Genomic DNA, 72,089 nt, shown 5'->3' on the forward strand with positions numbered 1-72,089 from the left:
CAATTTAGAGACCATTTCTTTTGTTGTGCAGAAGCTTTTTAATTGTATGAAGTCCCATTTGTCCATTGCTGGGCTGCTGAGGTTGTATTGAAGAAGTCCTTGTCTATACCTATTAGTTCCAGAGTGTTTCTTGTTCCTTCCTTTAGTAACTTCAGAATTTCAGGTCTGATATTTAAGTCCTTGATCCATTTTGAGTTGATACTAGTACAGGGTGATAGACATGGATCTAGTTTCAGTTTCTTGCAGATGGATAACCACTTTTTCTAGCAACATTTGTTGAAGAGGCTGTCTTTTCTCCGTTGTATGTTTTTGGCACCTTTGTCAAAAATGAGGTGGGTATAGTTGTGTGGATTCATGTCTGGATCTTCTATTCTGTTCCACTGGTCTTCATGTCTGTTTTTATGCCAGTACCATGCTGTTTTTATTGCTATCGCTTTGGAATATAGTTTGAAGTCGGGTGTTTTGATACCTCCACCATTCCTTTTTCGCTGAGTATTGCCTTGGCTATTCGTGTTCTCTTGTGTTTCCAAATGAACTTTAGGGTAGATTTTTCTATCTCTGTGGTGAAAGTCATTCGGATTTTGATGGGAATTGCATTAAACCTGTAGAATGCTTTTGGTAGTATAGCCATTTTTACTGTTGATTCTACCAATCCATGAGCATGGGAGATCTTCCCATCTTCTGTAATCTTCGTGGATCTCTCTCTTCAAGAGTTTGTAATTCTCCTTTAGAGTTCATTCACATATTTTGTTAAACTTACTCCTAGGTATTTGAATTTTGGGGGGAGGGTGCTAATGTGAATGGAATTGTTTCCATATATTCCTTCTCAGTTTGTTTGCTGTTGATGTATAGAAAAGCTAATGATTTTTGTAGGTTGATTTTGTATCCTGCCACCTTACTGTAGCTGTTTATGGTGTCTAAGAGGTTTTGGGTGGAGTTTTTTGGGTCTCTAAGGTATAGGATATCATCTGCAAATAAGGATATTTTGACAGTTTCTTTACCTATTTGTGTTCCTTTTATGTCTTCTTCTTGCCTAATTGCTTTGGATAGAAATTCAAGTACTATGTTGAGTAGGAGTGGGGATAGTGAGCACCTTGTCTCGTTCCTGATTTTAGGGGAAATGGTTTCAGTTTTCACCATTAAGTATGATGTTGGCTGTAGGTTTGTCATAAATAGCCTTTACAATATTGAGGTACTTTCCTTCTATTCCTAATTTTCTTAGAGCTTTTATCATGAAGTGGTGTTGGATCTTGTCAAAGGCTTTTTCTGTATCTATGGAGATGATCAAGTGGTTTTTGTCTTTGCTTCTATTGATGTGCTGTATTACATTTATAGATTTGTGTATGTTGAACCATCCCTGTATCCCTGGGATGAAGCCAACTTGATCATGGTGCATGATCTTTCTGATGTGTTGTTGGATTCGATTTGCCATTATTTTATTAAGGATTTTTGCATCAATATTCATTAAGGAAATTGGCCTATAATTCTCCTTTTTGGAGCTGTCTTTGTCTGGTTTTGGGATGAGAGTAATATTGGCTTCATAGAATGAGTTAAGCAGTGTTCCTTCCCTTTCTATTTTGTGGAACAGTTTAAGGAGAGTTGGTATTAGTTCTTCTTTAAAACGTCTGATAGAATTCAGTACTGAATCCATTGGGTCCTGGACTTTTCTTTTTTGGGAGACTCTTGATTGCTGCTTCAATTTCTTTTTGTTTTACAGATCTATTCAGGTGATTAATATCTTCTTGGTTCAGTTTTAGGTGGTTATAATTTTCTAGAAATCTGTCCATTTCTTCAAGATTTTCTAATTTATTAGAGTATAGGTTCTCAAAGTAGTCTCTGATTATTTCCTAGATTTCCATGCTGTTTGTTGTTATCTCCCCTTTTGTGTTTCTGATTTTGCTGATTTGGGTTTTTTATCTCCTCATTTTAGTCAGGTTTGCCAGGGGTCTGTCTATCTTATTTATTTTTTCAAAGAACCAGCTTTTTGTTTCATTGATTCTTTGTTTTTTGTTTTGTTTTGTTTTGGTTTTTTTGGTTTCTATTTCATTGATTTCAGGCCTTATTTTAATTATTTCTTTCCTTCTGCTTGTTTTGGGATTTGCTTGTTCTTGTGTTTCTAGGAGTTTGAGAAGTATCATTAGGTCATTAGGTCATTGATTTCAGATCTTTCTGTCCTTTTAATATATGCACTCATGGCTATAATTGTTCCTCTTAGGACTGCCTTTGCTGTGTCCCATAGGTTCTGGTAGGTCATGTTTTCATTTTCATTAACTTCCAGGAACCTTTGAATTTCCTCTTTTGTTTCATTGATGACCCATTTGTCATTGAGCAATGTGTTCTTCAGCTTCCAATTGTTTACATGTTTTTTACTGCTGTTTTGCTGTTGATATGTAGTTTAAATGTGTTGTGTTCAGATAGAATGCCTGAGATTATTTCTATTTTCTTATATTTGCTGAGACTTGCTTTGTGCCCTAAAATATGATCAATTATTGAGAAGGTTCCATGGTTGCTGAGAAGAATGTGTATTGTGCAAAAGTTGGATGAAATATTCTGTAGATATCAGCTAGGTCCATTTGATCAATGGTGTGGTTTAGGTCCAGAATTTCTTTACTGAGTTTTTGTTTGGATGACCTATTTACTGGTGATAGGGGAGTATTAAGGTCTCCCGCTATCACTGTGTTGGAGTTTATATATGTTTTTAGGTCCTTCAGAATATGTTTGATGAAATTGGGTGCATTGACATTGGGTGCATATAGGTTGGTAATTGTTATTTCCTTTTGGTGTATTTCCCCTTTTATTAGTATGGAGTGTCCTTCTTTATCTTCTTTATCTTATTTCTGAGATAAGTATTTCTACTCCTGCCGGTTTTGGGGGACCATTGACTTGGTAAATCTTCTTTCAGCCTTTCACTTTCAGCCAGTACTTTTTTCTGTCAATGAGGTGGGTCTCCTGTATGCAGCAGAGTGTTGGATCTTCCTTTTTAATCCAGTTGGCCATTCGGTTTCTTTTAATGGGGGCATTTAGTCCATTAACATTCAGCGTTATTATTGATACATACGTGGTGATCACTGTCATGTAGTTGTCTTTGTTGATTAAGAGTTTGATTATGTGTAGCTGAAATAGTTTTACTCTTTACTTTCTTGTATTTTCTTCTCCTGTGTTTTGGTACTGCCTGCCCTTTCATGGTTTTGCTTGCTTTCATTATCTGTGTGCAGAATTCCTTGGAGAATCTTTTGTAGTGGTGGCTTGGTGGTCATATATTGTTTAATTTCTGCTTATCATGGAAGACTTTTATTGTTCCATATATTTTGAATGATAGTTTTGCTGGGTAAAGTATCTTAGGATTGAAGTTATTTTCATTCAGGGCTTGGAAGATCTCACCCCATGCTCTTCTTGCTTTTAATGTTTCTGTTGAGAAGTCTGCTGTGATTTTGACGGGTTTACTTTTATATATTATTTGGTTTTTTTCTCTCTTACAGCCTTCAATATTCTTTCTCTAGTCTCTGTATTTGTTGTTTTAATGATGATATGTCATGGGGTAGCTCTATTTTGCTCAGGTCTGTTCAGTGTCCTGGAGGCTTCTTGTACCTGAATGGGCATAGTTTTCTCTAGATTTGGGAAATTTTCTGTTATTATTTTGTTGAATATATTACACATTCCTTTTAATTACACCTATTCTCCTTCTTCAATGCCCATGATTCTCAGATTTGGTCTTTTGATGGAGTCAGTGAGTTCGTCCAGTTTCTTTTCACAGGTCTTGAGTTTGTTTAACTAATAGTTCTTCAGTTTTTCCTTTAATTGCCATTTCATCTTCAAGTTCTGAGATTCTGTCTTCTGTTTGTTCTATTCTGCTGGAATGGCCTTCCATTCTGTTTTGTACTGCTGTTTTATTCTTTTTTCTTAGTTTTTCATATCATGGGTTACTTCCTCTTTAATGTTGTCAGTTTTTGCCCTTAATTCGTTTATCTCTCTGTTTATGGTGGTCTCAGTTTCAGTTTGGTGTTTATTCAGGGCTGCTATGATTTCATTTTTTTTTTGTTTTTCTCATATTCTTTGTTTTTGTTTTCTTGGAACTTCCTGAGTGCCTCCTGTACATTTTGGTTGACCACGTCTAGTAGGATCTCTATGAAATTCTCATTAATTTCTTGCAAAATTTCTTCTTTCAGGGTGGTCTCATGTTCTTCATTGGGTTCCTTGGTATAGTTTATCTTTGTTTTGTTGGAGTCTGGGTCTGAGTATCCATTTTCTTCATTTTGCTCTAAATCTTGTACTACTTTATTTTGAGGGGAAGAATAGTTTCCATCCCTTTTTCTTCTTCCCATATTTCTACTAGGTACCATTTCTGTCCCTGGACTATGTGTAATTTGGTATTAACTGGGTTACAATATTAGTAATAACAAAATTGTTAGAGAAGGTTAAAAAAGAGGAAGAGAATGGAAGATAAAAAGAAGAGAGAGGAGAGAAAAAAAGGAAAGAAATAAAGGAAAATGAAATGGGAGAGATGGTCGGTGATCAAACAGCAAACCAGGCTGGCAAGCTCTTAAAGAAGGAAGAAAAAAAATCATCAGTTGTGGAACAGTAGGTTTGCAGGCTTAGTTGGTTTTGGTTCTTTAGTGTCCAGTCCAGTCTATGAGTGTCTCTTAGGCATGCTTGGAGCCCTCTAGTGGCAGACGAGCAGGAGCCTGCTGGAGCAGTTATCTGGGAAGCCTGTAGAGCTGGGGCCAGCTCCACACAGGGAGCGGAGTTACTGGCAGGCTGGTGAGTGCGGCTGTCCCACACCAGGATGGTGCCTGTCCCAACAGGGTGGGGCTCCAGTCATTCCACATGGAGCTGGAGCCAGACAGGGCCTGATGGGTGGGGTGGGCTCTTGTCATCCAACGTGTGGCTGGGTCTCAGCAGGGCCTGAAGGGCAGTGGGCTCGGGGGGAGGGGTGGGTATCCCAGCAAGCTGTAGGACCGGTTCCAGGCTGGGGTCCGGTGCAGACTGGTGGTGTGGAACCCAGTGGTTGTGGGTTTGGTGGCATGGCCAAGGGCAGGTATCCAGGCATGGTGTGGCTGGCATGGATGGGGGATGGGTATCCTGCTGTGTGTGGGTCTGGAACAGATCTCTGACCTGGTGCAGACCAAGGTGTGGAGAGCCTGGCAGAACTGAGCAGCAGCTCTAAAGACCTATGGAGCAGGAATTTGGCAGGCCAGCTGTTCTTATATTAGATCATGGTGTAGTGAAGGCTGCCACAATCTAAGTCTTTACAGTGCCATGATTTTGGCTGTCCCTGGAGCTTTACCTCAGTCAGGCATGTCCCCAGCTTCTCTGCATGATCTCTGGGTCAGCTCATGAGGTCTGTGGCTCTGTCTCCATTGCCATCTTGATTGGAAGTCTGTATGGCAGATTTTTGAGGATGAATGGTGAATCGTTCAACTGCAAGACCTAAACATTGAAAAGGAGTAGTAGTTTGTATTTTTTCAGGAGCTATTACCAATCTTCCTACTTGTAAAGCTTTTTGTGTGGTTTCAAAATTTTTATGTAATTGTTTAGAACATGCATGAGAACTTAAAATGTCATCCATATAGTGGATGATGTATGCATCAGGAACTGTTACTCTAATATGTTGTAATATTTTTCCTACAAAATACTGACACATAGTGAGGTAATTAGTCATACCCTGTGGCAGCACTGTCCATTGATATCTCTGTAAAGTTTCCTGTTGATTTAAGCTAGGAATGGAAAATGCAAACCTTTCCCTATCTTTGGGTTGTATAGATATAGTATAAAAGCAATTTTGTAAATCTAAAACAACCAAAGGCCATTCTTTAGGAATACATGCGGGAGTAGGAGTAGGCAATTCAAGTTGTAAAGCTCCCATAGTTACCATTGATGCATTTACATTTCTTAAATCTATAAGAAGTCTCCATTTTCCTGATTTTTCTTAATAACAAACACTGGGGAATTCCAAGTAGAAAAAGAAGGTTATACATGTTTGTGCTCTAATTGTTCTTGAATTAATTGTTTTAAAGCCTGTAATTTTTCATTATTCAGGGGTCACAATATGAAAATCAATCACAGGGAATCTACCCAGCATCATTGCTCCATCCAGCCAAACATTCTTTACAAAAAGGAGAAGCAGGACCATAAGTTGCACAAGCCTTTTAAAAGTCTTTTATAATATTCATATCCAATCTATTATAAATAGATTGCCATTCATATTAAACATAACAGGAAACAGCAGTTGCAATTCATGCAGCCATGGGGGGATGGCAATGTGAGCTGCTAATGGAGGGTCATTCTTTCTTTCCAAGCCCTTGTCAGGGTGAATAAGTAAATAATGCATTTCCTCTTCAATGTTTCCCATTTCAGGATATTTATCCCAATCCTCATTCTCTGGAGGAGGAGGATAAAGATCAGCAGTTTCTCTCAGAGGAACCGTTGCAATTGTCAGCACTGCAAGCAGTGGCAGTTTACTGTCAGTTTCTTCCAGCATAGTAAAGCCATAACTAAAGCACTTTTTACTTTCCTTAGTGATCTTTTCCATATTTCCGTCATTTAATTCATATTCATGAAGGGATGCAACAGTATCTTTTTCTAAATTTTCTTCCATTCTCTATCCCCCAAGTATAAGAATTACAGATTTAACCAGAGCCCGTGTTATTAAAAAATGAACAGGTATCTTTTCTCCCTGTCTGTATGCCTTTTCAACATTTTTACATGCTTGCTCCCAAACTTCTTAATCTAAAGTATGTTCCTCAGGGAACCAAAGATTGTACTCACAAATTACTTCTAAACAGTCCTTTAACTGTTGTTTGGAACTCAAGCTCCTTTTCATAATAAAAAATGATGCATGAGTGAAAGAAAAGGCTAGACTCTGCACTGATTTTGCTCCATCTTGTCTCACTTACATCCTTCTGTGAGGGTCTTCACATGACTTTCAAAATTATCCTTCAGGTCCCTGTTTTAGGGCACCAACTGTTGCCATTTATCAGCTGGACCTGGGTGACTGGAGCTGTAAAAGTTGAGGGGACTACTGAGTCTTGCTCAATAGCCACTTTATTGATGATCACTTCTGCGTTTTATAAACTCCTCTTTCACAGAGAGCATTTGGTCAGAAAAAGTGTGCCAAGTATTACAGGTCAAGGTTACATTAGCGCAGGGAAGCACAGTTAAAATTAACTCTTTGTTATGTGCAGGAGAAGCACATGGTCAGCATAACTTTCTTATTTACATCTGAAGGACACAAATCCATCTGCGGAACCTTGAGCACTGTTATTTTTCAAGATTTCTGGTTCTGAGGCCTTTGCCTCAGTTCCTTGGAGCTTTCTCACAAGGCCAGATACCAACTCACACAGGCACAGACCCACTGCTAGTTCCAACAAATAAGCCAATGAACAAACTATTACAAAGCCTCTCCTACAGAATGTATCAAGTTGAACAGACTACTAGGTTTTGCAAACAAGGTAGATATAGTATAACATTCCAATAAAGACACAAATAAAGAAATATGAATTACCATATATTTCAGAGCCTTAGTCACAAAACAACATGGTTGTCTCACACACACACACACACACACACACACACACACACACACACACATACAGAACAGGTACATGCATCAGTTGAATAGAAGGTAAGTTCCAGAAATCAGTCCACACAGCTATACTAATTTTGCTTTTTACAAAGGTCACAAAAATAAACTTTGAAAAAATATATCTCTTCAACAAATGGGGTTGGGGAAACTGGATATTCACATATAGAAGTCTAAAACTGGAAACTATCTCTTATCTTTACATAATCAATTAAAATGGGTCATCAACTTGATAAGACATGAAACTTTGCATCTACTACAGAAAAATAAATAAAACACTTGGAGGTATTGGCACAGGGAAATCTTTCTGAATTGGAATCCATGTAAAAGCAAGAACTGACAAATTTACTGATTATAAAGCTTGTGCACATGAAAGGAAACAATTACCAAAGTGAAAAGACTGACTGCATAATGGGAGAAAACATTTGCCAGTTGTTCAGCTGACAACAGCTTAATATCCAGAATGTGTAAAGATCTGGAAAATGTAAACACCAAAGGCTCAGCATCTAAGAGATATAATGAACAAATGGGACTCCATCAAACTAAAGAGCTTCTGCACAGCAAAGGAAACAGTCACTAGACTCAAGAGTATACAAAATGGGAGACAATCTTTACCTGCTATTCATTAGATACTCCTTAGAAAAGGGACCAATATTCAGAATCTACAGTGAACTCAAAATCTCAGCCCCCAAAGAATCAACATCTCAATGAAGAAATGGGTACATGAATTAAACAGGGATTTCTCAAAAGAAGAGGTACAAATGTCCAGTAAAAACATGAAGAACTGTTCAACTTCCCTGGTTATCACACAGATCCAAATCAACACAACACTCAAATTTCATCTCACCCCAGTTACAATGGCCATAATCAAGGGAAATAACAAGAAATGTTGGTGAGACTGTGGTGAAACAGGAACCCTATACATAGTTGATAGGAATGCAAACTAGTACAAACATTATGGAAAGCCATTTGGAGATTCCTGGAAAAGCTAAAGATAAAGATGTCAAATGATCCAGTGATACCTCTTCTGGGCATCAACCCAAAGGAATGTAAGTCAGGATGCAATAAAGACACCTGTACAGTGATGTTCATTGCAACAATATTCATAATAGCCAAGCTATGGGAATGACCCAGGTGCCCTACAACTGAAGAATGGATCAAGAAATTATAGTATATATGTACAATGGACTTTTTACTGAGTCATAAAGAATAATGACATGTGGATTGAATGTAAATGGATGCAATTGGAGGGCATCATGTTAAGTGAAATAAGCCAGGCTCAGAAAGACAAAGGCCACATGTTTTCTTCATACACAGACCATCGATCCAAAGATAAATGTACACGCAAAACCAAGCATGATCACTTAAAACTCAGATGTAGAACATGTTAGTAGAACTACACTATGGAACTCAGGGAAAGAGGGAAAGGAAAAGTGAATGTTAAAGCATCAGTAATGTCATAAAGCATAAAATCTGCAATGGTAGAGGGTATAAGGATGTGTATTGAAAGCTGATGAATATTGGGGGGTCGGAGGTGAAAGGGTAGGGTAGAGTAATGGAAGAGGTTGAATGGACCAAAGTAAAATATACCCACAGTGGGGATAAATTGAAAAACTCCTTTGAACATCAGATAAAATATTAATAACTAAAGACAGGACTGAAATATTGGTACAGTGGGGGTTACTAATGTGGGGTGGAAGTGAATGAAGGAGACTAAGGTGAGGTATGGTTGATGGACTTCATATACCTATATGCAATAGAACAAAGAAACCACTTGCAACTGCTTTAAATGTGGTGGAGAGGGAGTTGAAGCAGAGAGGCAATGGGGGCAATGTAACTAATGTACAATATAAGCCTAACTATAATTGTCACTATAAATCCCCCCTGCATAACGAATATATCATAAAAAAAAATTTAAAAACACCCAAAGAACAAACAATCAAATTAGCAAATGAGCAAATGAATTCAACAGACAATTCTCAAAAGAAAAAGTACATATGGCCAATAAATACATGAAGAAATGTTCAATCTGCCAATCAAAACCTCAAATGATTCCATGTCACCTCATCAGAATGGGTGTCATCAGGAAAACAAGGAACAAATGCTGGTGAGGTTGTGGGAGAAAAATGAACCCTTTTACACTGTTGTTAGGAATGTAAACTTGTGCAGCCAGTATGAAAGTTTCCTCAAAAACTAAAACTGAGCTATCATATGACCCAGTTATTCCAATCTTGGGCATATTCCAGATGGAATGCAAGTCAGCACACAGTAGAGATTCTCGTACACCCATGTCTGTAGCAGCACTATTAACACGAGCCATTTTGTGTAATGAGCCTAGATGACCATCAATGGATGAACAAATAACAAAATTGTGGCATATATACACTGTGGCACATTATTCAACCATAAAGGAGAATAAAATTAAGCATTTGCAGGAAAATGAATGGAATCAGGGACCATGATGTGTAATGAAATAAGCCAGTCTCATGAAGACAAATACCACGTATTTTCTCTCATATGCAGAAGCTAGATCTAAAGAAAAATTTGAGAATGCATATAAATAAGCAGATATTTGGCGGGGGAGGAACCAGTGAGAGATGGGAGCAGGAAAAGAGAAGGCAAGGGGTAACTTATGATCAATGTTCATTGTATTCGTATGTGGAAAGACTATAATGTAATCCATTTAAGATTACAAGAAAGATTTTTTTAAAGGGAATAAGAAAGAAAAACAGATGAGATAAATAAGTTCCAAATATATGAAAATATACAGATGAGTTAAAGTATACAGGAGGATGTGCCCAGGTTCTATGCAAACACTATATCATTTTATATAAGGGACTGGAGCATCCAATGATTTTGGTATCTGAGGGGGTGCTGAGATCAATCCCTTGAGGAGAATAACTACAAAATTGCAAGTTCATAATATTTCCAGTGTAACATTACAGGGTTTTGTTGTTAGTATGTTGTATTTTATATTGTTTGTTTGTTTGTTTTTTAACATTAAAAACTTGTTTACAAAGCCAAAAAAAAAAAATATATATATATATACAGTGTATTATTAATGCAGCTAATAAAAGCATGGAAAACACAAATTGTCCTTTATATTATGATTTCCTCCATCATTTCCTCTCTCTCCTTCAGCACTGTTACTCTTTGGTAGTAATTAGAACAAGGCTCTCCATACATTTTTCCACCTGCCTCCCCTGAGCATAAATCTCCTTGATGAATACAATTTAACTTTCACTTTTCCTTGATTTTCCAAACTCATTACATGTTTGACCATTGGCCAACATTTCCTTCAAATGTACCCAACTACTAGTGTACAAATATTCAGTTATTTTATTGTTATCATGAGTTTTTTCATCATACACACCTGGGTACTGGAATCCATATCAGAACACAAAGCCTTCATATCCCACATAGTCACTATCCCTGGGGTGGCTACCTGCTGGGCTAAAATCACCACCCGCAGACATTGACTTCAGCTTAAATTCCTGGCCATAAGTTCCACAGACTCTCTATTGAACTGTATCTAAGACTTCTTCTAGGTTGCAAAAGACTCAGCATCCCTAAGGCAAAAATCACAAGTCTGAAATGCTCCAATATTTGAAGTATTTTCATCACTGACAAGATACCATATTTTTGATTCCTCAAAAAAGCTGGACTTCAAATGCCATCTCCTGAATCATCCATTTCTATTCTCAGGGCTTTATCCCTTCCAAGAGAGCAATGGAAGAGGGTCAGTTGGGTCCAAACCAGAAATATCAAATAAAATTAATGACTTACCATTATACTGGGAATTCAATAAGCCAGTGCCATCAACACAGGGAATCTGTCCCCTGCCATTATGCAAAGTTAGCTTTTCCTTCTAATGCTGGTAATAAAAGGACAATGCAAGTTAGCAAACCAATGATGCCAAAGTTTGTGCTATGTAACCTATAAAATCTCCATCCATGTGGCAAGTAGTGCAGAAAAGGAGCACCACGGCAAGGCATAGTGCTCTGAGTCCAGCTGCCCAGCATTGGGTCTTCTAGGACAGCATTGTGGAGAGAGTTCGTATTATCAGTGAGCAACCATGAAGGAGGGATGTGCCACCTGTCCATCCTATAACAGTGGACTTTCTGGTGAAGTGTTCTGAGAAACAGAGGCTCTACATGTCTAGTCTGGCTGCCAAAGGACATTTAACCTTGTTTGTAAGTTTATTTCCCTTATGTCCTTCTCTGTTTGTAAATTCATATCCCCTCTAGCTTCATTTTTAGTCAGTTTCAATAAACCTTATGTCACATACACAATGTCTCAGTGCTTTCTTGAGTCTTTCAACAACTCAGTGCATTGCCAGAGGACAGCTGTGTTGAGGACGCTGCACCAAAAGGGGAAAATTGTGTGTCTGACCTCGTGTGATGGGTGTCATTAAAAACACAGGCTTTCTGAAATATTGTATGCAATCAACTTTAGGCTATGCATATAAGAGGTACTGAAAAGAAATGAATTTTAGTTTATGTGGGTCCTAGAAGCAATATAAGTCATTATATATATATATATATATATATATATATATATTTATATTTATATGTATGTATGTATATATACACATATACATTCTAAAGTCTGAAAAAACTTGAAATCCAAACCAATTCATGGGTCATTCCAAAGTATTTTGACATAAGGGATACTTAGCCTCTACTGCTGAATTGTTCAATGCTGTGCCTGTGGTAGACACTGAGGTCATGCTGAGGCCTGTCCTGCTCTGGCTGCCAGGCCTCTCACAGGTGCCACCACTCTCTTGAATCTGTTTTCTGGTGCTCATTTGCAGAGGTGGTCCTGAGGCAGCAGTCCTGTGCATGAAGAGAAGAACGTCATACTTGGAGGGAGAGACACAGTCGAATTATCCATCCTCTGCTGAGACAACTGGAGGGTACCTCTTTGTCCATACCCATGATGACAGCCTAGACCTTCTCGGCTACATAGTAAAAAGCACACAAAAACAAAAGCACAGAAAAACTAAAACTTTTAGAGGTATTTACAATTAACATTAATATTGAATTAATAAGAAATCTAGTGTTGGCATTTTGTGCAATAATGAATTCCTATGTGAGTTCGTCAAGCATGGGAGAAACCCCACTGGGTCACTCCCATAATTTGGAGTAATGTAGCCAAGTGCCATCTTGACAGAGGGCCTATTGTTTGTGATTGAGTTCCTCCTGGGACCTGAAAACAATGTACAATCACAAGTCTGGGAACCTGGGGACAGCCTGCCACAGAGTCGTTTGGAGGTGGCCATGTGAAAAGCAGGTGAGAAGAGTAGAGTTAGTTGTAGAACCACTGAGAAGTTAAGTAGCAGGGGCCTGGATTGTTGAGTGAATGGAGGTCAGTGGTCCTGCCTCTTTAATTGAGCCCCATTGTCTGAGGAATATGCAGTGACTGCGAACAGGACCATGAGCCATGGCCACCAGGATGCTTGGCTTGTGGTGCTGCCTCCTGCCTCCAGAGTTTTCCTGGTGGGCAGGACTGAGAATTTGACTCCATTGACATCAAATTTCTCAATCTCTCCAGCCTCCTCCCTCCCACAGGTGGTTTTCTTCTGGTTGAGGATTAAAAGCATTGAATCTGCCTGGTAGGCAGAGTGCCTGGATCCCTTGGTTCCCTCTCCCATGCAGATTTCAATGCTCTATTTGCTTCCCTTACTCTCTGGTGCAGGTGATGGACTCCCCTGGGCTTGAGCATTTGCAGATCCTGGGTACACAAGCAGAGGGGATTGTGGGATGAGGGGGAACCTGCCTGGTATGTCTCCATGTCATGTCAAGCTCACTGGGTCCCGTAGCAGATTTTCATATGTAGAGAAGGGAAGGTTCTAAAGTGAATGCAGCCCAGAGCTGACACCTGAGCATGACTGGCATGACCCTCCACCCTCAGCCCTCACAGCACCCGCCTGAACACGGTAGGAACTACAGTGGACTCCACCCAAGACTCACCACCACCCCTCCACCTGGCACAGCACAATCTCAGAGGAACATGAAGTGTCTCTAATTCTTTGTCATTTAATTTTTTTCCTTCTCACTGTATTGCAGTATTGTTTTTACTTAATTTAAAAATATTTTATTTCTCTGTTACATTTACAACTTTTTCTGTATTTTGTCATCAGATTTTTTATCTCTTCTCTTTTCCTTTCCTAACATTTTTATTCTGTTATTATTCTTTTTCTTTACTGTTATTCCAACTTGCTCCTTTCTTCCCCCACCATCCAATCTTTTCACTCTATTATTATTACTTTTACCTGAGTTGATGTTTATCATGTCTACGAAGTGCACAAGTAGTTTCATTGTGATATTTGTACACATACATATGATGTGCTTTTATCAAATTCATGCCCTCTGTTACTCTTTTGAACCCTTAGAAAATAATTATAAATGGGTTTCATTATTCTATTTCCATAATGCACATAGAGCACATTAGTTATTCACCCTCCATCACCCTCTCATTTTACTTTCATATCCTATTTTCTTTTTAGGTCTAGATTTGATATTTGAAAGAAAACATGTGGTATTTGTCTTTCTGAATCTGCTTATATTAAAGATAAATAAAAATGCAGAATTTTCTGCTCCTCACTTCAACGCAAAACTTCAACTGTAAGACTTCCTATGATCATTTCCTATGAAGACACAGTCAGCAAACTAAGAAGTGGAGAGGTCCGTGTCCAGAGCCTGCTCACTGTGGGATCACAGATCTCCTGAATCAAATTTATGTTTCCTGAGTGGTAGATGGTGCCCCTTTGGTACTTACCAAGGATTTCCTTTTTTTAAATTAAATCACAACTGAGGGGTTTATTCTCCTTCCATACACATAGCCAGAGCATGGTAAAGTGTTCTTTGTGTATTTTACACAGCTAAAGTTCAATATTTCTGGATTTCACTTGACCTACAAGTGTGTGCTGTTTTCTGCTGCACTCCTCCCCATGCAGCCATGTGCTGATGCTCTGCTTCAGATCCTGAATATTCTAGAAAGTGCCAGTAATCCACCGTCTTGAGAAAACTCATACTGTTAGTTTTTATGTAAATATGCTATTGTAAAATTATTTGAAATGATACATCTACCTTAATGTCATTAAATAGTCACTTTTGTGTGCATCCCACAAACAAGTCTAAGACGTTTCTTTACAATACCCACAAAGAGCAATTCCTTGTGAAAGTTTTAGCCAGAGAAACTAAGGAGATAAAGTTAAACATTTGCTAACTTAAGAATGAGTGAGGGGGATGAGGAGGAGTACTTCAGGTGGTTAATTTGATCAAGGTATATAATATGTATACCTAGAAATATCACACTGAAAACCTTTTGCACAATTAATATACAATGATAAAATTAAGTGGAATTTAACAGTGTATTTATAAAATGACATGATATGAATTAGCAGTAGCTGCATAACAATCCCTTATTAGTATAAAATCCATATTTCAAGGTAAAAATTCACTTTTGTAAAGCATTAACAGAAGCATGAAGCATGATATCATCATTAGAATGTGAATATTTATCAAAAACCAAAATATTGTGCATTGGCTTGTAGCAGAATAAAGTCTGTATTAAACAACTAAAGAGCATATAGGATCTGTGGGAATATGTTTTCAGAACAGAAAGAGAAGACTATGTTAATTTAGAAGGACACATTTTTACTTGGTTAGAGTATAGGCAGTCTTCTATTTATTACCCTGGATTGTATGTGCATACTATTTGGGTTCATTTCTCTTGGTTTCCATTCTATATTGCTTAAGAAATACCTAGCAGTACAAAATTTAGGAATTTCAATCTCTGGCAAGAAAGTTTAGATGAGAAATAGGTTGCATATCAAACCATGCCTGTTTATAACTGCGCCTTACCCTTGTCTATAGTCACAAGAACCTCACTGCCCTGCCCCCTGCTGGCACTCCATGGAACAGGCAGGAAGTGAAAACACTGGGAGTGCTGATAGCACCACAGTCTGCAGTGGACAAGGGAGTTGTTCTCTGGGGTCCTGGCCAGGGGGCAAGTATTATCCAGTGTGTGGTAATTTCCACCGCCTGTGTGAAGAGTAACTTTTAATGACTTTCTAGATCCTGAAGTTTACTTTCTAATGTAGTTCCACTTGGGGAAACCTGCATCCTCTCATGGTAGTATTTCTCAGTTTATCAACAGAGCTGATATTTTCACCAGGAGATTCATCTTACATGGGGGAGAGGCATTTGTGGCTCCTGTGGGTTCATCAAAGTGATGCACAGTAAACAAGGTCATTGAGGCAGCAGGTGACAGGCAATGAATGTCCAGTGGGAGAACTCCTGTCATTCCATCCCTGATATTCATCCATGAGTGAGCAGATGCAGCCTTTCCCTTCTCAGAGAAGCTGACCACCTTGAGGAGGATTCTGCAGCATCAGCTTTGGAATGAGAGGGAGATAGGACAACCTTTTCAACAGTCCTGTTCCCCAGTCTGTGTTTCCTAGACAACAATTTCATATTTGTTTTTTCAAAATTTTCTGAAACTGTATACCTATATTTTCTCTTTTCTCTCATTTTTACTGATACAACATTTCATTCATACATTTAAATTATCATGATAAAGACTGTCTTATTAAGAAAACAGATTTACAACTCAAGGAGTGAGATGAGCAGTTCAGATAAAGATTGACTTGTGTATCTTTGACTGTTATTTCTTTAATATTTTATTGACTATTCAGTTCTTCAAATCTGTTATTGTCTTTAGTCAATAATTGATTTAACACTGTCTTGGTTACTTCATTGTGTCATTTTATTTTCAATTTACATTTAGCACAGTTTGAAAATTCTATTCAATTTCACATGTGAATTTTGGCCCTTTGTATTCTATGGTTTCTTTTATGCACTTGTCTTCATTTCAATGTCTTGATATTTTTGATATATAAAATAATTTATATTTAATTTCATTTTATTACCACACTTATATACTAGTGTTTTTCTGCATTTTTCTGAGAATCTATTTTATATATTACATCAATTTTTAAATAAATGAGTACTCATTTTATTAAAATGCTATTTGTATTTTGATTAATTTTTAGAAAAATTTCCAGTGCCAGGTTTTAAATATTTTTATCATTTGCTTAGAAGGAAGTTCACAATATTTTATACTTTAAGTGTTGCAAGTGTTTCTTTTTTACTGTGCTGAGATTTGAACTCTGGGCCTCATGCTTATTAAAGAGGCACACTTATTGCTTCAGTCACTCTATTAACAAAATGCTGTATATCTTAAATGGTGTTTTGAAATAGTTTCTTGTAAGAATGCAGGAAACTAAGTGTTTTGTATATTGACTCAGTCTAGTAACATTGAAAATACCTCAAGAGTTCAAATACTTTACACAATGAAATATAGAAGTCTTTATTTAAACTCATAAACTTATGTATTGTTAATGATAAAAGATAGTGTTACTTTCTTTCCAATTATTATATATTTTATTTTTGTTATTTACAAAACCTTTCCAAATGGACATTGATACCTGATATCTTTACCTGTATCTGATCTCAAAGGAAAAGCTTTCAATTCTTTTTTTTTTTCATTTTTCTTTTATTATTCATATGTGCATACAAGGCTTGGTTTATTTCTCCCCCCTGCCCCCACCCCCTCCCTTACCACCCACTCCACCCCCTCCCGCTCCCCCCCTCAATACCCAGCAGAAACTATTTTGCCCTTATCTCTAACTTTGTTGTAGAGAGAGTATAAGCAATAATAGGAAGGAACAAGGGGTTTTGCTGGTTGAGATAAGGATAGCTATACAGGGCATTGACTCACATTGATTTCCTGTGCGTGGGTGTTACCTTCTAGGTTAATTCTTTTTAATCTAACCTTTTCTCTAGTTCCTGGTCTCCTTTTCTTAACCACAAATACGATGCTGTTGATATTGTGTATGTTGAATCTTATCTCATGGTTTCATGGATATGTTGAGGTGCTACTATATCTATAATACTGTGCATAATCATATAGATGAAATTTACTATCCTAAACCTACTTTGCATCTTTGAAATTCTCTTGTTTAATTCCTTTAATGTTTTAACATGCTATGAGTTTTTTAAGCAATTATTTTATGTAGAATTTTAAAAATTACATCTGGAAACAGTTTTGTCATTATTTTTATTAAACTATTGTATTAAAATTTCTTGTGAAGGTCATGCTAACCTAAAAGATAGGAAGTGAATGTAGATGTTTTCATTTCTGGTGTATTTGGCACACTATAACTTTGTAGCATTTTTTTATTTGTGATGGAGCAATTTTTCCAATTTTTGAATTTCATCATAGGATGAATTGCACATTGATGATTTTGTTTAGTTATAAACAAGTTAAGTCTTGTAGGAATTTGCTGATATCTTCAATCTTCCAGGTTTATAGGTGAGCATACTCACAATACGAACTTTAACACACAGTTTCTCAATCTCCATCTCTAATAGTTCAATCTCAGTGCCATGTTGCCTTCTCACTGTGCACTGTGCAGTCTCCCAGAACATGTTGCATATTACTCTTTATAAGGAACTGATTGGACCTTGCTTTTCCTTTCCATTTTGGGTGGTTTTCTTTCCTCCTCCTTTTATCTGTATCAATTTTAGTTATTTTGGGAGGGTTCATTTTGCTCTTCCATTTTTAAACTTATTGTTTTTTACAAGGTTCTTATCCAAATCTTCACATGAATCCATAACAGATAGTCCATAATGCATTTTAGAACAGAAGCTTTTCACTATGTGTATTTATTAAGAAGGGCCTTTTTCCTAAGGTGGCACCAAGATTGTTACAATTTTTATTAATAATTTTGAAATTTAAAAAAGATGTGCTTTGTTTTGAAAATATTGAGAAATCAGCTTCTTGTTTGTTATTTTTATAACACTCAATGATTGTGCTGAGGGAAATTATTCTGGCAAGTTGATTCTTGATCTGTGTTATTGTCACTAGTGTCAATTTTATGACCATATTCATACTAAGTTATTAAGAAGATGTTCTTTATCATTGCAGGCTGTTTCCTTTTTTCTCTGTTAATCATAGAGTGCAGTTAATTTCATTTACCCAGTCTTATGCTGTGTAGATTTTAGGCTGTCAAATGTCCATTGAGAATCTGGGATATGTTAGGTGCCTGTACTCATGAGCTAAGTAGTATTGAATTGAACTGTGGGATCTGATTTGGGTTTTGCAAAAATGAAAGAGTTCGGGTTGATAAATGAAGGTGTGTGGCACAAGTAGAGAGGATGACAGAAGAATAATTCTGTCATAATAGTGATTAATAATGAGGGGGACACAGTCCTGCCCTTAATGAACTGCACAAGACAGAAAGAATCATAAATTTGAAAGTGATCCTGAGACAATAATATGACATATTGCAGATAAAATGCATTTAAAAATGCAAGTACTATCAGCAACATCAAGTGTCACCATTCCAATAAGCTCAAATTCATAAAATCTGAATTGGAGTTTCTAAAAAGACCAAATGAGATTATGAAGAGATAAGCACTGAAATTGTAGTAATTAAATAAAAAATTGTAATCTTTATGTCTCATACTAAATCCTGAAGACACTATCGCTGTGGTAGAGAGATATTATCAGGAGTGGTAGGACTGCCAATTTGGTAAGATAATCCACTGCTCTGAAAGTTGCACAGTATCATCCACATGTGATACTGAACTGACAATCATTATATTCTTTCTCAAGCTGCACTGAAAATTACAGTAACAATATAATCCATTGATTTTTTTCATCAAAAGCATGGCTTATCTAATAAAATATTGAAAGCATCATTGAAAAATGTTTTTGTGTGATCCAATTTTTACATTTTTCCTAATATCTCAGCTGTGCATTGGTGTCATGGGAAACTCATTGCTCTTTGTGGTATATATATACATATATATATATATATATATATGTATATATATATATACATATATATATATATATATATATATATATATATATATATATATATATACACATTTTTAATTCAACCTTATTTGAAGAAGCACATAGATCCCATTTTCATGCACTGGACCATGGTCAATATTTTGTCCATCATCACCACATTGATACTACACATCATGTCATCCTTTGGAGTACAACATTTTTTGGATGATGTTGGTTGTAAGGCAGTCATGTACATATCTAGAGTTATCTGGGGTCTTTCCATCTGCACAACCTCTCTCCTGAGTACATTTCAGGCCATCACTATCAGTCCCAGTAATCCTAAGCACACATGGCTTAAGCAAAAGCTCCCCACATTGATTTTTCCTTCTTTTATTCTTCTTCTTCTGGCTCATTAACATGCTCATGTATATCAAGGTCATTTTCACAGTGGAAGTCAAAAGAAATTTCACTGTTGCTGGTCATGGGTTTTCTCATGCATATTGTCAGACTCCACAGATTGAAGCTCATGAATCATGGATATTTGTTTTTCTAGTACTGTTTCAAGATTTCCTGTTTGTGGTCCTCATGATGTGGACCAGCCTCTACATGGTGCATCTCCTCTACAGACACCAGAGGAGAACCCAGCATGTCCACAGCTCCAGCCTCTCTGCCCAGCCATCTCCTGAAAATAGAGCCACCCTCAGCATCCTTTTGCTGATGTGTTTCTTTCTGTTCTTTTATTGTGCAAACAGCATTTTGAACTTGTACTCATTTTATACACCTCAAAAATCCCAACATTAAAGGACATAACTGGAATTTTATCAGCCTCATACCCAACCCTCTTCCCTTTTATCCTGTTGAAGAATAACCAAATTGTTTCCAAATTTACTCCTTCCCTTTCAATAAGAGACACCTGTTATCAAGGAGAATTCAGTGGCTGAATTGAAACCCCACACTTTCTTGGCAACAAAAGAGAATCTCTACTGGTTTCCTTAGAAAAAGAAAAGAATATGCATTTGGACCACTTTAAGAGTTGTTAGAGTTCATTCAGATATGCTGTAAACATAAAAACATTCAGAATTTGAAGCATCTGTGAATATACTCATTGTAATACATATCTCATCAAGAAATCTGATGTTGCCTACCTGTTTAAAATGGTATTGTTTGGGTAAAATTAATTATTTTTTATTTGCCATTAAAGCTATTTTGTTGCTGGGCACCAATAGCTCACACCTCTAATCTTGGATGCTCTGGAGGCACAGTACAGCAGGATTATTGTTTGAAGATGGACTGGTCAATAGTTTATGAGACCCTATCTCAAAAATACTGTCACAAAAATAGGGTTGGTGGAGTGGTTCAAGATGCATGCCCTGAGTTCAAGCCCCAGTACCACAAGAAGAAAAAAGAAAAAAATCTTCTTAATCAATTTGTTTCCCTCTTTTTAAATACAGCTACTGGAAAGCTGCAATCCCTTTGTGCCATGCATTATGTTTCTACTGCATAGTGGTGTTCTAAAGAACTTCTTTTATTCATTCAACTAATGCCCACTCTAAATATTGTAAATCTTAGTTATTTCTGGTATCATTTTAGGAGTTGGATGTACATAAGATTCATAAATGAACAAAACATAATATCTAAGGGAACAATAAGAATGCTTATTGCTACACAATATATGAAAATATTATAAAATATAGCTGACTAGGATAACTGGGAGAGCCTTTAAAGTCCCTTCTTAATAGACAGTAACATGCAGGTGTTTGTCTCCTGATGTCTGCATCTGTCTAACTGCAATGACACCCATATCCCTGTCTTGCATGTATGTTATTTCTATCCCATCTGCTGTTATTTCATTTCAATGTGTCTCTTCATTTTAATAACTCACATCCAAAATGGCATGATGCTTTCCCACTGTGCTGTGGTCCATTTGTTTTAAATATATTGACTTTGCAAAGGGTTTTGGATGACATCACTTCCCTAATTTTTTCTTTCCCTATCTCGATGTCTGTAATACACACAACTCAGTTTGACTTACATCTCTGGAGATGATATGCAGCCTGAATCCTTGTACACTTGTCTTCACCATGGCTGATGGTTTCCACCTGGTGGCCATTAGATTTTTGGGCTTTGGCACTGCTTGTCCAATAGCTCCCATTTCCACTATATTCCTGATTTCTGTGGTTGAAAGATGACATCTAGGTCCAAGTGATGCTTTTCTGTAAGAAACATGTTTATCCCTGAGCTTTCAAAATTTCTGTTTCTCCAGCTGGCCATGTCAACCAGAGTGACACTGGGATGTCCACTGCAAGTGACCTTCAACTTTCAAATTGTCCACCCTTAATGATTCTCTCCATCTTTTCCAGTGCCCCACCACCATCGTTTAGCCTTGAATGTACATGTGTCATGACTTCTCAACTTTCCAAGACCTTTTCCACCTTCTCGCACTCAATGACTCTCCATGATGAATACAATTAAATTTTCTCTTTTCGTTGATATTCTAAGCTCAGCTCATGTTTGATCACTGGGCAGTGTGTCCTTCAAGTGTACCTGCTGTTTCCTCCAACCTCTTTTATTACAGTACAAAAACGTTTAGGTATGTTCATGATTTTTTATAGTGGACACACTTAACCACCAGTATCCATATCAGGACAAGGATGATTAGTAGTTCACCTGAAGCCCCTGCTTATCCTACCTGGTCACTACCTATGAGGGTGGCTCACCACTGAGCTAAAAACCCCACCTGTTATCATTAACTTCAGCTTGAACTCTACTCATGAATCCCACTGAGTCTCTATTATCTGAAACTAAGATTCTTCCAGGTTAGAAAAAGTTCAGCTTCCCTAATCTAAAATAGAAAATCTGAAATATTCCACTGTCTGAATCATCTTAGTAGCTGACATGTCAAGTTTATTAATTTATTTTTTCTGTTGTACTTCCAGGTTCTTATTATGCCAAATTTTTGATCCCCCAGAAAATCAAAACATCAAATGCCATGTCCTTGATTCACCCTTTTCTGTTCCCAGAGCTATAGCCCATTCAAGAGAATGATGGAAGAGGGTCATTGGGTCAAAACTGGAAAGGTCAGATATAGTTAACTCCCTTTGGGAGATTTTGTTTTCCACTTTCATTCTTTGATACACCATTGATCTTTGTGTCTGATTCATTTTCATCAGTCTGTTTTTTATTGTACACATCCATTTCCTTTTGATTTGTTCATACATGATCTCAATGCCCAACTTTCTCCTCTATAACCATCTTATCACTTTGCCCCTACTTTTTATAATTTTATTGGACTTCATTATTCTAGTTTCATACATACATGTAAAGCACCTGTCCATTTCACCTGCCTCACCTTCTCCTTTTACTTTCCTGTCATATATTTTTGAGGTCCATATATTATACATGAAAGGAAACATGTGGTATATGTCTTTCTGAGTCTGCTTATATTAGAGAGACATAAAAATACAGGGCCTCTGCTCCCCATTCCCAGCCACAACTTTAACTGTAAGACTTTCCTGTGATGGTTCCCCACAAGGCACAGTGAACAGGCAAAGCGGGGAGGCCCGTGTCCAGTGCTGCTCACTGTTCTGATCACAGACCTCCTGACATGAGATTATTTTTTCAGAATGGCAGACTGTGCACCTGTGATACTCACCAAGGCTTTCCTTTTCCCTTTTGCTTAAAGCCCCACTGAAGAGCTGCTACACCTTCCATACAGTATAAGCTAGAGTCTGATGTAGGGTTCTTTGTGTATTTTACACATCTAACATTCAATATTTCTGGATTTCACCTGACCTACATCTGTGTACTGTTTTATGCTGCACTCCCCTGCTTTACCACACCACCTCCTCCCTGTGTAGCCATGCACTGATGCTCTACTTCAGACTCATGAAAATTCTAGAAATTGCTGGGTATCAGTAGTCTTCCATCTTGAGAAGCCTCATACTGTAAGTTTTATGTAAATATGATCTTGTAAAATTTCATGAAATGATATAGCTATTAATGATACATCTACCTTAATATCATTAAATAGTCACTTTAGCGTGAATCCCACAAACAAATCCAAGATGTTCATTTACAATAATCATAAAAAGGAATTTCTTGTGAAATTTTCAACCAGAGAAACTAAGGAGATGTACATCAACATTTGCTAACTTAAGAATGAGTGAGGGGGATGAACAAGAGTAATAAAGGTGGCTGATCTGACCAAGGTACATGGATATATGGAAACATATACACCATAAAAACTCTTTGTACAATTAATATAGACTAATAAAATGCTTGAAGTTTTATGATATATTTATAAAATGACATGAATATGAATTAGTAGTAACTAAAAATAATGTACTACATGTATAAAAATCCTTATTTCAAGGTAAAAATTCACTTTTTAAAAGCATTAAAAGAAAAATAATATCATCCATAGATGTGAATATTTATAAAAAATAAAAATGTTGTGTGTTCACTTGTAATCAATAAAGCCTGTATAAAACAATGAAAGACTGTATAGGACATATCCAGAACAGAAAGAGAAGAATATATTAATTTAGAAGGACACATTTTTACATGTTTAGAGTATAGGCATTATTCTATTTATTAACCGAGATTGTATATAAATAGTGTTTGATTTCATTACTTTTATATTCCATTCCATATTGCTGAAGAAATACCTAGCAGTACAAAACTGTACCAATTCCAATCTCTGTGGCAGGAAAGTTTAGATGAGAAACAGGTTCCATCTCAAACCATGTCTGCTTATAACTATGCCTTACCCTTGTCTATAGGATCACATGGACCTCACTGCCCTGCCCCCTGCTGGCACTCCATGGATTGGACAGGAAGTGAAAACACTGTAATTGCTGGCACCACAGCCTCCAGTGGACAAGTGAGTTGTTCTCTGGGGTCCAAGCTAGGGGGCTTGGGCTAGGCTGTGGTAATTTCCACCAGCTGTGTGAAAGAGTAACTTTTAATGACTTTCTAGATCCTGAAGTTTACTTTCTGATGTAGTTCCACTTGGGGAAACCTGCATCCTCACATGGTAATCTTGCTCACCTTATTAACAGACCTGATATTTTCACCAGCAGATTCATCTTGCATCTGGGAGAGGCATTTTTGGCTCCTGTGGCTTCATGTAAGTGATGCACAATAAACAAGGTCATTGAGGCAGCAGGTGACAGGTGATGGATGTCCAGTGGGAGAAGTCCTGTCGTTCCATTCCAGACGTATGTCCATTGCTGGGCAGGTATGACCTTTTCCTCTTCAGGGAAGCTGACGGCCTTGACTGAGAGTCTGCAGCATCAGCTTTGAGAATGAGAGAGAAGTAAGACAACCTTTTCAATAGTCCTGTTCCCCAGTCTGTGTTTCCCAGACAACCATTTCATATTTGTTTTTTCAAAATTTTCTGAAACTGTATACCTATATTTTCTCTTTTCTCTCATTTTTCCTGATACATTTCATTGATACATTTAAATTATCATGATAAAGAATGTCTTATTAAGAAAACAGATTTACAACTCAAGGGGTGAAATGAGCAGTTCAGATAAATATTGACTTGTGTATCTTTGACTATGTTATTTCTTTAATATTTTATTGACTGTTCAGTTCTTCAAATCTGTCATTGTCTTCAGTTGTCCATCAATTTAAAATTGTAAAGGTCATTTCACTGTATTGTTTCATTTTCATTTTACTATTAACACAATTTGAAAATTCCATTCAATTTCAGGTATAAATTGTGACATTTGACATTCTGTGGTTTCTTTTATGCACTCCTCTTCATTTCAATATCTATTTTTTGATATACAAAATAATTTATATGTAATTTCATCTTATTAAACCACTTACATAGTGTGGTGTTGGAAAAGGAACAGCAAAGTGAATCCTAAAGAGAAAGAAAGAAAAGAAGAAATAGCAGTGCAGTCAGTAAAAACAGAAGAATATAATATGGACTAAAACCGGGAGTTAACACGAGGTCCAAAGTCACTTCCTTATAGAGAATAATAAATGCAGAAAACTCTATAAGATGCTCAATAGGGAGGCTCAGGTAATATCAGGATTAAGTTGATCAAAGACAGCAGTGAGAACCAGTAAACAGTTTTTTCTTTCTAATTATCATATTATTGTTGTGCTGGGGGTACATTGTGACATTTACAAATTTTCTTAAAATGTAACAGTTGAATTCATCCCCTCCATCATTCTCCTTTATCCTTTCTCCCCTCATTCTTAAGATAGTTTCAGCAGGCTCATTTTTCTGTTTACACCATATTCATCCTCCCACACCCATTCCTTATGTTAATAGTTTTTAAAACATGATGTTATGATTGCTCATGCCAACAATTCTGAAATTTTAGATTTGGTCATACCCTACAGACTCAACTTACCATGAAAACTAGGACAATAGTAGAAATTCAGTAGTGTTCAATGCTCTCTGTGATGAAATGGCATGGTGGGGGAATTATTCCACAAATCTGTAGGAAGGCTTCCATGCTGCAGTAGGATGCATCCAGCAGATAAAAACACACCTGAAAACATTTCCTAAGGACAGGACAAGGATCATATTCAACTAATTTAATTATGAATATACTATTTACTTTGTAGCAAGACGTAACAAAATTAGTATGAAAAGGACAAGTTCTTCCAGGAAACAAATGGAAATCAATCTATAGAAATGAATTGTAAAATTGAGTTTGATGTGGACTGGAGGTTCGCAAGTTTGAGGTCACCTAGGACAAAGGTAGTGAGATTTTGTCTTAAAAAGAAATAGAAGTAAAAGGCTGTGGGCAAGGCTTAAGTATTAGAGCATCCAGATAGCATGGAAGCCACTGGTGTGAGACTTTGTGTTCAATTCCGAGTGGCAAATATAAGCATAAAAATAATTCCAGAATTTGCAAAAAGCCTCCTGCAAGTAATCAAGAGAATTATTCAAAAGATGCAAATTAAATTTAACTTCACAAACTTCATCATTCTGATGATTACTGTCTCTCTTAGATTGTGGAGCAATAGATACATAATGTCATCTGAATGATGAAAGTATTTTTTTATGAATGGAGGGAAATTTAATCAAAAATAAAACAAATGACAAAGATGAAGTCCTATGGTGACAGGGCTACTCTGGATAGCATGAATCAATGCAACAACAATCTATCATTTAAACAGCAGTTGTCTTCATAATAAAAATTGTGCCTCGGAAAAGGAAGCATTAAATTTAGTATGAAAATTTCAATGTTAAGAGTATCAAAAGTCCAAAATTAGCAGACGTGCTAGTGCATATTTGCTTCATAAAGAGACCATGTCTCAGAGCACCACACACACGCACACACACATACAAAACCAACCACCCCAATACATAAGTGCACTATTGAATTCTTTTCCTTTGAAACTGGATATGAACCTCAATATTTGCTCTCACCACTTCCATTCCTCCCTTTTGTGGAACAGGTTAGAATAATAGTACAAAAAGTGAAATTTATAAAACTGTATAGAATGTAACATAAATTAAGAAATTTGAAATTTTCATTTTGAGGATAAAAACCCAGAGCCTCACATATGTGCGGCAAGTTCTCCACCACAGAACTACAACCCTGCCCCAAGAAGCTTAAAATTTCAGAAACAAGCCACACATCGGTGGTCCTTGACTCTAATCCCAGACACTTGAAAGAATGAGATTGGGATGATTAGTGTCCAGGATGACCTGGGAAAAATGAGACACTCATCTCCAAAATAATCAGCATAAAAAGGCCTGAAGATATGGCACAAGTGGTCCAGCACTTACCTAGCTAATATAAAGCCCTGAGTTTAAAACCAGTACCACAGAAAATTTTCCTTGAAGCAACTTACGTGTTCATGAAGAAATTACCTAATTTATTATGAAAGATTTCAATCATACTACAAAGAAAATTAGTAGAGAAAAGATTTGGATGCATATATAGTCAGGTATAAAATGGCTTAAGAATGCAATTGAAAGGATGATAACCATTTAATACCAAAAACCTTAAACTTATAAATTAATATGTAATAAAATGTCAAATTAAAAATGGTGTATAAATTAATAAAAATGTGATTGAAGTATTTTGAAATGACACTGTGTATATGACAGTTTAATAGAAAGAATATTATTTACAAAAGCAGAATAATGTTGGGAAACCAAAGGTAAGAAAGACAATAATGTAGAGAGATTAATAAAAAGGAAAAGAGGTAAATTATATCAATTTCAAATAAATATCAATTTAGGTATTAGAAGAAAGAAGAAGACATAAAAGTATACACATTGGAGATTCAAGTTATTCCAAGGAATTCCAAAGAAAATTTCAACCATTTGTTACCCAAGGAAAAAACATGAAACTGTATGAAGTGTGAAACTTTGAAAATAAGACCAAGATAAATGTGGAGTGGGAAGAACCCATTATTAAAAATAAGAGAGTACAGAAACTGAAAATGCTTGTATGGAGGAAAGAAAAATAGTGACAATAACAAGAAACATAAACAGAAATATTGGCAAGCAAGTCTGAATATAAAACAATCTCTATAGGAAACAGACCAGGGAGCAAGAGTGAGAAGAAGGTCTTCTACCCAACTCTAAGTCTCAGGCTTGCATTACAGAATCCACACTCAAGGCAGTCGGCTGCTTGAATCAGTGAGCCATCTTGGAAAGGCTGTATTTGCCTAACCCTGGATGTATATCAGGGACAGGATGGCAGAAACTTCCCTCTGAATGGGCATCCATTACCTGTCACCTGCTGCTTCAATGACCTTGTTTACTGTGCATAATTTTGATGCACCCTGTGATGCAAGAAACCTAATGTCCCAGATGCAAAATGAATCTCCGGCATGTTAAGTTGGCCAATTAGAAGTGCCACATCTATGCTCAAGGATATTTTTCACAAGTTGAAATACATTATAAAATAAATTTCAGGATCACATATGTAGTGGAAATCACCAAAGTCCTTGCTACAACCTGCCCCCAGAACCCCCAAAACAGCTCACTTGTCACTGAGGCTGTTGTACCTCCTGCTCTTACAGCATGTGTTCACTTCCTCTGTGTTCCACAGAACACCTGTCATGCAGGGCAGGGAGTGTCTGTGACCCCACAGCCCAGGAATTAGCCATTGCTGTAATGCACCGAGTTTGCTATGGATCTGATTTCCCATTTTTAAAGGGCTTGCCATGATGTGAGGATTGAAACTACTTCAGAAACTGCCCTTTCAAAATTTCAAACACAACATATGACTTAACATTTAAAAGGAAATGTTAAGAACACATTCACATATGACAATAGGTAACTGTAACATATTGTCAATATTAAACTTGAACAGTGCTAACATTTTAAAATTTGTATGGTTCTTAGATAAATGTCATCCTCTATTGTCATCTTACAATGAGTGGCATGTTTTAAAAGTCATAATTCACATTTTAGTCTCAAAATACTCAATTTACCCATCTAAACCTTAATTCTTTTTGCTTCTGTTTGTTTTTAAACATAGGGAAAATGACTTTGGGACTAATAAATAGAATCATTGTACCTACAAATTTAATTTGTTTTTGCATCAAGTTAGGATATACAGAGTCATTGATCCACCAGAACAGTAAGAGATGGAGGAGTTCCAAAACTGGATCCCATGAACTCATTGTCAACTCCTATTCTCAACCCCAATAAGGCATGCAAGACTCTGATTTTATTAAGTCTTCTAAGGGATTAAAGAATAGGTTATGGAACCTCTGTGGAGCACAAGGACAGACCAACTGTGTAGCTTCATTTTCTGTGATACAATCAGCCAAAATAATTTAATTCCAGTTCATAAGGATAAGTTTTGAACATTAACATGATAATGAGTCCAATTGAGTAGAATAAGATGCTCTGACTATTCAGTAAATTTGTGGGATGAAGGAACACAGGTTCCAGATTGTTTCAACTTTCTTCCACTAGTCAGTGTGTGAGGAAATCTGAAGGCTATAAAAATTATATAAAACCACTTGAAAAGACCCAGTAACATAAATTCCTAAACATGAAATTATTTTTAAAACCTGATAATGTAGCCAAGGTTGATAATAAAGAAATTTGAAAAGTCCCCTAAATTGATGGAAGGTTTAGTCAACTGGAGCCAAAGATCTACCATATTTAAACGTATCTCAACAATGTTGGCATTTAATCCTATGTGGTCTTACACTTAATCAAAGTGTGTGATACAATGTGAGAATCTTTTGGGCTTAACTTTCCACAGCAGCTCATTCTTCACGGTGAGCAACACAGAATGAACCTGGGTTTCCATGTTCTGCTAGGAACCAGTTTGGGATTCTGTTCATTTGACGTCAGAACAGACCATCAGCTGTCTGGAACCACCACAGTTATCCTCAGACCCAGCCATTACAACTTCCCTGTTTCATGAAGACTTGCCTGCTGAGTCCTTCCATGCCTGGGAAAGGTTTTCCAAATGAAAGAATTGTAACACCTAACAGGGTAATATCTAAAGATATTCTGATCTTTAGAGAGCAATGGAGAGTGTGCTGGCATCATGCATTTACACAAAATGCATGTTGTATCTAGGGTGAAGTAGGTCCTCTGTGGCCATGGAAAAGGCAGCACTGAGCACTCTGAACTGACGTTTCATTTACTGGAACCCAGAGTAGGCTGAAGATCCTACTGGGAAACCAAAAGTGTCTGGTCTTGGATGTCTTATCTGAACTACTGAAAGCTGGAAGACAATTTAAAAGTGAACTAATGTAAAAATAAGACCAAAGCCATAGACGTTTGTCCAGTCATAGTGTAATCCTCATTACATGGAGGAAAAAGTGTGCAAGCAGTCAAACTAGTCATGTCTTGGATCAGACCTCAGAAGATATTAATTAAACAATGAATTGATCCTAACATTCCTGTTTCGTTATGGAAATATGAAAACAAGAAGAATTGTTTCAAGAATGTTGTGACTAAATATAAGTAATGCACACAATAGCCTGGGAAACTGTCCTGACATTTCTGGTGAAAAAAAATCATTGTAGGTGAAGAGATTCATGAAATTGAAATTGCCATAGGACCGTGGCTCCTAAATAACAAACATGTCAGCATAGTATGTGTGTGATTTTTGTTATCATACATGGATTTACACAGATATTAAGAGTATATACCTGAATTCTATTTTGTATTACAGACTGAAACCCACAGGATTCTTAGTTACCATTTTCCCCCAAAATCTTAAATTGATCAATTTTTAATGTTCCTACCGTATGTACTTATTTGTGTGCTGTATATCATATCCTTAGTTATTTTGTTTCTTCCAGTATGATCACAGACACATGTCCTACCTTTATAATATCACTGGAAATATATGATGTGCTGTATATAAATAAGCTGGTAATAGTATCCCAGTGTGATGGAAATATGATGAAAGACCCTATTTTAATTTAACATTTCTAATAGCCACATTGAAAAAGGAGCATAACACAATGTTTAAGAATATCTTTGACATGTACATCATAAAATAAAAATATTTCCTTATAAATGTGTAATCAGTAAGGAAATTATTTATTGAGATATTCTTAGCAGTACTTATGGTAACATCTCTCTTTGTTGTGTATTTTGAGTGAGCAGCACACATTTGTTGTGCCAACAGCATTTCTGTTCTCAGTAACAGGACATTTCCTGCTCTCACAAATCCTTATGAAAACGTGTCTACTGCACAACAAATCTGTGGCTGTCTCTCAGCTGCTGAATGCTCATTGAGAAATGGGAACCCTCACCTTTGAGAGGGAAGAAATAACTGTGGACAGAATTTTGTTATTTTTCATCAGCACAAAAGGGCAGGTGGTTGGGTGGCATGAAGAAGTAATTCCAGTAATTTTCTCCCAGTTTGGGTTTTCTCAGATCTACAAAACCAATAGTAGAAAATGAAGTTGTATAAACAATAAATAAGCAGAAAGAAAATAACTAGAAAAATGATACTGTGGATTGCTTTGTTTCAGAAGTCTGGGAGGAGAGGCTGGGGCTACGGACATGCTGGGCTCTCCTGAGGTGTGTATAGCAGACACACCATGTAGAGGCTTGAGACATGAGAACCACAAAGAGCACATCTCATATCACCATGACACTTGTCAATGCTATTGAGTAATTGTGTTCCAACTGTTGAATTTGACAGAAAAGTTGAGAATACCTAGAAACAAGAACAGTGGAGTTGGTATTACCCAATCTCACTAGGATGGTTTGGATGTAGATGAGCAAGTTGTTGATCCAGAAGAAAAGTAAAGGAAAGAATAAGCAACCCCGCTAGACAATTTAGATTTGGTCCAGCCCTATTTAGAATTAGTCGGACTGTCAGTGATGGCTTGAAATGCACTCAGCAGCAAGGTATTACTGATGGAAAGAAAGGCCCTGGGTAACTCTGTAGTTGTACCAAATGGCTTTACCACCAACATCATGCAAAAAATGTCTTCCTCCAAAGCACAATGTGACATCTACTATGAGCTTGAACATGATGGCCAAAAATTTGAACAGTGTGAGGTGTGTGATAATCACATGCATGGGCTTCCTCAGAAGAGGTTACATTAGGAAGGTGTACATATATAATATAAAGAGCAGGGAGTTCCCTACGAACCCAATGAACATTTACTTCGAAGATGAAATAACTTTTGCACTTTTCTCTATTGATATTTCATGTGCTTTACCTGGGCAATCAATCCCTCAGGAAAGCATATTTTAAAATTTTAAGCTATAAATGATGGAGCACGTAGAAGACAGGAAAGCATTCAAATATCCAAGTCCTCTGTTTTGCATTTTCAGAAATGGTTTCTGGGAATTTCTGAGACCTTTATAAAGTAACATGTTATAAAATGTCAAGAATTTTATGCTAACATTGTTTAGTGTAATATATCATCCTGAGTATGTATATCCCACATTACATATGCAGTGTGTGTTATACAGTATTTTGTTTCTTTTGTGTAGTAGATTGCATTCTAGCTGTCAACCTACTTTTTTCAGCAAAGTAGATGGTACTGGAATATGTCATATAAAATGAGAATAAAACACACAAGAACAGAAATTTACACATGTTGTTCTCATATGTAAAGGATAAACTCTTGAAATCAATGTTGAAGGAAGCACAACAGTAATTGCTACAGTAATTGCTACACTTCTGTGTACTTTACACAGAAGTGTAAAGTGTAAGGGGACAGAGCAAAGTTGCATGATGGTTACCAAGAAATACTTTGATAGGCGTCAGAATTTCTAGTGATGTGCAGCACAGTGTGTGACTACAGCTTGTGTCCTCACAAATATGTGAAAATTCTTATGCATTAATTAAAAACAAAATAACCTTGATTACAAATTGATACAAAATATTGTATTATTCACTATCAATTAAACCAGCATATCCATCAGATGATTTTTTGATAAAGGGATTCCATATATGAGTTAATATTTTTAAAGTGTAAAGAAGAATATTTTATTGAGATAGAAAGTATAAAGTGGGAGTGGAAAGCCCCAGAGTTAGAGGGGGGTTCTAAGAAAGGATGTTTGAGAAGTGATGTTTTCTAAGGGTTTCATCCATCTCCTCCAGGGTGTTGATCAATCTCTAGGCTAATTAGGTGTGCAGAAAACAGCATATTGTTTGGCTGTGCCTGCAATGTTCTGATTGGTCTGTCCTGTTCCTCACACTGTCTTTCCTGCCTTTCCTGATTTCTACCCTTTAAGGTCACAGGGAGGTCATAATGGAGGTTTCCAGGGATGAATTAATATTTGACCAAATATAGGAGGGGATGAAGTGATCTAAGTGGTGAGCTTTATGATTTGTGAATAAGACAGACAAAGAAAGACAAATCTCACATATTCGCACTCATGTAAGGAAAATAAATGGCCAATCTTGTAGAATTATGAAATGGAAGAGTGGTCACTGCAGGTGGTGATAGGGAAGGGGATTTGACAGTATTATATAAAGGTGGTCTACCAGGGGCTCATGGAGAAGTAATCCATGGAAGTGCCTGGGAATGGTGTTGAATCTGAGGAAGCTGAAACCAGGTGCTTTGCTGAGATTGTAACAGGGGGCTGTCTATGGCTATTGTGAGTGAGCATTGTTACTCACTGAGTCACACACAATGCCTGGAAGAAGGAACAGTTTCTAGTAACATACAGCACAGTGCAGTAACTACAATGCACAATGACCTGATATGTAATTTGTGAATCATGGAAGAGAGTATATCAAAATCTCCTAGACAAAGACATGATAAGGAGATGGGAATGCGAATCACAATGAGTTGATCAGAACATATTCTATTCAACTATTGAAAATCACACTGTGCTTCAGGAACATCAGTGACTACCATGTGTCACTTAACAATGTTCAGAGGGGCTTCGTATGGTGGCCTGTGATGATACCCCACTACTCAGCACACTCTGCAGTTCTGCCCAGGGGTTCAGGGTCAACCTTGGCAACATGTTAGAACACCTCTATTTATTACAAAAAGAAAATGTTGAAGGAGAGGAAAATACTAATTACCCTAACTTGATCATTACACATTGCACACACATGTATAAAATTATCTCACTGTACAACACACAGATACTTGTGTAAAAATATCATTAAGATACAAAAAGTAAACACCTTTCACTCTCACCTTCTTAAACTCTTTGTGGCTCCACTTGCAGCCAATTCTAGCCCCAAAGATTCATGGAAGAATTCTGTAGCATGTTGCTCTTGATCTTAGACAAAGTGTGCCATGCTGACAAACAAATCAAGCACAGTCCCCTCCATGGTCAGTTTTGCATCTCTATCTACCTATTTTACTTCCAGGTAGAAGAAAAAAAATCATGCTTTGGAAAAGCACAATGCAATTATTCCTCAGAGAACTTAAAGCAGAAGACTCTCTGTCTCAAAGAGGACAAGCAAAGTTCTATATTATACTGGTATATTTTTTACAACTTCTGACAACCTCTAAACTAAATTCTGTATATACCAGTGAAAATATTAACCAACATTATGCTAGATGTTGGGACACTAGGAAAGTGGAAGAAGGATAAAACATGTAACTCCATTTTATATTTTATGAAGATAATATATATACATATCTTATGAGAGAGAGAGAAAGAGATTTGTGGTAAAGAAAAAAAATTCATGTAAAGAATTTAGGAAAGATTCTAGAGAGAAGAAAGAAAATAAGGAACAGAAATAAAGTCATAAAAGCCTAAATCCAAACATATAAATGATTACAACAAATGAAAATGTCCTAAACATATTACACCTAAGGCAGAAAACACTCATCTGCATGCTGTCCTTTATACTCACACATTTTTATTATTGTGCATGTGGGGGTACATTGTGGCATTCACAAAAGTTCTTACAATGTATCAAATGTATCACATTCAAATTCACCCCCTCCACCATTCCTGGAATCATTTCAAGGATTCCACTTTTCCATTTGCATACGTTTGGACACAGTATTTGCACCATATATACCCCTGGGTCTATCCCTAACACCAAAAATAGATTGAGACTAGAATACTGGTTCCAACAACTGGACAATATAGGGAAAGGGGAAAGGAGAATAGAATGGTCAACAAGTACAAAGTTACAAATTGTAAGACAACATTCTTTCTGCTGTTCTAAGACACAGCAGAGTGACTATCATTAACCACAATGCATTACTTCTCTTAATACAGTTAGAAGAGAGGGTTTTGAATGTACTCATCATAAAGAAAATGTTAAGGTGTTGGAATTGATAATTAACCTGAACAGATCAATACCCTACATGAATGAAAACCTCACATTGGGCCTCAGCATGGTGGTGCACTTCTGTAATCTCAGCTTCTCAGGAAGTGAAAGTAGGAGGTTCACAGCTTGAGGCCATCCCATACAAAACCTTGTGATCCTGTCTAGAAAATAAACAAATGCAAAAATACTTAGAATGTGACTGAGGGAGTAGTTACCTACCAAACAGGAGGTCCTGAGCTGAATCCCCAGTACCCCCAAAAAACTCATCACATTGTAAGTCTTTGAAAGACACAAATATCATAGGCCCAATGAAATAGCAAATAAAATATAAAAACTTTTACATTTCTGTTTACATTTTTGCAGATGAAATCTATTATATATTTTCTTGTGTTTGTGTGTGTGTGTGTGTGTGTATATATATAGACAACTATATAACAAAAATATACCATTGTGGTGAATTTAGTAAAGTGTGCTACAAACCAGGTTAACCAGAAGAGAAATCAGCAAAGGTATAAATATTGAGCAAGACAAAATGATGATGATGATAATAACAATAATGATAATTGATAATGCAGTGGAATGTGAAATACTGATGGTGGGGCCAGTGGGAGGGAGAGAAGTAAAGAAAGGATACTAAGGGGTGAAGTGGATCAAGGTGCACTACATTTATCTATCCATGAATCAGCTAGCTGTCTATCCATCACCTATCTATCTATCTATCTATCTATCTATCTATCAGAAAACGACATAACCAAACCCACCAAACACTGTTTGAAAAGGGGGAGAAGAAAGAGAAGATGGAGGGAGAATGGGAATACAACAGAGGGAGTGAACTTATTCGAAGCAGTCTATGCACATGTGGAATTATCAACATGAGTCCCTTCCATCATGCTAATTCAAAATTAAAAACTATTGAAAATGATATTTCCTGTTTTTTACTTAACTACCACGGAATAACTCACACCTTCCTTAGAAAGTGCCCACCTTTTCCCCTAAAACAGGTATGCCCCAGGTAGTGCATGCAGCAACAGTTCAAGACACACAGAAATAGATGGAGTAAGAAAATAAGTTAGAAGTCACTGATGTCTCTGTGTGTTTAAACAAAAGCATTTTGTACTAATCAGTTAGCAGGAAAATAGCTCTACTTTGAAAATCCATCATGGAAATCCATGAGAGAACAAAACATGAAAACTAGATAAACACCATAAAATAAAACTATGACAGTAGAAGAGGCAGAGTAAAATGAATCAAAAATGTAAGTAAACGGAATTGACACAGATAAGACAGATTAATAGAAAGTAAGTCCCAAAATAGAAAGGAAAAAAGCAAACTGCAAGTTTTTAAAAAGATACAATTTGAAATCTCAGGAGACACTCTACTCTCCCCTAAAGAGAAGTCAGAAATAATCTCAGCATTAGAAAGGATGCAGGAATGTCAAGAAGCACAAACTAAAAGTGGGGATGTATTAGGATTAGAACTCTGTAAGCAAGGTTAACACACTGGATTACATTTAAAGAATGTTCTGAATCTAAGAGTTAGTGTTAACAATGTATAACATTTCTAAGAGAAGCAGTATCATACATTATCTCTAAATGTAATTATTTTTAAACAAAATGTCCATGACACATTAAAATATTCTTACATGTTAGGATAGTGCTGGGAAAAACAAAATGGGGAAAACAGAAGATGAGAGAAGGGAATGACTAAGTGAAAGGGAGGAGTAAACTGTACTAAACATAAACAGGAATCTACTGAGGGACTGAGAATAAAGGTAGACAACATGAAATGTCATGGAGGGTGACCTTGTTCAAAGTACACTGTACTCGTGAACAGAACTATCACAGTGAAATCCCTTTGAATAATCAATGTATCTTAATTCAAAAATAAAATAAATATGTAGAAAAGAATGCCATACAATGGAGGAAATCTGACAATACATGGGATTATGTGGAGTTTCCCAAGAGTTGCTAATAATAAAAGATCAAACTCAAATCAAGAGAAAATGGCCCAGGTTTAAAATATTAAATTTCTGGAAGACACTGAAAGAGATTTACAGAACTGTAAGAGATGGGAAAGATGACAAGAAATGACAGACTGGACAAAGTGATAACAAGAATAAAGATTAAGAGAGAAATGAGAAAGATGATAGTGAAAGAGACAAGGATAGCTCTATGTAGACAGAGAATGAATGGAAGCTGAAGTCTGAAAAGAACTGCAGTCTCTGTGTGCAGCATAGACTGGGAATGGGATGTGGAAAGGGTCCTACTCCCTGTCATTCTCAAGGCCAAGTGTTACAGAATCCTCGTTCAAGGCAGGCGGCTTCCCCCAGACAGTGAAGCATCTCAGAAAGGCTGCATCTGACCAACAATGACTGAGTATCAGGAACAGGGTGTTAGGAATTTCCTCCCAATGGGCTCCCATCACCACGTCACCTGCTGCCTTGATGACCTTGTTTACTGGGCATCATTTTGATGAACCCACAGGAGCAGCAAATCCCTCTCCTGATGCAAAGTGAATCTCTAGGTAAATTTATGAGGCTGCTAAGTAAGAATGCAGAGTGTGCCTTAGAGGATTGTCATTTCCCCATGTTGCATTTCATCACAAAGTAAACTTCAGCATACACTGAATGTACTAAAAGTTCACTCAGATGGTGGGAATAACCACTTCCAGATTTACATATCCCTTCCTTTATCCATGTGTGCATCATTTTTGAGTGCTTTAGGTATTTTCCTTTACTTCAAAGATCATTTCATTACATATTAAATATAGTGGTTGCTTTTGGATCCCTGCTTTCTCATGATAGAGTCTCTGCTGTATGACTTCTAAAAAACCTTAAATTTTAATTTTCCCCACTGTTTTTGTGAAATAGGGGAAGTTTAAATAGGTAGCTTAAATTCATTCATTTCCCCTGCTACTTTATGTGCAGTTTAATGAATATGCCACATTTTCACCCACTCTAGAATTGATAAAAATTGAACTGTTTCTCCTCATTTTCTATGGTCCAGCCTACCCCAAAGACTAGATTTCCATGTGTGTCCTGGATCACTTTTTTTGGCCTTTGTTTCCATTTCTGTGTGTGTGGTAGTGGGGTTTAAACTCAGTGCCTTGCCCTTGCTAAGCTCTGCTACTTGAGCCATGCTCCCATCCTCTCCATTTTTTCCTTAATTATGTTTAGGTAAAGTCTTATGGTGTTTCCCAAGCTATACTGGGTCTGGCCTTGGATGATTATTCTCCTATCTATGCCTGCCTTGTAGCTGGGATCACAGACACACAGCATCTCACCCAGGTTGTTTCACTAAGCTGGAGTTTCACTAACTTTTTTCCAGATTGACATTGAACTTCAGTCATCCTGATCTTCCTCTTGAATGTGGTATTTGTTTCTAGAGTGAGTAAATAATAACTCACTGTAGAGTCCAGATAATGTTCTACATAAATATTTTCATAATTAATAGAGTACTTAAATATTTTTGTACTCCCTTACTCATCAATATTAGATTCTCTAAAAGAATATTAGGTGGCTTGATTAATTTAACTGGTGTTTCTTTGTGATTACTAGAAGCTGGGTAATTTTTAAGTACATGACTAGCCATTGAAGTCCATAAACTATGACATCATATCTTTGACCATTTTGAATATAGATTTTATGCTTTTGTATTGATGTTAAATATTAAATAGTTTGTATATAAATATAAACTTTTATTTGCATTATACAGTGTGGGGTTTCCTTTTTTGGCTGATATATTTATCTTAATATGCAAGAATATAGCAGTCTAACACTTCATACTTTGGGCTCCTTTCCTGCTTTAATTTAGGATGATTTCCCAAATGAAAGTTAAAACTGCAATAAGATATCATGCACATTTGAAGAATGGTTATTGTTCAAAAGATATAAGGCGAGAAGTGCTGGTGTGGATTTGAAAAAAGGGAACCCTTTTTCACTGTGGTATAAATGCAAATTAATACTGTCATGGAAAACAGTATGGGTATTCTTCAGAATTTAAAAATGGAACTTCCATGTGATCCTGACATACCACTCCTTGGTGCATGGTCAACCACGTGAAATCAGTATGTTGAAGAATGTCCACTTTGTATTTCAGAATTATCAATACTTTATAAGTTATGGACTCAACCTACTTGCTCATATAAAGATGGATAAGTAATGAAAATACGGTATTTATGCACAGGAGAATCAATTCCTCCCTAATATGCTATTCTTTCATTTGTACAAACAATGATCAACTTGGAAGATATTACATTAAATAAACAAAGAAGAGACACACAAAAAACCGCATGATGTTATTTATTGAAGAAAAGAGAGTCCTAGAAATGTGGAGTTTAAAAGTGGCTGCCAGACTCTGGGTTAAAGAGGAATGAGAAAAAGGAGCATATTTATCAGAAAGTACAAAGTTTCTATTAGACTGGGGGAATAAGTTGTAGTGATCCATCACATTGTGCAGGTATCACAGTTAATAATAATGTTTTCTTAGATGTCACAGTTGCTAAAACAGATTTTTCAACATTCTGACTACACCAGGAAATAACATAGTGCTCTGGTGATGAATTTGTTAATTAGCTTGGTGTAATTTTTCCTTAATGCATACAAAGATCCAAAAGTCACATGGTACCCTACAAATGTATGAACTTAATATGCTAATTATAATGAAAACTGTCCTGAGGACCCAGCTACCCAGGAGACTGAGGATTAGGAGCTCAATATCAGCCTGGGAAACACAGTGAGAGCCTACCTCAAAAAACAAAGAAAGAATTAAAAGTTAAGGTATGGTCTGCTCAAATTTTCTGGATTCTCCACCACCTCCAAACTGTTTTCCTACTCTCCCTCTCTCTCTCTTTAACTGTTTTCTCTTTCTCTCTCTCTCTCTCCCACTTCCTCCCTTTCTCTTCCTCTGATCTGCAGTAGTACAACTTAACATTTGGGGCTTGATGCCCACTTTTGTTTCCCACTATATTGGAAGAGCTGAGAACCTGCTGAAGAAGAATTTGGTAAATACACAGAGTGTCTGGCTGTACAAGAAGTCCTGGTTACATTCAGCTGTCTTTGAATCCTAGCAGTGCAACTTCTCCTTCTACTCTTCCTTTTCTGAATTATTCTAACGTAACTTATCTATTGAAATCAAAGCCACTTATGTCGTGCATACGTGCATATCTGCATCTCAGAGGGGAAAGTTCTGGTCCTCATAACTACTTATCCAGCTTAGGCTAAGCTGCCCTCAGCATCCTTACTGTAGCCTCCACCTTGCATTTAAAAAGTTAAAGGAAAGATACAAGAAAAAGTAAAGGATACAATGTCAATTTTATGAAAATAGTTTTTCATTTATTTCCATTACTTATTTAATAATTATAATTTGCTATACTTAGTAGGGTAAAGGAGATAGTCTACTTTATTTTATTTGTTTTAGGTGATACTGATATTTTAACTCAGGACTTCAGTCTGTCTAGGTAAGCACTTCACCACTGAACCATGCCTCCAGCCGTTTTGGATCTGGTTATTTTCAAGATCAGGTCTTGCTTATTTTTGCCCAGACTGCCCTGGACCACAATCCTTCCATTTTATGCTTCCCACCATAGCTGGGATAATAGTTGTGCACCACCATGAACAGATTGTTTCCCTTCTGATGTGGTCTCAAGAACTGTTTTTTGCAGGCTGGCCTCGAACCATGATCTCCCTGATCCCAGCTTCCCAAGTAGCTTTGGATGAGTATTGTAAGTCACTGGCTCCCAGTGACAGTCTGTGTATTTTCTGACAGTTTATCCATGAGGCAGTCTAGATACACATGATTTAATTCAAAGTAATACTCACACTTGGACAAATATAGCTTAATTAATAACTATATTAATAATAATGATTAATTACTATTAATGTATTAATAGTAATGGCTATATTAATAGCAGTTCTATGATAATATTGAGGGACCTGGATTTTTTTTTCTGTTTTTTTCTTTTTTTTTCATTTTTCTTTTATTATTCATATGTGCATACAAGGCTTGGTTCATTTCTCCCCCCTGTCCCCACCCCCTCCCTTACCACCCACTCCTCCCTCTCCCTCTCCCCCCCCAATACCCAGCAGAAACTATTTTGCCCTTATTTCTAATTTTGTTGTAGAGAGAGTATAAGCAATAATAGGAAGGAACAAGGGTTTTTGCTGGTTGAGATCAGGCCTGGGTTTTATTTCTGTTTCTTTGGTGGACAGTTCAGGATACTGGGTACCGTTAGAGTGGCTCTGAAGGTCGAGGATATGTATTGACTCTTACTGTATTTAGTTTGTGAAGCTCTCTGTTAATGATCTATGCATTTGATTATAAACCTGAAATTATTTTTGTTTACAAAATGATCTATATTTGTAAAGTATGCCTCCTTAACAAATGATGTTTGGAAAACTGGATATCCATCTGTAAAAGGTTGAAACTCGATACCAGTCTCTCGCCTTATACCAGTTTCAATACAAAGTAGATCAAAGTTCTTAATGTAAGATCTGAAACTAAGACATACTGCAGATAGGTATCAACCTTACGAATAGAACTTGAATAGCTCCTCACTTAAGAGAAAGGATTGACAAATGGGACTGCATCAAACAAAGAAGCTTCTTCACAGCACTAGACTGAAGGGAAAGCCTACAGAATGGGAGAAAATCCTTGCCAGCTATACAGCCATCTGGCAGGTGATTAATAACCAGAAAATACAGGCAGCCAAAAACACTAACTTCTCAAAGAATCAAGAACCTACTGAATAAATGGGCAAAGGAATTAAACAGACAATTCTCAAAACAAGAAGTATAAATGTCCAATAAATACATGATGAAATGCTCAATATCCTGGGCCATAAATGAAATGCAAATCAGAACTACATTGAGATTCCACCAGAGTTCAGTCACAATGGCTATCATCAATAACCCAAACAACAACAACAAATTCTGGCAAGGATATGGGGGAATTAACACTTCCACACTGTTGTTGGGAAGGTAAATCAATGTGACCACTATGGAAAGCAGTATCCTGACTCCTCAAAACAACTGAAACTATAACTACCATAAAATCCAACAATACCACTGTTAGGCTTACACCCGGTGTGCCAGGATATAATAGAGTCACGTGCACACCCATGTTTATTGCAACATTTTTCACAATAGTCAAGCTTTGGAAACAGCCAGATGCCCCACAACTGATGAATGGATTGAGGAAATGTGGCATATATACACAATGGAGTATTATTCAGCCATTTAAAGTGAAATTATATTGTTGCAGGGAAATGGATGGAAGTGGAGAGCATCATGTTAAGCAAAATGAGTTAGGTTCAAAAAGCCAAGTGTCACACTTTCCTCATATTGGATGCTAGACTTAAAATACAAATATACATATAAATATATAAATGATGTTATATATGTATACACACACACAGAGACTGACAGGGAGAGAGACAGAATGAGAAAGAGAGAGAGAGAGAGAGAGACATAATTGTATTAGTGAGCCTGTCTGAGAAGACTACAGGTAGGCAGAAGAAAGAAAGGGAATAATAAAGTTCACAAAATATTGAAGCACATTGCATCCGTGTCAGAAGATAATATAATGCAATAATTGCAGAGCAGGGCGATGGATAAAGCAATGGGGGCTTGTCCTGATTAAAACACTATGTAAATGTCTGAAATATCAAGGTGAAATGTCCTTGAACAAGAAATAATACTTAGACAAAAATGAAAGACAGAAGGGTAAAGCAGGTCCTGTCTGGGAGTGGGAATCACAGGGAGGGGGGAGGATGTAACAGGAGGGTGAAGGAGGGCAAATATGGTGGATGTATTTAGTATTGTTGTATGAAAATAGAAAAGTGAAATCTGTTGAAGTTTATTCTAAGAAGGGGGAAGAGGGTATGAAGGAGAAGAACACAGGGGGTGAATCAAATTTAGATATTATTTTAAATACATATGTAAATATCAGAATGTATCCCCCACTACAAGTATTACATCCTAATAAAAATACCTATAATTCCATTACAGAAAGATCACGTACAGATTGTCCCAGTTAACTACAGAGGGTCCTAATTCAATGTGAAATGCCTAAAATCTGCAAGATATTCTCATTTTTCATCAGGCTACAGGTCAGTGATTAAAACTAGGCTCAACTGATACACATCAGAGTGTATGTCTGAGGACCCTTCCTTACTGCCTTCCACGTGGTCTCTACTGAAGTGATGGGAACAGAGGTCTGTTTATTGCATCTATTGAGACAAAGTCATGCTTTTCTTCTTTATTATGTTCACATGGGAAATTGCTCGTATTGATGCAGATACAATTCTTATAAATATTCTTTAATTTTGTTCTAAGATATAGTTAAGTTATTTGGAAATTATTTGATTCTTCCATGTGGCGATCTTTAGACTTGTTGCCTGAGCAACATTGGGTGTACACCCAGTTTTGCTCCATTTCTGATATTAAGTAATATGTTCCAGCATTAAAGGGATTTTCACCCTGGCTGGTGGAAACAAGTAATATTCCCAGTTTTAGGAAGTTTGAGGTATTGTTTGTTCTCTGATCCTTACAGGTGATTGTTTTCACATGCATCCATCGATCATGATCTCAGGGGACACTCTGAACTTCTCTGGAGTTTTTTAATCTGACAGCCCTTTCCTATCAACACTCTGATCACAATCTCTCTGAATGTTTCAACATCATTCTCCCTGGTCACAGTCTGTCTGCAACTCAGAGAGACAGTCACACTTTACCTGCATCAGCCTGTATATCACGTTGCTTGTGCCATGTTTCTTAGAGAGCTCCATGTCCTTCATTGTGTGGAGCCCAATGTCCTGAACATGGTTATTGTAGGTATTGGGCTTAGTGTGGCATTGTGCTAGCCAGGAAGGACACAGCCATCCTTGTGTATCCATCTCAATCAGGGATTGACTTGATATATTATTCATTGAATTGCAATTACAGTCACTCCCACAAATTCAGTCCATAGGAAATCGGCTTTCTCATGACATTTTGTCCTCAAAGAACACTGTGCATGCACCAACGTTACACCTCTCTTCTCTTTTTTGGGGACAGAACTCAATACTCTTGTTTCATTTCCATGGGAAAACACAAGATTTCATCTCCATGACTGTTGTCTGAGTCATTATTCAAATTCTTCCACATGAGGTTTCCCTCCCATTAAAGATATGGTTGAACAACTCTACAGCCTGTACCCTGTGTTCCCACTGGCCTTGTCAGGAACTCATTCATTCTCTGCAAAGTCTGCCTGCTCTACCAACTCCCCATTACCAGTAAGAAACCCACCTCCCTGAAGATCATCCATGTCCTCCTCAGTTCCCTGTGCATGGCTTGGAGCTCCTGCTGTGTCCCTTCTCAAATGCTTGCTTTGGATAGAAAGATGAGCTATGCACTTAAAGAGGAACAACTGACTTACAGGATTCCAGAACTTTGTGCACATAAAAGCACATGACTAGGGTGAAGATATTGCTGAATGTCTTGTGCCTAAAATTTATACCCTCAAACACACACACACACACAAACATACCACATGTGCATTCACTGGAGAATGAATTCATTCTCAGGATTCACAAATTTAGGTGCACTGAGTGTGGCTTCTTATTCAATCCATCAATTAACTCCATGTTTTGAGAAACATGCAATGTGATTGATATTGCTATATGTTCAACAATGAATGATAAAATAAACATAGTTTGCCAAGGTTATTCTACTTTTTAAATCAAAACACATATTGAAACCTTGCTGAGGTAAATTCACATCTTATGACATTGGATATTATTCCCATGGTAATAAAATGGGAAAATTATCTCAGCAGCTCCAGTGGAAGTGATGTATGCAGACCCACACCATAGAAGCAAAACCACAGGATGAAACTTGAGCAATGGGTAGTGATTTTGAGAAATCTCTACATTCATTGCAGTTTTTGAACTGACCAAGAATTAATTTAGACTAAGAATATCATAGTGCATGGTGTTATTGTTGAAGTTAGTAGATACACTTAGTGGCTAGTAACTGGAAGGTCCACAGGAGGTTTCCAGGAAGTTGCTGATGTTCTTCTGTTTGTTGTGGTTGATGGTTACTTTGGAGTGTCCACTGTGAGATTCATGGAGTTTTATAAATATTTGGATATTTGGATCTTGAATATCAAGCAAAAATATTTCAACTCATTTTGATGGAGGAGGTGAGATCATGTTGGGAGAAAGAGAGAAAAAGGAAGTGGAGAGCCCTCCAGGAAGAACTTCCCATACTTTACAAAGAGCAACCATACCAGAGGGCCAGAAATGAGCAGATGGAGGAATGATTCTTCAGTGATGGGACACAGTGTCCCTCATGAAGACCACCTAGGTAATGACATTCTGTCTGCATCCTGGTTGAACCCGCAACTAAATCCTTATAAAATCTAGGTCCTGTTCCTAAAACTCTGAAAGTCTGTCAGAGAGATATAATACAAATTCTAAAGCTGATGTGGAGAACAAGAGTTCTTCATCAGGAAAACAGCAATTGGATCTTGTCAGAGCACAGACACTGGGGAGGAAAAGGCAATCACTGAACAAATAAAGTAATAATCCAAGAACTCACGACCAAAGTGGGATCCATTAGTCATCACCCCAAAATGGTTTACAGGGATTCAAAATATATGTCACTTGCAATGCATTCCCTGGGATTTTGATGGAATAATGAACTACATGGAGCAGATATCTTAAGACAGCAGAATTTTTTAAAAAGACAATTTGACTGGTAATGAATTTTGCAAGCAAAACATTATTCAAAAAATATCACCATTACAAAAAAGAGTCATGAATTTGAATGACAAATTATTGAATATGAAGAGACACATGTAATTCAAATTGCTTTAATAGACTACACCTAAATTTAAAATACATCAACAAAGCACAGAAACTGTTATCATGATATGTTTGTTTACAGAGACATTGAGAGATGCACCATGACAATGATTTCTGTGTTAAAAAACAAGTCTACTAACACTGCTAGTTCTTCATTTTCATAGGTAATATCATATACACTCAGCATACACTATTCCTACACCATGAACTTTGCATACACTCTGTTCAAGGACAATATTTCCTTTGTCATCACTGCTTTATTCTCTAGAATAAAACATGCACAAACACAAATATATGTACGTGTATATATACATATACATATAACATATTATTCACAAACAGATAAATGAAATTACTCATGACAGCAGTCTTTTCTAATAGAATATTGTCATCTACCAATTTGGTATTAAATTATGTACAATACTTCTATTTCTGAGTAAACATGAAAAGACAGCAGTAGTTATAATACCATTTATAACTACAATTATATAAATTAAATATGCAGTCATGTGAAATTTTAATTTGCTATTAATATACTTTACTTTTATTGAGACTTCAAAAGTCTATACAAATATCAATTCATACTAGCCAAAGCTCAGGTGCATAAGAGTGATGAGGCTTGATTGGATGATCTAAGTTCTTATGAAGAATCCTTTGATGCAGAAAGTTGTGTGGGATTTTGACTAGTCATTGAATATTCTTTGAGAAAATAAGAATTTTATTTCTGAAAAGGAAGAAATAAATTTGGAAATAATTTTCCTATTGCTTATTAGGACAAAAGAGCAGATGGATGGGTAGCATGATGATAAAATTCCAGTAATCTTTTCCAATACAATATTTTTCTCAGGTCTGTAGCACAAGTAAAAGGTAATGAAGTTGTTTGAGAAATAAAAGAACACAAAGAAACCAACAAGCAACAGGATGCTGTGAGTGGTCTTGTGTTCAGGAGATATCTGGGCAGAGAAGCTGAGGCTGTGGATGTGCTGGGCTCTGCTGTGGTGACTGTAGAGGAGACCACCATATAGATGCTGGTCCACATCATAGAGACCACAAACAGGAGATCTCGAATCATCATAACAATTTAAAATGGCACTGTGGTGTGATATTAAACCTGGTTACTTTGACAATATGGTTGAGAAAATCTAGAACCCACAGTAGTGAAATTGCTTTTGGCTCTTACACTTTCAATGATGGGAATGTAGAGAAACAGGTTAATGATCCAGAAAAAAAAGAATAGACGGAAAAATGCATGAAGAGAGTTTAGATTTAAGCCAATCCTGCTTAGAGTCACTGGGGCTGATGGTGATAGCTTGAAAGGTACTCAGGAGAAAGGTAATACAGATGGAAAGACCACGGGTAACACTGTAGGCATACAAAACTGACCTGCAAACATCGTACAAAAAATACTCACTCCTAAGGGTGGCATGATATCTGGTGTCAACCTGAACACAATCATGAAAATATTGACTGGTGTCAGGTATGTGAATATCACATCTATGGGCTTCTTCAGATGAGGCTGAGTTAAGTAGGTGTACAACTGTAATATGAAGAGCAGAGAGTTGCCCATGTACCCAATGAAAATTTCAGGTAGAAGGAAAAATATCAGTATTGGGTCATTTGGAAACATTATCTCAATGATATTTTACATGTTCCAATTGTGTAAGCAAGGTCTCTGACTGCATGTTAACACAGTCCATTATGAAATTAAAATTAATGGAGATTGTCTAAGAATATGAAGAGCATGTCACTATGAGAGGAGGGTGGTGGAATGTGCAGTTCTTCAGTGTTTCTGGTTCAGTGTGACCATTGTAAGGATTGGATTCCAGGGATTCCTGAGAATCTGATAGTATAAAAACAAGTGTTATGAAAAGGGTAGAATTCATATGCCAGCTCATTCCAATTTTCTCCATTAGCCAAGAAATAATTGATCCATATTTGTGTTTACTATATTTGCACTTTTATTTAGAGCATTACATTTATATTTTATCTGTAAAGTATCTCAATGATCTGACTATTCTATGAAACATTATACTTAGCACACCAGTAACGTGGACATTTCCATTTCTTTTTTTGTTTTGAGAGCATTAGACAAACTTACAGGACAATGATCATTTTTTATTATTCATCTGACATAGAGTTATTCAGTTAAGGTCATTTTGATCCCTCCAACCCTACCTCATGGGTCAAATGTCAGAGTTAGGAGAGAGTGTAGTTCACATAACTTGAAACAAAGCTACTGAAGGTCAGTTAGTTGAGGCAAATATTCCTTTTAAATATTCCACAATGCAGAGCATAATATCCACAACCTGCCATTGTCTTGCCCCAAATGGCAATCATACAATGGTTGAGAAACCCAGTCTGAAAAGATTTATGTATCTTCTTCAGTCAAACATATATGATATGCACATTGTACTCTGAAAAGTTTTGTGTTCTCTTACAGAAACAGATTATCCTCAAATATAACTGGAATGGTACCTATATGATATTCATCAAGGTTGCCATCCAAATTTACAAGGCTAATTCACCACAGTGTAGCATGGAATTATTTACTGTGTAATTTATCCTAAAAGCATTCTTCTACTCACACAGGACTGCCATCAGTGAAGGTATCATTTCTTTTTCCTAAAATGGATTCAAATAAATTTTTCACATTTACCCCCATTCCTTTAAATCTTTAAAAATTATCTTTATACAAACATAAGTATATTCTGAAAATGTTAAGTGGTATTTGTTCCTTCACCACCACACTTTCTCTGGCATCAATTTCTGACAGCAATGATGTTCCTACTATCCAGCAAGAAGGACAGACAACCACTGTATTTATATGCTAATTTCTCCTCATAGCTACTTTATAGTTTATGGTTTCTTACTTCAATTCTTTCAAAATCTGACATATGATTTGGTTTAAAACTACTGAATATACTTTAGTTTTTGAACATTCATCTCATATTTAAACCTAAGGTTCAGGGTCACCTTCAAGCTCAATGAAGTGTTCTTGACCTTTTCATTCAAGAATGGCCTCTCTCAATCTCTATCAGTCAGAATTATTTCTTCATTCATCCTCAATGCGTGCTCCATACCCCCTTTTTAGAAACCCAAATTTTTTACTAATTTCATCAATCCAGCTCAAAAATTCTTATATCTACATAGATCAGGTATCTTTCCACCAGAGTGAGGGGCCCTAGGATACAAAGCAGGCATTACTCTGAATACAGACAGCCACGGTGTGAAATATCTCAAATGGCCAAGCCAATCTTATGCCACAAGGAAATAGAAACAAAACACCAGAATAAACCTGAATTTAGCAAAAGTAAAGTCATAATTTGACTATTATGAATGAAATAGAGGCTACAAAAGCTACAAAAAAGATCCACAAAAGCGAGTGTAGGTTCAGTTTCAGCTTTGGATGTCACCTGGGTGCTCAGTAACTGATAAATGGATAAAGAAAATATGGTATACATTCACAATGGAGGGTTACTCATCTGTAAAGAATAATGGAATTATGTCCTGTGCAGGAAAATGGAACTAGGGTTTACAATATTGAGTGAGATTAGCCAATTTCAAAAGTCCAAATGACTAATTTTTTCCCTCTATGCTGAATCTAGACTTAAAATGATAATAGCAATAATAACAGGACATGAATATAAGGAACATTCTTTTTATACAACATGAGTATAAAGGAGGGTTTTTATGAGGGGGGGCATTAGTGCAACCAGAGGAGAAAGTGAAGAGGGGTGACTGGAAATGAACTATGTCACACCGACACACACACAGAACATAGAATAAATGAAACCCACTAAATAATGTTTGAATGTGGAAGAGGGGGGAAGGAGGTCAGGGAAGGGGTGAATTTTTCCAAAGTGCAGAGTAGACAATATATAGAAGTGTCAAAATGAAACTACATTATGCAATTAATATGCTTATAAAAATAAAGATTTCTTTATTTTTTAAAATAAATAATTTTAACAGATAAACTGAGAAACCCTCAGCTAAACTAAACCATGAAAAGACAATACTCAGAAAGGAATATTACATCTGATATTTCAGAAATACAAAATATCATGAGACTACCAATGAAAAATTGAATGGAATAAATGTATAACTTAGAAAAATTGGTAAATACCTGCATATGTACAATGCACAAAACTGAATCACAAACTATTTGAGTGAAATGGAAATCAATCTGTCAAAACATTGCTAGGGCTGGAGGCGTGGCCAAGCTACAGAGCAATTGTATAGCATGTGCAAGGCCTCAAGTTCAAACCCCAGTACCACCAAAAATCATATCTGTAATATTGACTCCAAAACATGTGAAAAGAGTGAAGCAATTGGCTAAGAAAAATATTCCAAAGATGTATGTTAAAATTCACCTTTTGAAAAAGAGTTGTGATAAATATTATGTCTCTTAGATTACAGAAGCAAGAATGCATGGTCACTTCAATAGTTGCTTAATGTGTATGATAAAAATTCAACATGTGTGAATATTAATTTTTTAGTTATGAGGCAACAGAAGTAAATTGAAAAAAATAAATAAGTATGAAACACCATGGTGATAGGGATACTTTGGTCAGTATAAGTCAATGTCAAAAATGGTGTTTGGGATTTACTGTAATATGAAAACTACAATGTCATAACAATCATATTAAATATCAATATGGAAAACCATCCATGAAGAACAGATATAAGACACAGTACCTGCTATTGTGACTACATTACTTGTGCTTTTAGGACAACAAAAAGTAGAGTAAAAAATAAATTTGTAATCATGCAAAGAAGGTAGATTATCTTTTATCATTATAAGTTACATAAATTTTAAGAAGTTAAAAATGTGGAACTTTGCATGGAAGGGAGAGCCTCACATAAGCTAGGCAATTACTCCACCACAGCCTGCATATCCACCCCCAAGAAACTTTTATTTCAAGGAAATCATATGGTCATTCAATCAATTATTTGAATTATTAAACAAGATTTTAAAAATGTTGTAAACAAAGTTAGTATAAAAAGCATTTGAAATTCTATACCCAAGCACAGATAGATTTAAAATGCAATTTTAAAAGTAGTACTATTTAATAGCATCAAAACTTAGAGAATATATATAATGAAAATGTGTAAAATATCTAGTTATAACTGGTATCTTAAATTAATATAAGTGTGGTAGAAGAATTAAAGTACAATAATGTTTGAAAAAAGTAAGAATAACCAACTGTAGGTAGGGAATAATGGAATGAAACAAGAGTTAAATTATAGCAAACACAAATAAATATCAATTGGCATACTGTGAAAAAGAAGAGAACACAGAACAGCATAGAACATAAGATATAATAGACTACTGAGGGGTCACAAGTGTTTTTAAGTATTTCTTAATAACAAAGGAAAATATCAAAACAATACAGAAAACATGATATTTGAAAAAACAAAACTAAGAAGTAACCATGTGATGACAACTTTAGAGAGCTATGAAATAATATGTTATAAAAGAAATTGAAGAATGCAGAAATAAGGACATGTCTATGGAAGGTAAGAAAAGCTATTGACAATAAACTAGCAAATATGACCAGTGTGGTGGCACATTCACTAACAAACATGAGCATATCATAATTCAAAAAATGTTGGTAAGACATTCTCAAAGAAAAAGCAGTCTGCACAGACTGGGAATGGACTGCTGAACAGGTCTTCTTACCTCCCACTCATTCTCCAGGCTGAGTATTGCTCATCCTGACTCAAGTTTGCCTCCCCTACACAGCCAGGCACCTGGAAAGACTGCATCTGCCCAGCCACGACAGTGTATCAGGGACAGGAGAGTAGGACTTCTCTTCACAAAGGAAACCCATTACCACCCACTTGCTGCACAGATGACCTTGTTTACTGTTCATCATTTTGATGAACCCAGAGTTGCAGCATCCCTCTCCTGAAACACAATGGATCTCCTCACAACATGTGATAGGTACTGAGCATCATATCCTTTGGAGATGTGCATTGTCCCAGAGTGAAAGACATCAGAAAGTAAACTTCAGGATCAACAAGTCATTAAAAGTTACTTCTCACACAGCTGGCAGGAATCAACTCAGCCCTTGGTACAACTTGACCACTGAGCAGGACCCCAGAGAACAAGTCACTTTCCACTGAGGCTGTTGTGCCTCCTGTTATTACAGTGTTTTCACTTCTTTCATGTTCCTTAGAAAACAGCATCAGGCAAGGAAGGGAGTGTTTGTGACCCCACAGGACAGGGATCTGTCATGGTGATAAGTCAGCTTTGCTATGAAACTTATTTCCTATTTTAAAAGTGCTTGCCACAATGTAAAGATTGAAATTGCTTGAAAAATTATCCTATTAAATATTTCCAACTCAAGGTGAGGAAAATTTTAAAATGCAACCTGAACAAAATATATTCATGTACAACACAATATATTCACTTATTTTTGAAGAGATGGTTCAGTTGATTACAGCATTAGGGAGACTTACAACTATGGAGCTTATCATTCTGCTTACAGAAGGCCAGCTATTAAGAGGGATACCTTTTTCTCCAAAAATCACATGTTTTCAAAAGCTTCAATATACACAATAGAAATTACACAGGCAGAGGGATTAGTTTTTATATACTTAATCTTTTTATTATTGAAGTACTGGAGGTACATAGTGACATTCACTAAAGTTCTTACAATCTATCATGGTTGAATTTACACCCTCCATCATTCTCCTTAACCTCCTTCCCACATTCTTGTCCTCAACAAGTCTCATTTTTCTAATATAATTCATAAGTACATATTTCCACCATACTCACCCTCCCATACAATTTCCATCCAATCTCCCAAGGCAGAAATTTATAAATCTCATGTCCCTTCTGTACTCTCACCCCTCCCTGCTATTTTACAGCTTGCTGCAAGTAGGAATTAAGACATCTCTTTCTCATGGTATCACTTCTGAGGGAAATTTATGTAAAAAGTTTTATAAACTCTGTTCTTTACCCAACCTGTAGAAAACACAGATCTCATATTCCAATGTGAAATGCAGCCATACACAGTGAGAAAACCTTCAGTCAATGGCAAAGTCAATATTGCTTCCTTACAGAACTCTGTGAGGTGTTCACTTAGTAGTTCATGGCCTAGATATTTGGACAGTGGGAAAAACCAACAAAAACTAAAAACTAGTCCTGGGTAGAGAACTCTTCACAAGAATAGAAGAGTCAGCCAGGCTCTAGTGGCCCCAATTTCAATGGAAGAAATGTGGGTGTGGTAACCCCTACCTGTCATTCCTGCTATGGTGTTCAGTGTAAAATAGGAGGATCACAGTGTAGGGTGGCCTTGGCAAAACCCAGACTCCATCATCAAAAGTAACCAGAGCTACAAGGCCTAGAAGATTGGCTCAAGTGTTAGAACACCTCTGTAGCAAGTGTAACCCCAGAATCACCAAAAAATCTAAAGCAAAATTTGAAGAGACTTGATTAATCCACTGGTGCTGATTAAAGCAGATGCCCAAGTTCAACTTCTGCTTGTAACCTCCCCATGTTGCCAAGTCGCCAGTGGCTCTTCTGGGGGAGGTTTGCAACTGCCTCACTAATCCCTCTGGCTGGTTTCCTTTCTAGACTCCATACTCGTGGGTTTTCCTGTGATATTTCTACTGTGAATGAAAGCTCTGTATAACATCTAGAATTTCACTGCTGTTAGAAAACTCTAGTGTATCACATACACATCAGATATTTCTATTCCTGTCTAAAAATAGTGAAAAATTTCTGTGTGCCAGTGACTCATGCTTGCAATTATAGCTACTTGAGATGCTGAGATCATGAGGATTGTGATTCAAGGCCAGCATGAGCAACTACTTCACGAAAGACAATCTCCAAAATAACAAAAACAAGATAGACAGAAGGTATGGCTCAAGTGGTGAAGCACCTACTTTGTCAGCAAAGGCCCTGAGTTCAAATCCAAGTCAAAACACAAAGAATAGTGCAAAACATATTTGATAGTCAATGGGGTCTCCTAACCAGGTACAGTCAACTTCACCTTTAGCTGACTGGGTAAGAACAGATAAAAACTGGTTATGTCATTGCAGTGTAGGTGAATAAATAGTGTTCAATTCAAACAACACTGAGGGAAGAGGTCATCCATTTCTGGTGAAAAAAAACTCTACCTTGGAAATACCTAATGGAAAATGCATTGGAGAAATGAATGTAGAATCTAGATAAAAACCATAGAATGAATAATTGCACTAGAAACAAAGAACAAATGAATTCTCAAAAATAAATAAATGCAATTGGTATAGGCAAACAAAAATTAATAGGAAGCTAACCTCATAATTGAAACACAATATAAAATTAAATGACTTTTTCCAGAAAGGAATACTAAAATAACAAATCTCTAAGAGACTTTACCATTCTGCCAAATGAAGTAAGAAATATTATTTGCATTAAAATCTATAAAAGGCCTGAAACTTTGAAACAACTCCAAGAAGTAGTAAGAAATACTTTGGAACATAAAGAATAGGGAACAACTTCCTAAGCAGAACTCAAAAGGCTCCGCATTTAACAAAAGGAATGAACAAATGGAACTGCATCAAACTAAAGATTTTCTGCACAGCAAAATTCCAGTCACTAGACTCAAGAGACAGCCCACAAAATGGGAAAAAATCTTTGCCAGCTACCCACCTGATAAGTGACTAATGTCCAGAATCTATAGGGAACACAAAAAACTCAATTCCCAAAGAACCAACATCCCAATGAAGAAATGGGCACATGAATTAAAAAGGGAAGTCTCAAAGGAAGAGTTCAAGTAGCCAGTAAATACAAGAAGAAGTGTTTAATCTCCCTGGTTATAAAAGAGATGCAATTTTTAACAACACTTTGATTTCATATCACCCCAGTTAGAATGGCCATAATCAAGGATAAAAGCAACATCAAATACTGGTGAAGATGTGACAATATACGAACCCCTATACACTGTTTTAGGAATGCAAATTAGTACAACCATTATGGAAAGCAGTATAGCAATTACTCAAAAACTAGAGATAGAACTGCAATATGATCCATTGATATGGGCATCTACTCAAAGGAACATATGTCAGGATACAATAGAGACACCTGTAAACTGAGGTGCACTGCAGCATTATTTTGGAAATTAAGAAAATTTGATCAAATTTTCAAAGACTTAACTTGCAAAACTAAAAGAAATAAAAATAACAAAACTCATAAATATACAATGTAGCCCATATAAAACTGAAAGTTCAACAGCAAAAATTCTTCCATAAAAAATTCCAGTGAAGAAGTCCCACACTCCCATCAAACAGTGGGAAGCCCAAGTCCCTCACTGAGAGGAGGAAAGAGGTAATGTGCACCAAAACAAGAATCTTACAAGGGGTAACATTTCCAGCATAGACCTGTGTGAGGAAAACTGCTGGAATTTCAGGAGAAAAAGCTCAAAATCCCATCACTGGGACACAAGTGTTTAAAACTCTAACCAAAAATACCTCTACATGCATAAATCTCAGTAGAGAATGAAACACCAAGACGACTCTCCCTCAAAAGCTAACTCCACCACTAAGGATCTAAACACCTGCATAAAGGAAGAGATACCAAATACTGAATTCTAAAAATCAATGGTAAAAATGGTTAACAAGCTCAAAGAAGAAACATGAAAGCTATTATCTGATCTCTTATAGGATATTAATAAACAGTTAAATGAGCTCAAAGAAAATAAAAACAAACAGATGAATGAAATTAAGAAAACTGTGCAGGATATGAAAAAGAAACCAATAAAGGTATGGAAACCTTTAAAAACATCAATCTGAAATAAACAACTCAATATCCCAAATAAAAATCTCAATCAAACACTTGGTGAACAGAGTGAAGCAATTTGAAAATAGAATATCAGGAATGGAAGACAAAGTTGAGGTATTAGACCAAACAGTAAAAGATAATGGAAGTATGGTAAGAAAACACAAATGGAACATGTCAGAAATCTAGGATACCATGAAAAAAATAAACCTGTAAACATGGGTGCAGAAGAAGGAGATGAGATACAAACTAAAGACATTGACAACTCATTCAGTGGAATATTAGCACAGAACTTCTCTAACCTTGAGAAAGAGAGAGAGTCACACATGTGCAGGAAGCTTACAGAACACAAAACCATCTGGACAAAAAAGAAACTCCCCCAGACACATCATAATCAAAACACTCATCACACATAACAAGGAAAGAATACTGAAAGCTGCAAAAGAGAAAAGAGAGGTCCCATATTAAGGTAAATTCATTAGAATAACAGCAAATTTCTCAACTCAAACTGTACATGCAAGGAGGTCATAAAAAGACATAATTCAGGTGGATCCAAGATGGTGACTAGAGGGAGGAAGCAGATAGTGTGAGCTCCGTAAAGCAAAAATCTTGCTGAGATGCTGGAGCCACACTTGGCAGGAAAAACCACCAAGAAGAAGCAAAACTCTGACATCCCAAACCCCCAGCCTGCACAAAGCTTCTCCATGCCACAGTACACTGAGTAAAGAGGAGGACTTCTGTACTGCCAGATGCCAGCTCCAAACCTGCCTGGGAGATTAGACAAATAGGTGAGCAAATAGCAGCATGCAATACCACCACAGCCACCCCTGGGATAAAACCAGCATAGCCTCCTGGACAGTCTGACCCCCGCCCTGGAAAAAAAAGACAAAAAAGTGAGTGATAAACAAGGAACAGAAAAGGGCACATAGCAAAGAGGGTGGGGCACCTAGAGCTCACTGAAGAAGGGGGGGCATTCCCTTATGCAAACTATAAATAAACAAAGCCTGCGGGAGAAGGGGGGAGGGACAGCTCCCGCCCAGCAAACTTTAAATACATAAAGCCTGCAACAGTAGCCGGCTGGCAGTAGGTGGCAGATGAGCCACAGCCTGAAACAGGGCAGATAGCAGTTCACAAAACTGTCTCCTGACCCAACCACCTGGTGAGACTACAACAGAGCTACTGCTTAAATACCAACACCAGGGCTGGATGCTGAAGGAGCAACACCAGAACTACTAAGACTGATACCTCATTGCATCTGAACATGGGATTTTCTTTCTTTTTCTCTCTTCTTTTCTCTTTTTTCTCTTTCTCTCTAAATGCTTGTTTAGTTCACTCTTGATTTCTACACCATCTCTCCCTGTTAATTTCTCTCATTCTCTTTTTCTTTTCTTTTCTGCTTTCTTTTTGCTCTTACTCTTCCATTCTAGATATCATTACTTTTGCAATTGCAAGGTGGATAATACCAAATTACACACAGTACAGAGACTGTAACAGCACCAGGTGGAATGATGGGAAGATGGAAAAAGGATGGAAACCATTTCCCCCCAATAACAAATTAGTATAGGAACAAGAGGGAAATGAAGAAAATGGATACCCAGATTAAGACTCCAACAAAACAAAGAGAAACTATACCAAGGAACCCAAGAAATCCCACAAGAACACCCTGAAAAAAGAAATCCTGCAAGTAATCAATGAGAATTTTATAGAGATGATACTAGACATGGTCAACCAAAATGTACAGGAGACACTCAAGAAATTCCAAGACAACAAAAATAAAGAATATGTAAAACCAGAAGAACAAATAAAACAAACCTAGAAGCCATGAACAAACACCAAAGTGAAATAAAGAACACCATAAATGGATAGATAAATGAACTCAAGATAAAATTAAAGAGGAAGAGACCCATGATATGGAAATCTCAGAAAAAAATAATGAAACAGAAATACTAAACAAAATGGAAGGCCACTCCAGAAGACTAGAACAAGCAGAAGAAAGAATCTCAGAACTCGAAAATGAAATGCCAATTAAAGGAAAAACTGAAGAAACAATAGTCAGACAACTCAAGACCTGTGAAAAGAATATGCAAAAACTCATCAACTCCATCAAAAGACAAAATGTGAGAATAATGAGCATTGAAGAAAGAGAAGAGGTGGAAGCAAAAGGAATTCGTATCATATTCAACAAAATAATAACAGAAAATTTCCCAAATCTAGAGAAAAATATGCTAATTCAGGTACAAGAAGCCTCCAGGACACCAAACAGACTTGTCCAAAATAGAACTACATCATGACATATGATCATTAAAACAACAAGCACAGAGAATAAAGAAAGAATATTGAAGGCTGTAAGAGAGAAAAAACAAACCACATACAAAGCTAAACCCATCAAAATCACAGCAGATTTCTCAATGTAAACCTTAAAGCTGAAGACCATGGAGGAAGGTCTTCTGAGTACTGAATGAAAATAACTCCAACCCTAGGATACTCTACCCAGAGAAACTATCATTCAAAATAGGTGGAGCAAGAAAAGTCTTCCATGATAAGCAGAAACTAGTACAACATATGACCATCAGCCACCACTACAAAAGATTGTTCAAGGAATTCTGCACACAGAAAGTAAAAGCAAACAAAACCATGAAAGGGCAGGCAGTACCAAACCACAGGAGATGAAAAGGCAAGAAATTAGAGAGTAATATTGATTTAGCTGCACACGATCAAACCCTTAAACAACTAAGGCAACTAAATGACAGGAATCATCACATAGCTACCAATAGTAAGACTGAATGTTAACACACTTAATTCCCCCATCAAAAGACAACCTTTGACAAACAGGATTAAAAAGGAAGATCCAACAATTTGTTGCTTACAGAAGACCCATCTCATCGACAGAAACAAGCACAGGCTTAGCATGAAACTCTGGAAGATTTATCAAGCCCTGAAATCAAGCAGGAATAGCAATACATGTCTTGGACAAAGTAGACTTCAAACCTACATTGATCAAACAAGATAAAGAAGGACATTCCATACTAATAAAAGGGAAAATAAACCAAAAGAAAATAACAATTCTCAACCTTTATGCACCCAATGTCAATGCACACAATTTCATCAAACATACCCTGAAGGACATAAAAACATATATAAACTCCAACCCAGTGGTAGTGGGAGATTTTAATACCCTCATATCACCAATAGATAGGTCATCCAAAAAAATCAATACAGAAATCCTAGCTCTAAATCACACTATAGATCAAATGGTCCTAGCCGATGTCTACAGAATATTTCAACCAACTTCTACACAATACACATTCTTCTCAGCAACCCATGGAACCTTCTCCAAAATTGATCATATCTTAGGGCACAAAACAAGCCTCAGCAAATATAAGAAAATAAAAGTAATACCATGCATTCTATCTGATCACAATGCATTAAAACTAGAACTCAACAACAAAAATAATAGGAAAAAACATGCAAACAGCTGGAAACTGAAAAACACATTGCTCAATGATCAATGGGTCATGGATGAAATAAAAGAGAAAATTAAAAGGTTCCTGGAAGTTAATGAAAATGAAAACATGACCTATCAGAACCTATGAGACATGGCAAAGGCAGTCCTGAGAGGAAAGTTTATAGCCATGAGTGCATATATTAAAAAGATGGAAAGATCTCAAACCAATGACCTAAGGCTACATTGCAAACTCCTAGAATAACAAGAACAAGCAAATCCCAAAGCAAAAAGAAGAGAAATAATAAACATAACAGCTGAAATCAATGAAATAGAAGCAAAAATAACCATACAAAGAATAATGAAACAAAATCTTGGTTTTCTGGAAAAATAAACAAGTTTGATAAACTCCTGGCAAACATGACTAAAACAAGGAGAGAAAAAACCCAAATTAGTAATAATCAGAAATGCAAAAGGGGAGATAACAACAAACACCACGGAAATCATCAGAGACTACTTTGAGAACCCATATTCTAATAAATTTCAAAATCTTGAAGAAATGGGCAGATTTCTAGATACTTATGATCATCCAAAATTGAACCAAGAGGACATTAATCACCAGAATAGATCTATAACACAAAATGAAATTGAAGCATCAATAAAGAGCCTCCCAAAAAAGAAACATCCAGGACCTGATGGATTCTCTGCTGAATTCTATCAGACAACTATAGAACTAATACCAACCCTCCACAATTGTTCCACGAAATAGAAAGAGAAGGAAACCTGCCTAACTCATTTTATGAAGCCAGTATTACACTCTTCCCAAAACCAGACAAAGACACCTCAAAAAGGAGAACTATAGGTCAATATCCTTAATGAACATTGATGCAAAAATACTCAATAAAATAATGGCAAACTGAATTCAACAACTCATTAGACAGATCATTTACCACGACCAAGTAGGCTTCATCCCAGAAATACAGGTGTGGCTCAACATATGCAAACCAATAAATGTAATACACCACATTAACAGAAGCAGACAAAAACCACTTGATCATCTCAGTAAATGCATCTCAGTAGATTGACAAAATCCAACACCACTTCATGATAAAAGCTCTAAGAAAATGAGGAATAGAAAGAAAGTACCTCAACATAACAAAAGCTATATATGGGAAACCTACAGCCAACATCATACTTAATGGTGAAAAACTGAAACCATTTCCCATAAAAAAAGGAATGATACAAGGATGCCCACTATACCCATTCCTATTCAACATTGTACTAGAATACCTAGCCACAGCAATTAAGCAAGAAGAAGAAATAAATGAATATAGATAGGAAAAGAAACTGTCAAAATATCCCTATTTGCAGACAACATGATCCTATACCTTAAAGACCCAAAAAATGCTACATAAAAACTCTTAGACACCATAAACAGCTACAGCAACATGGAAGGATATGAAATCAACTTATTAAAATCGTTACCTTTTCTATACACTTATAACAAACAAACTGAGAAAGAATATATGAATACAATTCCATTTGCAATAGCCTCAATAAAAATCAAACACCTAGGAGTAAACTTAACAAAGGATATGAACGATCTCTACAAAGAGAACTACAAAACCCTGAAGAAAGAGATTAAGGAAGACTACAGAAGGTGGAGAGAGCTCCCATGCTCATGGATTGGTAGTATCAACATAGTAAAAATGGCTATACTACCAAAACCAATCTACATTTTCAGTGCAATTCCTATCAAAATCCAAATGACATTAATCAAAGAGATTGAAAAATCTACCCTAAAATTCATTTGGAAGCACAAGAGACCACGAATACCCAAAGCAACTCAGCAAAAAGAACAATGCTGGAGGTATCACAATGCCTGACTTCCAACTATATTACAAAGCAATAGCAATACAAACAGCATGGTCTTGGCACAAAAAAGACATGAAGACCAATGGAACAGAAGAGAGGACCAGATATGAATCCACACAACTATGCCTACCTTATTTTTGACAAAGGTGCTAAAAATATACAATGGAGAAAAGACAGCCTCTTCAACAAATGTTGTTGGGAAAAGTGGTTAGCCATCTGCAAAAAACTGAAACTAGATCCATGTTTATTTCCCTGTACTAGTATCAACTCAAAATGGATCAAGGACCTTAACATCAGACCAGAAACTCTGAAGCTGGTACAGGAAAGACCAGGAAACACTTTGGAAGTAATAGGTATAGGTAAGGACTTCCTAAATAGAATCCCAGCAGCTCAGCAACTAAGAGAAAGTATAGACAAATGGGACTTCATAAAACTAAAAAGCTTCTGCTCAACAAAAGAAATGGTCTCTAGACTGAAGAGGCCACCCACAGAGTGTGAGAAAATATTTCCCAGCTGCACATCAGACAAAGGACTGATAAGCAGAATATATACGGAACTCAAAAAACTAAACTCTCCAAAAATCAATGAACCAATAAAGAAATGGTCAAGTGAACTAAACACAACGTTCACAAGAGAAGAAATTCAAATGGCCAAGAAACGCATGAAAAAAATGCTTACCGTCACTAGCCATAAAGGAAACGCAAATTAAAACCACACTAAGATTCCACCTCACCCCTGTTAGAATAGCCATCATCAGAAACACCAACAACAACAGGTGTTGGCAAATATGTGGGGGAAAAGGAACTCTTGTACACTTCTGGTGGGAATGCAAATTAGTACAACCACTCTGGAAAAAAAATTGGAGGTTTTTTAAAAATAGAAACATAGATCTGCCATATGATCCAGCAATCCCATTCCAGGGGATATACCCAAAGGAATGTAACACAGGTTACTCCAGAAGCACTTGCACACCAATGTTTATTGAGGCACTATTCACAATAGCCAAGTTATGGAAACAGCCAAGATGCCCCACTACTGATGAATGGATTAAGAAAATGTGGTATTTATGCACAATGGAATTCTACCCAACCATAAAGAAGAATGAAATCTTATCATTCACAAGTAAATGGATGAACATCATTCCGAGCAAGGTTAGCCAGGCTCAGAAGACCAATAATTGTATGTTCTCCCTCATATGCAGACTTTAGATCCAGGGCAAAGATAGCAATGTGATTGGACTTTAGTCACATGATAAGGTGAGAACACCCAAGGGAAGTATGAGGATAGGTAAGAAACCAAAAAAGCATGATAGTATTTGATGTCCTCAAAGCAAAGGAACTAATGCAGAAACTTAAAACAACAGAGGCCAATAATAGAAGGGGATCAGGAACTAGTGAAAAGATGAGTTTGAGAAGAATCAACTTAGAATGTAACACATATGTACATGAAAGCAATGTGAGGAATCTCCCTGTATAGCTATCTTTATGTCAACTAGCAAAAATGCTTTGTCCTTCTTCTTATTGTTTATACTCTCTATTACAGAAAATTAGAGATAAGGGCAGAACAGTTTCTGCCTGGAAGTAAGGGGGTAGGGTGGAGAGAAGGGGGGAAGGGGGGAGAAATTACACAAACATTGTATGCACATATGAATAAACAAAAAAGTCTAAAATTTCAAAAACCTAAAAATTAAAATTAAAAAAAATAAAGGGGGAAAGATTTAATTGGGAAAAAAGTATTATTTCAATACAAATTTTACTAGCTGAAAAAAGCATATAATTCAGGTCTTGAAATAAAGCAACTGTCAACCTAGACTACTTTATCCAGCAAAACTATCATTCCTAATTGAAAGAGACAGTAAAATCTTCCACAGCATGGAGAAATTAAAGGAATTCACAGCTACCAAGGCAGCACTACAAAAGATACTTAAAGGACTTTTGCATAAAGAAGAAAAAAATTACAGTGAGACAGAAAGACTCAAGCAAGAATAAACCCCTTTGAGCAAGCAGACAAGTAAATAAGGAACAAGTAAAACTAAACAACAGGGGAATAAAAATGACTGGAAACAACAGGCACCTCTCAATATTAACACTGCATGTAAATGGCCTCAATGTCCAATCAAAAGACAAAGAACAGAAAACTGGGTTCAAAAACAAGACCCTATCAAACGGTTCATACAAGAGACTCATCTCACTGAAAAAAAATACTGACTTAGAGTCAAAGATTTTCTTAGCAAATGGACCCCATAAACACACAAGTATAGCTTTACTCATATCTAACAAAGTAGTCTTCAGGCAAAAATCCATCAGAAGAGACAATGAAGGTCACTTCATATTTAATAAAGGAATAATAAATCAAGAGGAAATACCAATTCTTAACATACATGCACCACACACAGGGGCACCCATCTATATTACAAAAAAAAAACTCTAATGGACCTAAGAGCACAGATAGACTGTAACACAGCGATAGTGGGAGACCTGAATACACACTGTCACCAATAGGTCGATCATCCAGGCAAATGATATACAAAGAACCTTCAGAGATACTCTGTACATTAGACCAAATAGTTGGGGTAGACATCTACAGAGTATATCCCCCAACAACTGGCCAATACACATTCTTTTCTATAGCTCATGGAACTTTCCAAAAACAGATATTTTAGAACAAAAAGCAAATGTTAACAAATTCAAGAAAATTGAAATAAACCCCTGCAACATATCACATCAGAATGGAATAAAACTAGATGTCAACAACAAAGGAAACTACAGAAAATATTCAAACACATGGAGAATGAACAGCCCATTAGAATAATCAATGAGTGACTGAGGAAATAAAGGAAGAAATTTAAAACTTCCTCAAATGCAAGGAAAATGAAAATACAAACTACTAGGATCTGTGGGACACAGCAAAGGCCATGCTAAGGGCATAGTTTTTAGCTATAAGTGCCTACATTAAAAAAATAGAGACCTCTCAAATAAACAACATAGTGATGCACCACAAGCTCCCAGAAAAAAAGAAGAAACCAAACGAAAAACCATCAGATGGAGAGAAATAATAAAGATTATGGCTGAGATCAATGAGGGTAAGACTAAAAAGATAAGTGTACTAAGAACCAATGAAATAAGAAGTTGGTTATTTGAAAAGATTACCAAGATCGAAAAACCCTTAGCCAACACAACAAAATAGAGGAGAGAAAAGACACAAATTAATAAAATCAGAGATGAAAAAATGTACATAATCACAAATACTAGTGAAATCTAGAGAGTCATTAAAGAGTACATTGAAAACTTATATGCAAGTTTACTGGAAAGTCTACATGAAATGGATCAATTTCTACTTGTGTATAACCAACCAAAATTGAATCAAGAAGGTATTAAACATCTAAATAGTCCTATTACAAGCAATGAAATTGAAGCAGTAATAAGCAGCCTCCCTACAATGAAGAGCCCAAGGACCTGTTGGATTCAGGTCCAAATTTTTAAAAACCTTCAAAGAAGAACTAACACCAATACTCCTCAAACATTTCCAAAATATACAAAGGGAAGGATCACTGCCAAAATTATTCTCTGAAGCCAGGATTACACTGATTCCAAAACCCTGTAATGATGCAACCAAAAAAGAGCATTACAGACAAATATCTTTAATAAATATAGATGGAAAGATTTCACCAAAATAGTGGCAAAAGAATTCAACAGCACATCAAAAGGATCATACAACATGACTAAGTTGATTTAATTCGAGGAATATAGGATGGTTCAACAGACATAAATTCGTGAAGGTAATACAGCATGTAAACAGAAGGAAGGACAAAAGCCACATGATCCTCTCAATAGATGCAGAAAAAGACTTTGACAAAATCCAACACTCTTTCATGAGAAAATCTCTGAAGAAACTAGGAATAGAAGGAGTGTTTCTCAACAAATGGGTACACAAATGAAATAAGGAATTCTCAAAGGAAGAGATAGAAATGGTAAACAAATACATGAAGAAGAGTTTAACTTCTCTGTTTATAAAAGAACTGTAAGTCAAAACAACTCTTAGATTTCACCTCACCCCAGCTAGAATGGCCATAATCAAGGGCCACAAGGATGTGGCAAAACAGGAACTCTTATACACTCTTGGTGGGAATTCAAACTAGTATATCCACAATAAAAACCAGTACAGAGATCCCTCAAAAACCTAAAGATAGAATATCATGTGATACAGCGATAGTTCTCCTGGGCATCTATCCAAACAATATTAACATAGGATAAAATAGACATGGCTGTACAACATTGATGTTCATCGCAGCACTGTTCATAATACCCAAGCTTTGGGAACAACTCAGATGCCCTACAACTGAAGAATGGATCAAGAAATTATGGTGTATATACACAATGGAGTATTACTCAGCCACAAGGAATAATGACATGGGGTTTGAAGGTAAATGGACACAATTGGAAGACATCATGTTAAGTGAAGTAAGTCAGGCTCAGAAACAGAAAGCCTGCATGTTTTCTCTCACATGTGGAAGATAAATCTATAAGATAACCTATACACAAATATGATCATATACAAACACAGAAGTAGAGCATGTTTGTAATAGTGGAATTACTCTATGAACTTGGGGGAAGAGGTAAAGGAAAGAGAATGACAGAGCATCAGTAATATCATAAAACACAAGATGTGAGGGTAAAGGATGTAAGGATGTGTACTGAAAGTTGTTGCAAATGGGGATTGGGAGGTACATGGGTAAGTGAGAGCAATGGAAGGGGCTGAACAGACCAAAGTAAAGATTACCCACAGTGGACCTACCTTGAGAAAACGTTTTGATCATCAACTTAAATATTAACAGTGAAAAACAGGATTGTAAAACAGGTACAGTGTGTGTGGTGGGGGTATTAGTGGGAGGGAGGAGGGTGAATGAAAGAGATTAAGGTGACGGTATATGGTTTGGGCTTCATATACCTATATGAAATAGATCTAGACCTCTTGCCATTGCTTACAGTGGGGTGGTGAGATTGTTTAGGGGGAGAGACAATGGGGTCAAAGTAACTAATGTGCACTATTCGTCTAATTGGAGGTGTCACTATGAAATCCCCTGATATAACAAATATATTCTAAAAATTTTTATTAAGAAACATTTAAGTCCTAACATTTATATTGGAGAAAGTTCCACTGGCTGCTGAGAATGTATATTCTGGAGCTTGTGGGTGGAATATTCTATACATGCATGGTAAATATTTTAAGTCTATAGTATTATTTAATTGTAAAGTTTCTTTGTTGAATTTTTGCCTGGCTGACCTACCTGTTGTTTAAAGTAGGGTACTGAATTCACCCACTATTGTTCTCTGTGGTTTTATGTATAGTAGTGTTTGTTTTATGAAATTGGATGTACCAAAGTTGACAATTGTTATATCCCCTTGATGAATTGTTCCTTTTATACAAATGAAGTGATTGTTTTGTCTCTTCTGATTAATATTCCTTTGATTCTACTTTGTAAAGTATGAATACACTTCTTCTGCTTGTTTTCAGGTCCCATATGTTTGGAAAATTATTTTCCATTCTTTCATTCCATTCTTTTAGTCAACAAATGACTGGGTTTGTTTTTTAATCTAATCTGCTAGTTTATGTCTTTTGATTGGAGAATTGGGAAGAAAAATATTCAGAATTATTATTGAAAGTTGTATAGTAATTCCTGCCATTGTCCTTGATTTACTGTTTCATTTTTTTCCTGACCCCTCATTTACATGTCTACTTGCTTAAATGGATTTATTATTTCCTGTATTTTCATGGTTCCATTTGTCCTTCTCTTCTCTGTGTGGGATTCCCTGAATTATCTTCTGCACTTCTGGTTTAATGGTAACACATTCTTTTAGTTTTTATTTGTCATAAAAGATATATATTTCTCCTTCGACTATGAAGGATAGATGTTCTTGGTATCAGACAAGCAAATTTAAAATAAGACAAGTTTCCACAGCAGATGACGTGTTACAGCCATGACTGATCCCTGTGCTATTGGATTACAATAAGACTCAGTGTCCTGCCTTATTGGTCTATGGAACAAAATGGTGCTTAAAACACACTGTCATTAGAGGACACACAATAATCTAAAGCTGAAAAGTGAGTTGTTCTCTGGGTCCTGCACAGTGGTCAAGTTGCAGCAAGGGCTGTGGCAATTTCTACCAGCTGCATGAGAACTAACTTTTAATGACTTTTAGAGCCTGAAGTTTACTTTGTGAGACAGTTCTACTTGGTAAATGCACATCCTCAGTCTGAGATGCTGTTGTCTTCATTAGTAAGATAGTAAGTTTACCTGGAGATTCACTTAATGTTTCTCCTCTGGGTTCCTCAAAATGACGCACAGTAAACAAGGTGACTGAGACAGCATGTGACAAGTTGATTGCTGCCCACTGGGAGGAGACGCCCTGTCATTGTGTCCCTATGCTTTCATGCAGTTTTCAAAATTTCATTAAAATCTTAGCTCCATTTAAAATTTATTTTTGTTTGGGGTGAGATGTTGGAGTCCAGTTATAGTCTTCTGTAAGTAGATAACCAGTTTTCACAGCACCAGTGGATGAAGAGGCTCTCTTTTATCCAATGCAGGTTTTTGGCTCCTTTGTCAAGAATCAAGTGGCTGCAGTTGTGTGAGAACATTTCCTATCTTCTGTTCTCTTCCATTTGTCCTCCTATCTTGTAACATGTTGCTTTTGTTACTATCTCTTTGTATTTTTATCAGCCCATTTTAATTTACCAAATGGTTTCCTTTTGATGTGTCCATAAATGCATAAGGTGCACAGTTTATCTCTCTATAACTCTCTTGTCACTTCTCACCCGACTTTTTAATAATTTCCATGGACTTCATTTTCTGTGTTCATCCATGCATGCAGAGTACACTGATCAACTCATCTGCATCACCCTCTCTGTTTGCTTTCATGTCATATTTTCTCTGTAAGTCTAGATTTTATATTTGAAATAAAACATGATATTTGTCTTTCAGAGTCTGCTTATATTAAAAAGATATAATAATGCAGAATCCTCTGTTCCCCAATCTAAGCCAAAACTTTGACTGCAAGACTTTTCTTATGATGATCTCCCACCAAGACACAGTCAGCAAACTAAGAAGTGGAGGGGTCCTTGCCTAAGCCTGCTCACTGTGGAATACATCTACCTTAATGTCATTAAATAGTCACTTTTGTATGAATTCTAGAAACAAATCTAAGATGTTGGTTCAAATAATCACAAAAAGCAATTCCTTGTGAAAGTTATAGACAGAAAAAATGAGATAAAACTCAACATTTGCTAACTTAAGAATAAGTGATGAGAACGAGGGAAGGTGGGCAAAGAAGAATGATGACCGGTGTGAATTCAAGCTTGATATATTGTAAGAACATTGGTAAATGCCACAGTGTATCCCCAGCACAACAGAAAGAAACAGAACAAGTGGCAAAAATGAGAATTTGATCAAGGTAGATAATATATATTCATGAAAGTATCACAATGAAAACCTTTTGTACAATTAATATTCAATAATAAAAATAAGTGAAATTTTATAATATATAAAATGACATGAACATGAATTAGCAGGAGATGGTGAATAATCTCTTCAAGGATTAAAATTCATATTTCAAGATAAAATTACATGTGAAAACCACATTTTACTGCATTCTACACTGCTCAAGAAAAACCTACCAGTACAAAATTTATCAATTTTAATCTGTGGCAAGAAAGTTTAAATGAGAAATAGGTTCCATTGCAAATCATGCCTGTTTATAACTATGCCTTACCACTGCCTGTCCCCTGCTGGCACTCCATGGAATCTAGAGGAAGTGAAAGCACTGTGAGGGCTGGTGGAACCACAGCCTTCAGTGGACAAATTATCTGGGGTCCTGGCCAGGGGGCAAGATGTATCCCAGCTGTGGTAATTTCCACCAGCTGTTTGAACAGTAATTTTTTATGATTTTACAGATCCTGAAGTTTACTTCCTCATGTAAACCTGGGGAAACCTCATTTTCATATGGTAATATTTCTCACTTTAGTAACAGAAATGATATTTTCACCAGGCCATTCATCTTGCATGTGGGAGAGGCATTTGTGGCTCCTGTAGGTTTATCAAATTGATGGACAGTAAACAAGGTCATTGAGGCAGCATGTGACAGGTGATGGATGTCCAGGGGGAGAAATCTTGTCATTTCATCCCTGATATTCATCCATGGCTTGGCAGATGCGGGCTTTCCCTTCTCAGGGAATGTGACCACCTTGAGCGAGGATTCAGCAGCATCAGCATTGAGAATGAGAGGGAGGAGAGGGTGGTAGGATGACCTTTTCAATATTCCTGCTGAAGGTCTGTGTTTCCTAGACTTGACTTTTTCATATTTGTTTCTAAACTTTTTCTGTAACTGTACACCTATATTTTCTCTTTTACTTATTTTTTCCTGACACAGTGTTTCATTCATATATAGTTAATGATCATGATAAAGAGTGTCTTATTAAGAAAACAGATTTACACCTCAAGGAGTGAGGTGAGCGGCTTAGATAAATATTGACTCATCAATGTTTTACTCTATTATTTCTTTAATATTTTAAGTTTTGCTATAGTTCCCCAAATCTGTCATTGTTTTAAATTGACCACTGATTGAAAACTGTCATAGTTATTTCATTGTATTATTTCATGTTAATAGTTTACTATTAACATGATTTAAAATTCCACTTAATTTCACATGTGAATTTAGACCCTTTGTAGTCTGTGGTTTCTTTTATGCTCTTCTCTTCATTTCAGTGTCTTTATATTTTTGATATATGAAATAATTTGTATGTAATTTTATTTTATTACCCCACTTATATATTAATGTTTCTTAACTTTTTTCTGAGGATCGATTTCTCTGTATAGTATCAATTTTTAAATTAATTGGTATTCATTTTATTAAAATGATACATGTGTATTTTGATTAATTTATACCATCATACCCAGTGACAGTTTTTTTTTATTTTCTGGGGTTTGAAATCAGGGCCTTCACCTTGAGCCACTCCACCAGCCCTATTTTGTGAAGAGTTTTTTGAGATAGGGTTTCGTGAACTGTTTGCCTGGGCTGGCTTCAAACCATGATTCTCCTGATCTCTGCCTCCTGAATAGCTAGGATTATAAGTGTGAACCAGTGTCAGGTTTTAAACATTTTTTTATCATATACTAAGTAGGAGGTTCACAATGTTTTATGCTATAATTGCTGCAACGTTTTATTTTTTCTGTACTGGTGTTTGATCTGAGGGCCTCAGGCTTCCTAGGCAGGTGCTATTACCACTTGAGTCACACTGCTAGCAGAATACTTAATTCTTAAATGTTGCTTTGAAATAGTTCCTTGATAGAAAGCAGAAAACTAAATGTTTTTGTATGTTGAATTCAGTCTAGTAATGTTGAAAGTACCTCAGAATTTCAAAGACTACATAATGAACTACAGAGGTCTTTATTTAAACTTCTAAACCTAAGTACTGTTAATGACAAAAGATAGTGTTACTTTCTTTTCAATTATTATATATTTTATTTTTGTTATTTACAAAACCTCTCCAAATAGAAATTGCTGGTAGATATCTTTACTTATATCCAGTTTTAAAGAAAAGCTTTCAATGTTTAACCACAAATATGATGATCCTGATAATGTGGATATTGATCACTTATGTATGTTGAATCTTACCTTATGATTTCATGGATATGCTCTAATACTGTGCATAATCATATAAATGAAATTTATTATGCTAAACCTACTTTGGGTCTTTGCATCTTTTGAAATTCTCTTGTTCAATTTCTTGAATGTTTTAACATAGTGTGAGGCTTCATTAACAATTATTTTGTGTACAGTTTTTTCACTTACATCTGGAAATAACAGTCTTGTTATAATTTTATGACATAAAATTTTCTCCTAAGGTCATACTAACCTAAAAAATAGCAAGTGAATGGAGATGTTTTTGTATCTGGTGTATTTGGCACACTATATCTTTGAAGCATTTTTTACTCCTGATGGAGCAAATTTTCACACCTTTGCATTTCATCATGGGGTGCATTGCACATTCATGATGTTCTCTACTTCTAAAATGTTTTATGCTAAGTTAAGTCTTGTAAGAATTTGCTCATCATTTTTACAAGGTTCTCATCTGAATCTTCACATGCATCCATCACACATTTTCCATACTGCATTTTAGAACAGAAGCTTTTCACTATGTGTATTTATTGGGAGGGACTTTTTTCCTAATGTGGCAACAAGTTTATTGTTCCAGTGTTTCTTTCCAGTATAGTGTGAAATTTTAAAGTGAAGTTTTGTTACTGAAAATTTTGAGAAATCAGTTTTTCTTGTTTGTTGACTTTATAACTCATTGACCATATTGAGGGAAATTGTTCTGTCAAGTTGACTTTTGAACCACCTTGATTGTCCCTACTGCTAATTTTATGACCATCTTTACACTAAGTTATTAATAAGATGTTCTATTTTTCATTGTTGGCTGTTTCCTTTTTCCTCTGCTAATCACAGAGTGCAGTTGATTTCCTTAAGGATTCCTATTCTGTGCAGATTTGAGGCTGGCAGATTTCCAAGTGAGAAACAGGTATATGTTATGAAGATGCTCATACTCATGAACTAAGTAATACTGAACTGAACAGTAGGATGGGTTGGGTTTTAGAATCATGAAAGCATATGTTTTGATATGTTTTGATAAGGGCAGGTGTATAGTACAAGTAGATAAGATGACAGAATTAAGACTAATAGTGAAGGGTGAGACAGCCTTGCACTTAGTATACCTGGACAAGATACGAATGATTAAAAAGTTTGAAAGTGATTCTGAGACAGTTAGATGACATATTACAGACAAGATGCATTTAAAAATGAAAGTATGGTCAGCCATATCAAGTGTCACCATTGCAAACATCTTAAACTCATAAAACCAGAAATGGCATTTCTAGAAGGAGCAAGTGAGAGAGTGGAGGGATAATGCGCTGATCTTTTGGTTACTAAATAAAAAATTGGATACTTTATGTCTCACACTAAATCGTGAGGACATTATTGC

At 36.4% G+C, this 72,089-nt stretch overlaps 2 pseudogenes; one reads left to right on the forward strand and one right to left on the reverse strand.

The window, feature by feature from the left end:
- Positions 1 to 19,417: 19,417 nt before the first annotated feature.
- On the forward strand, positions 19,418 to 20,391 carry LOC109674700 (vomeronasal type-1 receptor 90-like; annotated as a pseudogene).
- A 26,267-nt stretch (positions 20,392 to 46,658) lies between these two features.
- LOC109674350 (vomeronasal type-1 receptor 40-like) lies at positions 46,659 to 47,542 on the reverse strand (annotated as a pseudogene).
- Positions 47,543 to 72,089: the final 24,547 nt, after the last annotated feature.

Source organism: Castor canadensis, chromosome 16, assembly GCF_047511655.1.
Source record: "Castor canadensis chromosome 16, mCasCan1.hap1v2, whole genome shotgun sequence".
In the NCBI taxonomy this organism is placed as follows: domain Eukaryota; kingdom Metazoa; phylum Chordata; class Mammalia; order Rodentia; family Castoridae; genus Castor; species Castor canadensis.